Source organism: Phascolarctos cinereus, unplaced genomic scaffold (assembly GCF_003287225.1).
Source record: "Phascolarctos cinereus isolate Bilbo 61053 unplaced genomic scaffold, phaCin_HiC Scaffold_4;HRSCAF=312, whole genome shotgun sequence".
Taxonomy (NCBI): Eukaryota; Metazoa; Chordata; class Mammalia; order Diprotodontia; family Phascolarctidae; genus Phascolarctos; species Phascolarctos cinereus.
Window position 1 is genome coordinate 725879666 of NW_027555847.1, and position 60768 is coordinate 725940433.

The 60768-nt window shown below is 55.6% G+C and overlaps 3 protein-coding genes across 6 annotated transcripts in view; 2 read left to right on the forward strand and 1 right to left on the reverse strand.

The window, feature by feature from the left end:
• LOC110215278 (tubulin alpha-3 chain-like) overlaps positions 1-1409 on the forward strand; it is a 12182-nt gene extending 10773 nt beyond the window's left edge. Inside the window, 2 exon segments of the mRNA XM_020996633.2 lie at positions 1031-1096; positions 1098-1409. Coding sequence (XP_020852292.1) covers positions 1031-1096; positions 1098-1328 — 297 coding nt within the window. The 3' untranslated portion in view covers positions 1329-1409.
• A 5229-nt stretch (positions 1410-6638) lies between these two features.
• LOC110215288 (mitotic-spindle organizing protein 2B-like) lies at positions 6639-16871 on the reverse strand. The gene is given in 6 exon segments (XM_020996652.2): positions 6639-6982; positions 11873-12016; positions 13962-14116; positions 16629-16791; positions 16794-16829; positions 16832-16871. Coding segments are annotated over 6 exon segments (669 nt in total). The 5' UTR covers positions 16857-16871; the 3' UTR covers positions 6639-6836.
• A 2491-nt stretch (positions 16872-19362) lies between these two features.
• On the forward strand, positions 19363-59709 carry SMPD4 (sphingomyelin phosphodiesterase 4). 4 transcript variants are annotated; one of them, XM_020996421.2, is made up of 21 exons: positions 19363-19445; positions 19776-19929; positions 22744-22830; positions 25161-25247; positions 26604-26746; positions 26850-26925; positions 27756-27864; positions 27971-28023; positions 30110-30261; positions 33112-33244; positions 34337-34408; positions 37845-37934; positions 46747-46892; positions 48727-48817; positions 49528-49628; positions 50128-50291; positions 51808-52013; positions 54025-54258; positions 54600-54731; positions 55625-55753; positions 57419-59709. In XM_020996421.2, exons 3-21 carry the CDS (start codon positions 22792-22794, stop codon positions 57743-57745), a joined length of 2484 nt encoding a protein of 827 aa, XP_020852080.1. In that variant the 5' UTR covers positions 19363-19445; positions 19776-19929; positions 22744-22791; the 3' UTR covers positions 57746-59709. The 4 variants fall into 4 exon arrangements, with proteins under 4 accessions (XP_020852080.1, XP_020852083.1, XP_078010616.1 ...); XM_020996424.2 differs by lacking the exon at positions 37845-37934; XM_078154490.1 differs by lacking the exons at positions 19363-19445; positions 19776-19929 and adding an exon at positions 19983-20065.
• The last annotated feature ends 1059 nt before the right edge of the window (positions 59710-60768 follow it).

Below are 60768 nucleotides of genomic sequence, written 5' to 3' on the forward strand. Positions count from 1 at the left end.
GGTCCCTGGGGTCATGTTTCAGTGGCAGGAAGCTATAGATTTAGGAAAATGCTGTATGAAATCCTATAAGGACACTTCTTCAGCCCTGCACACATTGGGCAGGAAGTCGATTTGCTCTTTGGGACCCCAGGTGTGATGCTGCAGACTCAAGAGGCTCTTCCTGGTTGGCTTTTGTCACCCTGGAGATATTTGGAATGGCCTTGGGCAAGGCACGGTGCTGGGTCCCCGGAGATGAGAGAAGTCTATAAATATAATGCAAAACTGGATGGGAGCCCAGGGTGCCGTGAGAGTGGGTGTTGACAGGGGCCTGAGATCATGTCCTGCTAGATGGAGGTCAGGGAAGACTTCTAGGAAGGATGGGGGCGGGGCCCAGGATGTCACTTGGCAGAGGGGAAGGCGTTGCAGGCGTGGGAAGCAGCAGCCTCAAAGGCACAGTGTCAGGAGGGTGAGGGACGTGTTCTCAGGGTGAGTTTGCTTCAGGTGTGCTCCTCTGGGGGATAGGCTTCTACCAGAAGAGGACACTGGAGCCTAGACGCTGCCTGTGTTTGTGGTCAGCAAGGTGGGCAGGGCAGAGGGCCCCCGGCTTTCCCAGCATCCATAGCTCCTGGACATGGTGTCCTCTAGTCTGCCATTCCCGTGACGCCCGCCCCTGTGGACAGTGTGTGCGCACTGCGAGGGCTCTCTGTCTTTCCTGTCATGCTGTTAGGTTCAGAATGAGTTACCCCGCACCTCGGCAACATCGGCGCTTGGGCCTGTGAAGGCTCCAAGGCAGTTGATGTAAAATTATGGGGGGAGTTTACAGCGCATTTTCAGTGTCTCTGGTGTGAGTAGGAAACCTCACCCTTGGGAGGTCAAAGCACTAGCCTGGATTTGTGCCCGAAGCAGCAAACGGAAGGATGTTTTTGGGCTAGTTTTGCAGTGTTTGACACAATCTGGGGAGTCAGGAGAACACATGGGGCCCCAGGGTCAGAGTGGTAGTGATGACCAGTGATAGTTTAACACTGACATTCTCTTTCCCTCTCCTTGGCAGGTGGGCATCAACTACCAGCCTCCCACCGTGGTGCCCGGCGGTGACCTGGCCAAGGTGCAGCGGGCCCGTGTGCATGCTGAGTAACACCACGGCGATCGCAGAAGCGTGGGCGCGGCTGGACCACAAGTTTGACCTGATGTATGCCAAGCGGGCCTTCGTCCACTGGTACGTGGGGGAGGGCATGGAGGAAGGCGAATTCTCGGAGGCCCGAGAGGATCTGGCGGCCCTGGAGAAAGATTATGAAGAGGTGGGCGTCGACTCGGTGGAGGCAGAGGCCGAGGAAGGGGAAGAGTACTAGGGGGCGAGGAATGCCGGAGAGCCTCACCTCCCACCCTCTGCGAGTGTACCTGGTTACATAATTTGTTTACGAATAAATGTTTTCCTTTTAAAGCAGAGTTTGGCCTTTTCTCTCTAGTCTCACAAAACTTGGTGTTTAGATTTAGCTTGGCTAGGATCCAAGGGGCAGTCTTAAATCCCATGGTGCCCTCTCTTCCCTGGTGCACAAACCTCCTCTACCCCATCTCCTGACACTTTCAGTAACAGTCTAGCACCACTGAGACGGCCCACTACATTACTCAGTGTAATGGAGAAGTGAATTTCTAGGCAAGTGGAGTCACAGAACTGGAACTCAGCCCGTACTAAGCAAAGGACCCCTGCAACATCCTCACACTGATCACCCTTTTTTTTTTTGTTTTGTTTTTATTTGTTTGTTTGTTTTTGGTGAGGCAGTTGGGGTTAAGTGACTTGCCCAGAGCCACACAGCTAGTGAGTGTTACGTATCTGAGGCCGGATTTGAATTCAAGTCCTCCTGACTCCAAGGCGGATGCTCTGTCCACTGCACCACCTAGGTGCCCCTGATCAGCCTTTTCTTGAGGACAAACCCATCCTTTCTAGAGGCAGCCTGGCCCCCTTCTAGACAGTGCTAGTCATCAGGAGGAGTTTCCTGACCTAAGCCTAAATTACTCTTGGCAGTTTCCCCTCATTGCTCCCAGTTCTGCCCTCTGAGGCCAAGCCGAACAAAGGACAGGCCTTGTGTCCCATTGGTGCTTCCCTCCTCTGGGCCAAGGAAGCCTTCTCCCTAGAATTTTGATTCAAAGAAAATAACTTAGTTTTCCACGTTGACTCTGATAGAATCCAGAGTAGTGATAGCTTAAATTAAAGAGCTCTTTATAATGAGTGTTTCAGAGAAATTCATTCCTGCAGCCCTCAGAGTAAGGATCATGTACCAGACGAGTTGAGAGCTTGTCACTTGAGAATGTACCTGCCAGGTGTAGCGTGGAGAGGGCGATTACAGCTTGGATTCTGACACATAACAGCCCCCCGGGCCATCTGGTATAAATGCTGTGTCTTGGGTACATCCCTGAGGAAAAGTAGATGAGAAGTTTTTTTTCAATAGATTTTTTATCGATACTTTTTTGTCTTTATATTGCCTACATTTCCCTGTGCTCCCTTCTTCCCCCTGACTGGAAAGTCATCCCTCATAACAGGTTATAAAAAAAAGCTCAGCAAATCCAACACATCGAAGAAGTCTGCCATCATATGTAGTACTGCCCCCCCGTGGACCCCTACTTCAGCAAAGGGAATGGGGAGCGGAGTTTTTGACTTGTCACTTCTTTAGGGCCCAGTTTGGTCATTGTAATTTCTCAATGTTGAGTTTCAGGGGTGTTTTTTGTTCCATTTACATTTTAATGTAAATATTGTTTGTGTGTTTCTGCATGCTTCATTTCATCTCAGTTCATGTAATCCTTTTCCGTATAATTCATCCTGTTGGTCTTACAGCAAAGTATTCCATTGAATTCGTGTATTGCAATTTGTTTTATCCTTCTCCAAACCATGTATATGTTTCCATTTCTTTGCAAAACAAAAAGTGCCGCTAAAATAGTTTTGGTGAGTTTTTGTTGTTGTCATCCTTGGTTATATGTCTAGCAGTGAAATCTGGTCATTTTATTTGTGTGATCCCAAATTGCCTTTCAGCGTTCACAGCCCCTCCAGCGTTGATTTCCTAAAGATGTATGGATTGTTCCAACAAGATTGATTTCAATTGAAAAAGATAACACATAATTTAGTGAGTAACTAAGGTGCCACTTATTAACAATAAGAAGTTTTTGGGGGCAGCTAGATGGCGCGGTGGATAGAATACCAGCCCTGGATTCAGGAAGACCCGAGTTCAAATCTGGCCTCAGACACTTGACACTTAACTAGCTGTGTGACCATAGGCAAGTCACTTCACCCCATTGCCTCACAAAAAAAAAAGTTTTTGTAACTTAGATTATCTTCCTCTCAAGGTGTTTCTTGAACCAAAGGGTAATGAAGAAATGAAAAATGCATTTAGACTGGTCATATCTATACATAAATAAATGTTCACAGCTTATTCTGCAAAAGTGAATTTGGCCGCAGGTGTCACTGAGTCTTGTTGAGATGAAACTCGTCTGGATTCTGGCTCTGGGTGTGCATGACTTTGTTCAAAAGAAATAGGACAGTCAGAAAAGGAATTGTGTGGAATTGCGTGTGTTAAAGGAGGACTTGACATAAGGAAACACAGAGCACGTAAATGCAGGGGGAAGCACTGGGGTGATTCTGCCATTGGCACATACTGTAAACCCCCAGGAGAGAGAGGAGCTGAGTGAGCTTGGAGGACGGATGGCTCTCAAGCCTGGCAGAGGCCGGAGATGGGAGGGCTGGTGGTGTTGATCCACACATCTGCTGGCACCCTCTGCCAATGCTGAGCAGCTAACAAGAACTCCCCAACTTGGAGATGGCAGAAGTTCCATGCTGCCGCTGATGCTCACTAACAGGATTTGGTGGAGGGTGGCAGGGGCAGGTCTTTGGCAGGAGTGCTACAGTCTCATAAAGGTCAGCGACAAAGAAGAAGCTGGGCAGAGTTGGACGTGCATGCTAACATTTGGAAGAATGGGTTGCAGAGGGTTCAGAGGCAGGACAGGTACCATCCTGTGGACTAAAGATTTCTACCTGAAGTCAGCCCAGGAGGGGTGAGAAATTGAGAATTGGTCAGGCATCAATGGCATGAGATTGGGGAATGGATGGATCCCAAACCTCGTAGAGGCAGGAGATGGGAGGGCTGGTGGCGTTACCAAATGATTGTTTTGAGCCCGAAGAAAAGCAGAAATGATTCGTCCCTCTGGGAGCTCACGTTCTAATGAGGGAGAAGCGATACAAGCTACACCCGATGTGAGTGAGAGGTGATCTCAGAAGCAGGGCATGAGCAAAGGCCTCTTGCAGAAGGTGGGACTAGAGCCTTGAAGGAAGTTGAGGGAGAGCATTCCAGGCCTGGGGGCAGCCCAGAGCTGAGAGGGGAGGAGGCCCGGGGTCACTGGACCAAAGAATACAAGATGGGGAGTCAGGCGTTAAGAAGACTGTAAAAAGGCAGGAAGGGGCCAGGTCGCGAATGCCGAACAGGATTTTATGGTTGATCTCGGGGGTAAAAGGAAGACACCGTAGTTTATTCAGCAGAGGAGTGGCCTACACTTCACAATAGAATTTGGAAGATACAAAGGGAACCGATTCCAGGTGGAAAGAAAAACAGTTGTCTGAAGAGACTGATGTGGAGGAAACTCACCAGTTGACTTGGATTTTAAAAAGGAATACAGTCCAATCAGTAATCAGTATTAAGCTTCTACTATGGAAGGTGAACATAAAATGTGCTGCCCTATGAGACCAGAGGTCAAGCTCAGAAGAAGCTGAGGCTGCCAAGGATATGAAGGACATTAAAAAGGTTTTTTAAAGCCTCACTGGGGGATCCAGGAATGGACCAGTCAGTTAGTGCTTGGGTTGGGTAGGACAAAGGGCAGCTCTGTCTTCTCTGCCAAGAAAGATGAGCTCTGCACTGGAAATGATAGAACCAAAAAATGGCTGATGAGAAGTTTGTACTCACGTAAGGAAGCAATCAAAGGGCCCCTAGGTACCCCTGATGGATGAAGCCACTTGGCCCGGACAGGAAGAAGCTAGCATTTTAGTGCTCTCAGAGTCACCTACCGGTTTACATGTTTTCTCATCCGACAGACTGGGGTGCTCAGAGGACTGGCCAAGGTGGTTCCTGGGTCACTGTCAGTGACCTTTGAGAGACCAGGGAAAATGTTGGAAGAGGAAACACCCATTTTCAAAAAAGGGAAGAGAACAGAGTCAGTAATGTATAGATCAGGGAGCCTAAAGTCGGAACGGGTCATTAAAGAGATGGTCAGCAAATATCTAGAGAGGAGTGGTTATTACAAAGGGCCAGTGTGGTGTCCTCAAGTACGGTTCTTGTCTTTTTGGAGATCACTAACATAACCCTCTCAAGTCTATTAAAGTAGGTCGGAGAAAAGCAGTGGAGTCCACTTAGATTTTTTATGATGAGCCTGAGAAACAACAACAAATATGAATGTTTCCACGTACAAAGAACAGGACTGTATGTGCAACTGTGAATATTACGTAGAGCTTGTTCATAAAGCGTACTGAATTGAACACACATACAAATGCTGCTCTGCTGCTCCATGTTCCCTTCCATTCCCATCTGTCCATTTTTAAATGTTTAACTGGTGGAGTTTTTCCTCCCTTTTTTGGGCATTATCACCACCTCACAACTCCCCTCCAAAGCTCTTTACTTCCTTCCTTCTCCCCACCCCCCAGGTAAAAGCTCTCCATTGTAATAAATCAACAGACATGGCCAAGCAAAACAAATCTCCACACCAGGCATACTTGAAAGCACGTCTCATATACCCGCTGTCCACTGCCTCGCTTGCTTTTCTCCTGGGCTGGTGACTGGTCATTGCATCAGTCAGGGTCCTTTGGTCATTCCAAGCTGTTCTCCTTTACAGTGTGGCAGTCACTGCAGAGATCGCTCTCTGGGTTCTGCTCCCTTCCCTCTGCATCAGTTCATCTAAATCTTCCCAGGTGCCTCTGGATCTGTCCCTAGTGTCATTTCTTACAGCACAAGAATACACCGTGATTCCACAACTCCAGAACTGATGGGCACCCTTTTGGGTTCCAGGGTATGCAAGCTTAGTGACTTTGGGTGTCTGGTTCTGAATCTTTTGGTGCTTCTGGATCTCCCACGAAATCACCACATGATCACTTGTGAGGCATCTTGGCGCTAGGTCTCTTCATTCAGAAGAGGGAAAAGGGCTGGCATAAAGCAAAAGCCTCCAGAGTCCCGTCTCTACTTACCTCTTGAGAGCCCTCAACTTCCTTGTGCATCTAGAGACTGCTTTTCACTCACTCTACAGGTAGGATGGTTATGCAGCTAATGTATGTAGGAACCCCTAACTGTGTGTTAGGTAGATATTCCTCTGCTATTCTTATCTGCCGAGCCTTCACAGATTTAAAGCAGGAAGGGGCCTACTCTGGCCTTCTCATAGAAGGAAAAGGAGTCTCAGTGAGGCAGGATTTGAACCCAGGTCCTCTTGAGTCCAAATCCAGTGTTCTTTGCCCTATGCTATAACCGCCTCCTGAATGACATGTATTTAACCAGATTACATATTTAAGAGGGCTTTGCAAACCCTAAAGGGCCATGGAAATACCTGTTTTTATCGCATGAAATAACAAAGTCAGTGACACTGTTGAAAATGAATAAGGAAAATGGCATAAGGTCTCAAATCAATCCAACAGCCTCTATTTCAGAACATGGTTTATTATTGATGGGAGGAGACATAAGCCAAGAGGACATTTTTCCTGTTACCCAGAATGTCGCCCCTTGTCTTCCAGTCTGTTTATTAAATGACATCCTATGACTATTTATGCTAAATTCCCATTCTCAAGCATTTCAGGGTCAGTATGAGCGCTGGGTGAATGATGGCACCCTCGTGCCCTCTCAGTTACTGTTCCGAGTGGGGCTCTTGCCAGTGCTGCCCCCCTTGGGCAGCCGGCTGGCACTGGGCTGCCTGGGCATCCGCTGGCTTGATCCTTCTCGGCCACCACGCTCCCCCAGTACGGCTGCCCCACTGCTCCTGTTTCTCCCTGAGGGGATACAAGACGTTAACTGTTAGGGCCTCGATGTGGGTTCTTACTGCAGTCCGTCCCCCCCAACCTACACGTGTTCCTTGAACACCCCCAAAATGCAGAGACATTTTCACATAAGCCATCCGCTGAGGCAGGGCTGTCATCAGAAGGGTGACAGGAGCCCGCTGCAATGAAATCACAGGAACACAAGCATCTGAGAAGCAGCCAGGGAAGCATTTCCAAGAGCCAGAGACTTGTAGGTTCAAGTTGGGGGGGGGCGAGCACAAGCCCTTCCCCAAGAACGCAGGCTAACATGCTTGCTGACAAGCAAGGCCAGATGTTCGAGCTGCACCCGGGAGAGACGGAGTGTTTTTGTGGTGGAAACGCCAACATCGTCCCCGAGTAGATGGCTCGGGCCAGTCCCACCAGCGCCCCATCTCTCCAGGCGCCTGCCCTCCTTCCCCTTCCCACCCAGGCCACAAAAACACTCTCTCCAGTTAGTCATGCACTTGCTTACTCACAACAGCAGGAAAAACAGGACCGCTCAGTCCATCCTGCTGGGGTCAGGCCTAGATGATACTACAATCCACCTACCAAATAGTCTGCTAAGCTAACTGGAAGAGTAGGGTTTTAAGGGGGAGGAGAACTAGCTTCTGCTCCCACACTGGCCTGCATCATTAATCCCCTCAACATCAATAGATTACCTGAAGACTGATTGGGAGCTCACTACTTCTACAGGCTACCTGTTCCATCTGGGGGCAGCTCTGGTTATCACAAGTTATGTTCACTAAGATTGTATGATTTATCGTAATTGGGAAGATTAGAAGATGGAGGGGTCCTCAGCGGACATCTAATTTGATAGCAGTATGTACAAAAAGGATGTGGCTTGCTCCAAGATGACAGCTGACACCATCACTTGTTAGCCTGTTGGGATATTTCTCCTGCATAATTCCATTTTGTTTGATAACTCCTAAATGACCCTGTGTACTAGCGAGCACCTTGTTTCTCCAGCTCAGACTCCTAAGGCCACCTTTGCCTAGCAAGCCCACTTAGCACAGGCAGATTCAGCTGGAGTCCTTCCTCAGAAGACCTCAGCCCTCTTCTGACTTCCAGGGATTTCTTGCTCCTCCTCTTCCTCCCCAACCCAGGCCTCTAGTTAACAACAGGCCCCAGTGCCATAGGCCACGTGGAACATTCTCTCCATGAAAGCCCCTGATTCTGGCTGCAAACAAGAGTCGCCTCCAGCCGTCTCTGAAGGATTGATCCGCACGTCTACCTGGGGGACAGACTTCAGAGCTGGCCAGGTACTCGGAGGCCATCCCGACCAGTTCCATTATATGCAGGAGGAAACTGAAGCCCAGATGGGTTCCAGAGTTCATGTGGGGAGTTAAAAGAGAGAATTCAGGATTCGAACCCAGGTCTCTTCAGATTCTGATGTGAGCTTGAAGATCACCTCCTGAATGATCAATGCCCTCAAATCTGATTCTGATTCTAAATCAGCTGCCGACGTCACTCATGGTGCTGGGGCTACTTTTTTCCTCCAATTTAAAAAAAATGTGAGTCAGTGGCGGCGAGGTCCTTGAGCGACCACAGATATGGGTGTTAAGGTTTGAGGAAAGCATTTTACGAAGTGCTTCCTTTACAACTCAAAGCCCTCTTGGGAGGGAGGTGCTATTATCATCTCCATTTTACAGGTGAGGAAACTGAGGCAGACACAGGTGGAGTGACTTGTCCAGGTGAGGAAACTAGTGTCTTGAGGCTGGATTTGAACTTGATTCTTCCTGACTCTGTGGCGCCCCCTAGCTGCCGCCAAAGTTTAGAATCTTTTACCGGGTACTGAATCCAGGCTTCCTATTAGAATGTGTGCTTGCTTCCTTTTCACGTGGTGTCCCTCCCGTGCCTAACCTAGAGCCTGAATCACAGCAGGTGCTTCATAAATGCTTGCGTGACTGCCTGGGAGGCACTTCTGGTCCAAGAGAAGGTCAGCTCCCTGAGGGCAGGTCACTTTTCACTTGCTATCATGCCCAGTGTAGTTGATCAGTCATGTCGACGACTTCTCTTCATGACTTCATTTGGGGTTTTCTAGACACTGGAGTGGTTTGTCATTTCCTTCTCCAGCTCATTTTACAGATGAGGAAATAGAGGCATCGTTTCCCTTGGGCCCCAATTTCCTCATCTATTAAATGGGCGGGCTGGCCCAGGGGGCCCCTAAGGCCTTGCAACCTTAAATCTATGAACCTGTGGAAGTCATTCCGGCCACACACGCAGGACGGGCTGCAGGCAGGGAGGCTGGTCAGAAAGCTGCCGTGAGGCTCCAGGCTAGAGGCATTGAGAGCTGAACCAGGGGTGCACGAGGCCCTTTTCTTCCAATTCACAGCTAAACTCTGGAAAGGAGTTTTCCGTTTGGCTTAGAAAGGCAGCAGGATCTGGTGGGAAGAGGCCTGGAGATGGAGTGAGTGAGAAGTGCTGGGTTGAGGGCTGCCTCCCCACTTAAGCTCTCTCGATCTCTTTCTCTGTCAGACACTTTATGGCTCAGAGGTTGGGTGATTCCACCCAGTCTGGGCACTTATGCCACCAGCCTTGAGGGCCCTCAAGGGCTGCTGGGGCCCGAGACAGCATCCCCCTGCAGCCACGCTGGTGGTGAGACTCTCCGAATGCAATCCAGGCCGGCCTCTGCTGCCCAGACCCATGCTTGAAACCTTTCCTGGCTGGAAGGAATCACCAGATCATAGACTCTGTTGGGTGTGGCCTTTGGGAGCCCACCTAATCCGGGCAGGACTTTGGTGGGGCAGGAATGCTGATGCTGCCCAATAGGTCTCGACTGAGTGCGAGGGTGTGAGGATGGGGCTGGAGTACTCCTACCCAGGAGACCGCAGATGGAGCCATGCCTCTGCCCCGCCCCGCCCCCTCTCCTTCCTGAATGACTCTTGCCAGTCACCATCACTGATGGCACCCGCCTGTGCCCCAGGCAGCACAGCCACCCTCACCTGGGCCTCGGCCACACTGGTCCTTCTGCCTCTGTCCATGCTCTCATCCACCCCTTCCTCCCTGTGATGCTCCGAGGCGGGGCCTCCTCCCCTAACCTCCTCCTAGGCTCCAGCTGCCTCCCTCCCCCCATCCATCTCCTCTCAGGCTCCTGCCATACGTCACCTTCCTCCTTCACAGATCAGGTCGCTGCGTCCGTCTGCCCGAAGTCCTTCTGGGCCAATCAGTGTGCATCTACTGAGTGCCGGAAGATGTGCCAGATGCTGGGGTGGGCGTGAGGTGGAAGGTCACACTCCCTACCCCTGAGGCTTTTCTCAGTCTCGTGTCCCCATTATCATCCACACCCTCATCGTCTACACCAAACTCACCTCCTGGTCAGCCCCCACACACAGGGGTACTTTCTGGCTTCTGTGACTGATAATGCTGTTTCTCATACTTGCCCCTGGGCAGCTGAATTCCTGCCCACTCTTTAAAGGCTTGACTACACACCACCTCCTCCAGGCAGCCCCCAGAATCCAAAGCACCTCGTGCTTCACAACCTTTCTCTTCCTTGATTTTCAGTTAGCATTCTGCTTACACCTCTCTAATGAACTTAGCCAACATTTAATGGGGGTGCTAAATCCACTTGCTAAAATATAAACTTCACAGCGAGAGCAATTAGGTGGTATAGAGGATAGAGCACCAGGCCTGGAGTCAGGAAAACCTGAGTTCAAATCCAGCCTTAGACACTTAGCAGGTGTGTGACCCCAGGCGATTCACCACCCTGTTTGCCTCACTTTCCTCATCTGTAAAATGAGCTAGAGAAGGAAAGGTCGAACCACTCTAGTATATTTGCCGAGAAAATCTCAATGTGGTTAAGATGAGTCTAACACAACTGAACAACAGCCACAATCACAACAAGCTTCATGGCAGCCACCGTGTCTTCTCTAAACGGGGGTCTTCCCCAGCACCTAGGCACAGGGCTCTGCTTAATAAGGGTTCTTTGAATGGCAATTTCACGCTTGAAACTCAACAGCTAAAGTCTGGGCCGATGGGAGCCAATACAGAAAGTGACGTAGCTAGTTCCCACGGTCTCTCGGCTTGTGCCTGAGATGAAGACGACAGAAGACAAGGAGCAGGAGGTCCCCAGACACGTGGGTCTTCCTCTAGGGCAGTGCGTCTGGCTGAGGCTGAGACCGCGACAGCTGATGGGACAGCGGAAGGTCCAGGTGGGTGAGGAGAAGAGTGATGGGGACCCGGCAGCCCAGAAGCCACAGAAGGGGCCTCTAGGGGGAGCACCACCCCTCTCTTCTCCCACTGCTCCCCACGGCAGGACAGTGAAAAGGAATCTGGCTTCTTGGCTCAAACAATGCCCAGGAGCCATCTCACAGTTCAGAATGGGAGAGGACGTGAGTCAGACAGGTAGGTGCCCAAGAGCGGCAAAGTCTTGTGCGGGAGCCGTGGGGTGTCCCGGGTCACCACCTCTCTCCTGGACTCTTGGAGCAAGCTCCCTGCCACCAGTGTGTCCCGCACTCCAACCTGAGCTATGTTCACAACGCAGCTGTCTGACCGCGCGACTCTTCTGCTCAAAAGTCTTCAGTGGCTCCCCACCGCCTGCCCCTGCACCGCCCGTCTCCAGCCACGTTTCACCTGAGTTCCCCACGTGGACTCTACGTGCTAGCCGAGGTGGAAGGTGTTCCCTGGCCTCAACCTGCTCTCCCGCCTCTGTGCGTCTTCCCAGGCCTGGAATCCTCCCCTTGTTTTCCCACCTAAGGGAGGGGCTTTCCGTCTCTCCCTATTGCCTGTCATCTGACTCCATCTGGCCTACTGCTAGATGCTGATTCTGTTCCTATGGAAACACCAGACAGCGCCAACCCGGGTAAAGAAACGAATGCACGCGACCTGTGAAAGGAGAGAGCAGGCAGCAAGAAAACTGGAAGGAACCTGGGGCCCTGTGAGAGGGAGGCGAACAAAGGGCGGTCTGGGTGGCGGCGGCGGCGGCGGCCTGGCGCGGAGAAGGCCGGAGGGCCGAGGAAAAGGAGGGTGCCGGGGGGTTTTTACTGTTCTTGGCAGAGACAAATGAGCCCTCTAGAGTTCAGAGAGAGAAACACAGCAAACAGGTGGCATCAGTCAGGAGGGCGGAGAGGGTCCGGGGGCCAGCCCTGCTGCTCCCTTTGGGGTCCCCCGGCCTCCCCCAGCCCCAGGAAAGGAGAGACGCTGCTCGCCCTCCCTCCCCTAGAAAGCGTGCCACCCCCAGCTCCGTTCACAGGTTAGTGCTGGGAGGGAGGGACCTTAGAGGATCTCTAATGGAACTGGCCATTTACAGAGGACACTGAGCCCCCAGGGAAGTCTTGCCCAAAGTCTTGAAGGCAGTAAGGGGGGGGGAGGGGTGGCTAAACCCAGGTCTTCTGAAGCTAGGGCCGGAGCTCTGTCCACTGCACCACACTGCCTCCCTTAAAGGATGTTCCACCTACAAGAAGACTGTTCCCAAGGAGCAATTTCACCGCTTTGCTAGAAATGCTTTGTGGGGTTAAGAACAGTGGGACAAAGTACGCCTTCAATTCAGTGCCAGGGGAGGTGGGCTGTGGACACTGGAGAACTCATGAGGCTAGAAATCAGGAGGAGGCCCGTTTGGGGAAGAACTTACCTAGACGAAAAGGGAGAACGCTCTATTTTAACTAATCAGTCTTGCTACCTGGTTGGTCACGCTCTGTCGTTTCTATAGTGCTGACAGGCTGAAAGGGCTGCCTGTGCCCCCTCTAAACGTCAGCACTCAGTGACGGAGCTCTGGTTGCCCCACCCTAGTTACAGCTCGGATGAAGGCTAAGACAAGAACCCTACAGGAGCTCCTGGGGTCCTGACCCTGTTCCTTGGCTAGGTGGAAGTCCTGGGTATTATTTATTATGGCCTTCCTTTTTATGACTGTCAACCAAGAACTGCTGACCAGCAGTAAAGGGGCCCTCCGTCCACCGGTGCTCCAAGGAGATTCAGCTGGGGTTCTTCGGAGCTGAAGGCACCTTAGGATTATTTGGTCTAGACCGCATGTAATAGATGAGGAACTGAGGCCCAGAGAGGATTTGGGACTGTCCTACGGTCACTTAACAGTCTTCAGGAGTAGGAGCTCAGGCCGCTTGAACCTCGGCCCAAGGTGCCTGCTCGGGAGGGCCCTTCTCAGAAGCACAGACCCCATCGCCTGACATTTCCCCAGAATTCCAAACTTTATCAGGGCATCTTCCAGGTCTAGGGATGAGGTGAGGTCCCCACTGGGCCCAGATTTGGGAGGGGGGCCTGAGGGACACAAGGCGCTGCAGGGGTACCCCTCCAAGAGAATAGTCCATACGTAAAGATTCCTGGTGGCCTTTCATTTATCTTGCTAACTCTTCCTCAGTTACATTTGAATTGCTGAGGCAGACACAGCTGACACCTTAGCACGTTTTTCTACATCTGAAGAGTGAGTGTCTGGCCCTGCCTGTTCTTGGGCACGTACCCCCTTCCCCAGCGGGAGGCCCCCAGGACAGGAGTGGGGATACTGAGCATTCACAGCTCCCAGGCCCAAACCACAGACTCTGCTCCAGACCACCGAAGGCTCACGCTCTATGATGTCCCATGGGCACAAAGCCTGGCCCCAGGGAAAGCCCCACTGGCCCTCGGCCTCCAGGACACATGCAGAATTCCATGAGAACGTAAGTGCCTGGGGGGCAGGGACCTTTGTCTATGTATCTCTAATGCCTGGCATGGAGCAGGGCATCGGAACTGCGTGCTTATCTAGAAAGGGCCTAGCGCCTGTAGAGCACGGGCCCATGGTGAAAGGGCTCTAGCAGGCTCTAGGCTCAAGAAGGAAGGGTCAGAGCCCGGCCTGGAGGCGGGAGGAGGCAAGGTCACCTTACCAAACTCAAAAAGGGCTCTGCGGCCAATTAGACAGGAGGAGGCTTCTGTAAGGTCAGAAGAAGACAGGAGACACTGAAATGTGGGAGCCCGCTCGACAAAGCCCGCACCTCCCCCAGCCCCAAAGGGAAGCCAGCCCGGTCCTGACCTCTCGTGTCGGGCAAGGCGGACAGTGGCAGAGCGGATCCCATGCTCTCGGGCCCAGGAGGGTCCGTGGCCAGCCTCTGCCCCGCACACATGGACTTCAGCATCTGGAAGACAGCCAGGGGGGCCACGTTCAACTTCAGTAAATCCACCAAAATCCTGTTGGGGAGAACGCAGCACCCAGGTCATTCTGACACCTGATCTCATTTTTCTACCTTTTCTATGTCCTTTTTGTTTTGTTTTTTTGTTAGGCAGTGGGGTTAAGTGACTTGCCCAGTGTCACACAGCTAGTAAGTGTCAAGTGTCTAAGGCCAGATTTGAGCTCAGGTCCTCCTGACTCCAGGGCCCTTCTACATATTCTTATATAACACAGAGGTGTGTGTATATGTATGTATGTATTTTACACACATACACAATATGTGTGCATATATATACATACATATTTTTTTCTTATCCTTTATCTTACTCTTCCCCCCGATCCCCGTAGCAAAGGGCAGCCAGAGGCATGCAAAGCCTGCCTGGGGCCCACTGCCCACTGGTCGCCACAGCAACGTTCCTCAGCCCTAGCCTGTCCCTTCCTGTTCTCTCCCACCACAGACTCTGGAACAGGGGCAAGCAGTGACCTGACAGTGGTCTGCCCGTCCCCGGGGGCCCTGCCTCTACGTGTATCCTGCTAAGCGCTGTAATCACGTCCCTGGCTTTCTGGAAGGCCTTTGGTGGCCCGCCAGTATCGCCCCAATAGGTGTCTGCTTGGCGGGCAGGCGATGGAGCCGCTCTTGTGTTGGCTGTGGGGGACTGACCCTCCTCACCTTATCTGGCAGCGTGACTTCGTCATGCCCCCCGTGTTTCTGGCTGCTCTCTTGCCTTGGGTTGTCTCCCATCTCCAGGCCTTTGCTCATGGCAGGCACCAAGGCCACCATCTCCCCTGGCTGGACTGTTCCTCCATGAAGATTCCTCTGCCTCTCCCAGTTCTATCCAGGACCACTCTCTCCTCGAACCTCCCACAGCCCTTTGTTTGAGCTCCCGAGTGGCTTACCACAGATTTTTCCTATGCTTCTTGAGAGAAGGAATCATTTCCTTTTGTACTGGTGTCCTAATGCCTAGCACTGCACCTGGCACACAGTAGGCACTTAATAAGTGCTTGTTGACTTGTGCTTCATGTAGTCTAACTAGCAGCAACATTCCCGGAGCAAATGGCCTCTCTCCTCTGCTAGACTGCAAGTTCCTTGAGGGCAGCGACACCCACACAAGGGCTTCTGCAGAGCTGGCACTAAAGTATGCTGGCATTGAACGTCAAGCTATCCGGGCCCCCCTCAGCTCTCCTGCTGACCCTGCTTGGGTGGCCAGACGTAGGGCTCCACAAGAGTCCTGATCTGCTCAGGGTTCGGGAAATCTCTGCTGGGAGAAGGCTGGGTTCTGGTTTATGTGGCCTGAATCTGCTGTAGCAATGCTTTAGCAATACCTGACATTTCCCCCAGGAAATGTTGAACTGTGTATCAGTTATGGAAAAATAAAGAAGCAGTCGGGGCTGTGCTGGCAAATGTTTAACAACCAGCTTGGGGGGGGGTATACAAGTTCACATTTTCTCCATCAGTTGCTTACGTCCAGACAATCAACAAAGCAATAAGTCAAGACCCAGTCTGTTGCGTTTGCCAGTTCCCAAGGTGTAAATGTCCACTGTGACAATTATTTTTTGTTATTTATTTTATTATTTTTGTCTGTTAGTGAGGCATTTGGGGTTAAGTGACTTGCCCAAGGTCACACAGCTACCATTGTGACAATTTAACAATCAGCTCTTGAACCCAGCACCATCCTGGTTCAGCCAGTGGTTCAGGGTTGGGAGACCTGAGTTCAGATCTTCGAGCAGACACGAGCTGGGTGACCCTGGACAAGTCAGGCCTGCCTGAGTTTTCTCATCTGTAAAATGGAGGCACTAACACTACCCAGCTTCCAGGGTTACTGTGAGGATCAAGTGTGATCATGTTTGCACAGCACTTTGCAGACCTTACAGCGCACGGTGAATGCTCGTCACTATTCCTTCCAGGAAGCCAGGTGATCCTAGCATTTGGAGATAACTTGGTTTAGAGGAAACAGAATTCTGGGAAAAGACTGAGAGTGGCCAATATGGCCCTCTCTCTGGCTCTCACGGGCCTGGGCAGGCACTCGGGATGTGCCAGCCTGTCCTGCGGTATGCCACGAGCCCTCCATCATTCCTATCATCGGGAATCATTCCTTGGTATTTCACTGGCAGATGTGGAGACTCCCTGCACCAGGGCGGGCTGACATCTCATCTGCAAGGGGCAGGCTTGGAGGGCCAAGTGAAACTCGGGCTGTCTCTCAAGAGTGACAATCACTGACATTTACGTGGCCGGTGAAGCCCCCTTCCCCCTAGCTCCTTCCCCTTGCTCTCCTCCTCCCCTGTTCCTCCCACCAACCCCCCATCCCTCCTGGCACCTATCTGGTCCCGCTCCAGCCCGAGGTGCCCAGCAGGTGCCTCTCTTAGTGGCCTCCCCACCACTGGGAGCGCCCGGCCCTCCTCGGGCCCCCTCCTCCCCCTTTCTTCCTTCTCCATCCCTCTTGGTCCTGCCCCACCCCCCACCCGGTTCTGCAGCCCTCTCCCCACCGGCCCCGCCCCCGCCCCCGCCCCCACCCCGGCCCCGCTCCGGCTCACTTGAACACGTCGGGGTCGATGGCTCCGCCGGCTGCCAGGGCGAGCTCGTAGAGCTCCGTCTCCTCGGCGTTGAGTACCTTCTTCCGCCGCAGCGCCAGCTTCTGCAGCGCAGCCTCCAGCCCCGGGGGGCCTGGGCCCGGCCCGCCCGCCCCAGGGCCTCCCCGGGCCCGGCCCCAGGGCCTGCCGCGCCCCCTCCCCCGCCGCCGCCGCCGCCGCCGCCGCAGCCATCCTGGCCCGGCCGGGGCACCGCGCGCTAAGGCCGGACTGAGCCACGCCCCCAGACCCGTCCCAACCCGGAGAGACTGCCAGGCGGTGTCAGTCCCGCCCCCAGGCCGGGCCCCGTCCCCCATCAGTCTCGCGGAGGTCCCGCCCCCAGGCTCTTCGGCGCACGCCGCCCGCCGCGTCTCTCCCTGCAGCACGTTCAGGTCCTGCAGTGCGCATGAATGCACAGAGACGTCTGGTGCAGCTCTGTTCCGGGCCCATCCACATCCATCCGGAAGCGCTGGGGATTCAGGCCAAAGCGGAGCGGGTCCTGTCCTCAGGGAGCCGACGTTCTGTCTCAGGAGACAGGCCAGGAATCTGCTCTGTAGCGTCTCAGACCCGGGCCAGCCAGCCTGGCTTGGACACTTCCGCACAGGGAACTCGTCACCTAGGCTGCGCCTTGGAATTTGTTGAATTGTGCGTCAGTTATGGAAAAATAAGGAAGCAGTCGGGGGCATGCAAGTCACTGATGTGTCCCCACGTCCTCCACTGCCCGCTGTATATCGAACAATAAATCTTTGCCACCTTGACTTAAAGAATGTTTGACTCTGAATTCATGCCAGATGACCCTGTCCTATACTCTGGTCTTTGGGGGACCTCAACACCCTCGGGACCAAGTAGAACAATGCCCCCTCCCCCCACCCCACCCCCATCCCTGCCAGCCATTCCCACTTACTTGGCCAGCGCTATCATGTTTCCTCTTGAGGCCAAACACACATAGTTCCCTCCTTCCAGCATCCCCTCCCCTCTCTATCCTGGTTGTCCGTTTCTGGAGCTCCTCCTGCGGCTGAGCCTCCTTGCTAAAATGACAGGTAGATACTCCAGTTACCCAACGGAATCTGACCAGAACAGAGGCAACAGGATAATTCACCGTGGGACTTTGGAGTTAAGGCCACACAAGAGGACCACTGGCTGTTTTATGCCCTGCTGCCTCCCTCATGTTTTAATTTACCTCCGTTTCATAAAGGACTTTTCCCCACAAACTGTTTGCTGTCTGGTCCATCCTGTCCTTGTGAAATTGACTTTTTGAGCTGGGGGGTTGGGATTTTTAAAAATTGATACCTACTAAGTTGATTTTCTTCCTTCAACAATCTTTCTGGAACCATTTTTTTTTCAATCTTGATTCATCTATCTAGGAGAAGCAGGCAGGCAACAAGCAATTTATTAAGCAGTTACCACATACCTGGCATTTTGCTAAGTGCTGGGGGATTCAGATACAAGCAAGAAGACAGTCCCTGCCCTCAAGGGGCTTAGATTTTCATGGGGAGAGACAATATAGAAAAAGGGAGCTGAAGGCAGAGAGGTATCTGCTGGGAAAGGCAGCATGGTGGTGAAATCGGGGTGTCAGAAGCATGGTGGGAAGAGAAAGGAATCTGGATGGTCTGGGCCCAAGTGTAGGGATGGTCCAGGGTGAGACAAGGCCCCACATGTTAGCTCTCTCCCTTACAGCTTCCTGTCCCCTACAAATATGATAAATATAGGTGGGCCTGGAGTCAGAAAACCCCCAGTTCTGGCTTTAGATACTAGCTGTGTGACCCTAGATGAGTCATTTAATCTGTCTGCCTCAGTTTCCACAACTGTAAAATGGGGATAATAAACCTCCTAGGGTTTGTTAGGATCAAATGAGATAATATTTGTAAAGGACCTACTAGCCTGGCACATAGTAGGTGCTCAATACATTTTGTTTCCTTCCAATCTCTACTTTTTATTCAAGTAATCAGTTTACAAACACACCCTCCCATGTCTGTTTCAGGTATTGTGTTATGATAGGTGATGAGGATGAAAGTACAAAAGTGGAAGTCCCAGGGTCAAGGAGCTTAGGTAGGGCTCTATGTATAATGTGCAAAATAGATAATTGAGGAAGGAGAGGAGGGGGAGACACTTTAAGTAGCTCCCACACCCAGTCCTCAGGCTCCGATGTCCATTCATCTGCACCTCCTGGGAAAACGTTATTTATTTCCTATTTCCTTCTTGAACCCAGGATAAAGGAGAGGTTATGAGAAATTTGGGAGGGGAGGAAGGAAGCCTCGTGGACGACGGAGGATCTGAGTGGGCCTGGAAGGCTGGAGGCTGGCCACGTGTCAAGAGATGCGGGGTGAGCTGGCAAGGACCCTGCCCAACTGGAGTCGGCAGGTCTGACATTTAGCTTCAGCATCATTTCTTTGGATGCTCACACTCCGCATCCTCGCTCTCCCAGAGGCATGAAAGGAACCCTCGGTAAATCCTAGTGTCCAATATAAAGGTCCCATTCGAACAAACAGGACTCCCCCACGGAGCCAATGCAGGCCTGGGTACGGCTTGAGAGGAGGCACGAGGAGAATGAGGAATGGGAGAAAGGCGACGGGGATAGGGCTACGGCAAGGGGCCTTGAATGCTCTGTGCTCACCGCAGCCCCCCTCCCCTTTATGGTTTCACTGGCTCCTCCCAAGAGCCCTGTGAGGTGGGGGGGGGGGGGGGGGGGGGGGTGTGATGGGGGGTGGCCCTCGGTGACGTCTAATTCTAATCGAGGTGAGCAGCTCTGCTTAGCCCCGCTGCTCCAGAGCCCGGGATGCTCAGGTAAGACTGCATACAGAGGCTGCAGCGGGGGGGGGGGAGGAGGAGGAGGAGGAGGAGGAGGAGGAGGAGGAGGAGGAGGAGGAGGAGGAGGAGGAGGAGGAGGAGGAGAGGAGGAGGAGGAGGAGGAGGAGGAGGAGGAGGAGGAGGAGGAGGAGGAGGAGGAGGCCCTCTGTGCGCCTGCGCAGTAAGGAACGCGGGCCCTTCTTTCCCCACCTGCAAGCGATGCGCCAATGCGCAAGCGTGAGGTGGGAGGGGGCGGAGGCAGAGCAGGGAGCCCAACGCGGGCTGTAGCGCTGCCTACGCATGCGCAAACAGAGCCGCTCTCCGCAGGCGCAGACCAGGCGGAGGGCCTTTGGCCTCTTCCCGCCATTCCTGGAGGCGGGGCCTGGCGCGCGGATTGATGACGTCAGCGACAGCGACCCGGGCTCCTTGGGGATGGCGGCTGTGACTGGCGCGGAAGAGGCACCGACGGCCGGTCCTGCAGGTGAGCAAACCGGGAGACCGCGCCCCTGCCTGAGGGGGAGCCAAGGCCCCTCGTTCTTAGGGGCCACTACTCCCCGCCCCACTTCCCGAGACGGAGAGCCCGCCCCCTTCGGAGGGGGCCACACCCCCTCATTCCGGTGAGGCACCTGAGCCCCCCTCTCCAATTCCTGAGACAGGGACCCCCGCCCCCATCTGAGGGGGGGTCAGAACGCCTTCTTTCCAGGGCGCGGCATGACCCTTGCCTCCTATTGTGAGGTGCCTGAGCCCTCCCTCCCCCATGCCTCAGACAGGGACCCCCACCCCCATTCCTGGTGGGCCACGACCCCGCCCTCCAGCTGTGAGGAATCTGACCCCACTCCCCATTCCTTCAATGTTGGGAGGCCACGACTCCCCCTTGCCCATTTTTGGGGGGACACGAGGTCGTCCATTCCCGAGGTGCCTGGCCCCATCTCACGATTCCGGGGGGTACAAACGTTACCCCCCCATCCTTAAGGGTGAGGGTGCCCCGTGAGCCCTGACAGCCCCCCTCGAATCCCTGCCTCCAGCCCCCCCCCAAGCATCCCTAGAGGTAACTCCGTGCAGGGACTGCCCCTCCCCCCCGCAGTCACGTGGCCGCCCGCACCCCCTGGCCTCTCCCTCCCATTTCTGCCCCCTGCTGACTGGCCTTCGGGGTTGCGGCCACTTGGGTGCCCGGGACACGCCAGAGGATCGGGAGGCAGGCTGCAGGACCGCCTGTCAGTGAGGGCGGGGGCTGCACGGGGGTCCCTTCTCTTCTCCGCCCCCCCCCCACCCCCGGCAGCTTGGGCAGCCCGCCGCTGAGGCCCGCTGCCCCTCTGGACCGAGCCGGCCTGTTATAGGAAGTCTCAGAGATCCCCTCGGCCACCCCGTGACGTCTTGGGAGGAGCCTCTGCAAACACTTGGCTCCCCCTCCCCACGCTGTGGGTCTTTGTGGGAGGCTGTGGAGGTGAACGGGCTTTCTGGCAGTGGTGAGCCTTCCCAGATTGAGCTGGGGCGGGGGCGGTCCTCCTCACCCAGCAGGAGGTCTAGGGCAGGACCCCTACGGGGAGCCTGCGTGGCATGGGGTGGCATGGCGGGACCTGGCGCAGCTTTGAGAACCTAGGGTCACTTGCACACCGAGGTGACCAGCTGTTATTCCAGGAGGACGTCACTTGGATCTTTTTCACCAGTTGAGTAAATGTTTATCAAGGAGGCTATTGGAGATGCCCAGCTTGTCTTCGTAGACCCCTGATGCGATGGAACTGTAGTTCTAGAACAGGCAGCAAGGGCTTCTTTTAACAAGGTCAGTCAGTGAGAGCTCACAGAGAAGGAGACCATGGGGAGGGACGGCTGAGGGGAGAGGACTGAGATGTATTGTGGGACGTGTGATATTTGAACCAGGCCTGACATGGTGGATGGACCTTGCCGAGGCAGGTTTTCGTTCACAGTCATAGCAGTCTTCTGCCCTTTGAGACCGGCCTCTGCTCCTGCAGCCGGGAGGACCGAGTCTGCCTGAACGGTTCCTTGGTGGCATGGGAGAGGAGAAGCTGAAAGGCTGGCTCGCCTTCACCCACAAGTGTGGCAGATTGTCTTGGTTGTTAGGTGAAACCCAAGTCCCTCCATTTCTCTTGGTATCAGGCTCTTCTGCCTGATCTCAGTCCCCTTTTCTTTGAACCCTGTTGATGCTGGTGGTGGCAGTCAGTCATTCAGATATAAAGCCTGCCTTCTGTCTCCTTGCCTTTGCCCGGCTAGACTACCTGAAGCTTCTAGTCCCCTCTGGTTAGGGGCTTCCAGCCCCCTAGCTAGAAAAGCTCCGGCCTGTTTGATAGCGGGGGATAAACCTCGGCTTAGCCGGGAGGAGGAGCTTGGGAGGAGACAGGTACCATGAATGAAAGTGGGGGAGCCAGGGAGGGGAGCTGGTTTGGGGGCAGAGATAATGTGGAGTGTTGTTGAGCCGGGACGAAGCTTCTCTTTCCCTGTACTTGTGGTTTGTTCTGAGAAGCCAGCCTGTCTTTCAAAGGGGCTCCTGTCAGACTCTTGTAGAATGTGGCTTTGTGGTCCCTGGTTGTGTAATGGCCTTTTCTCGGTACTCTTCCTTGACCTCTTGGGACTACCACATTCGCTCCCTGCTGACCACACTCTTTTTGGCCTCCTCCCTGATCCTGCCTATCTCACTGCTCCTGCCTCTCCTTGGCTCCATCATTGCACGTCACCATATGCTTCTTGGGTATTTGCATCTCTATTAATGTCCTGAAGGCATCTCAGACTCATCACAGCCAAGACAGAATTTGTGGCCTTTCCCCCTAAACCTGCTCCTCTCCCAAACTTTGCTCCCCCTGTCCTGTTAACTGCTGCCCTTCCAGTCCCTCAGGCTGGCCCCATGAAGAGAAGGACCCTTCTTATCAGCGTAAAGCAGGGAATTGTGGAGTGGGGGGAGTTAGGGGAATTTTACCTGAGAGAGAGAGAGAGGAGCTTGTGGCAGACAGCCTCCATTTTGGGGGCAGCCCTTATGTTGGCGTTGACTGCCTAAAGCTGGGTTTCAGGGAGATGACTCTGCCATCTGGCAGTCAGGCAGTCAGTATTCATTTAAGTGCCTCCTATGTGCCAGACGCTGTGCCAGCCTGGGTTCAGATCCAGCCTCAGACACTGCCGGCCACGTCACCCCTGGCTGCCTCAGTTTCCTCGTCTGTAAGGTGGGGATGATACCAGCACCTTCCTCCCGAGGTGGTCGTAAAGATCCAGTGCAGTCTGATTAGCTCCACGTTGCTAGCCGCTGTTCTTATGTTCTGACCCTTGTGCCTCTCTTGATTTTCCGTAGTGTTTTCCTAAGACGACAGAATTTTTAGAGTCTCCCTGGGACATTGTTATGGCTCTTCCACACGTGCAGCCCCCGAGCTTCTTGCTGGTAAGTGTCCAGTCCTGGAGGGAGGGGCTTGAAGGTGGCAGCAGCCTCCCGCCCAAAGGCCATGTGATGTGACTTCACAGCAGCCCCAACCGCAGTGCTGGAGCTGTGGGCCCACTCTCAGCCACAGTTACTGCGTTTTCAAGGTGGGCCCCTGTCGCCTGGAGCATCTCCGCCCCTCGCAGGGCTTCTGTAAGGCTCAGGAGAGCCAATGGATAGAATTTGTGCAAAGCTGCCAGTACCACACCCCATAAAGACAGTAGTGTAAGATCAGGCTTTAGGGTTGGGAATGGCTTTGAAGGATCTAATCAGACCTCACTGCAGCCTGAGACACAGAGGATCCAGACCCAGCTCCTTGAGCCTAGGCCTGCTTCACCTTCCTCTGCACTACGCTGTCTGCAGTGCAGTCGGGCACTCCAGAATAGGCCAGTCCCCCATTATTCACTTCCTCTGGTTTTCTGTTATCCAGGGGACTTACTGGAAGAGAGTGTGGGGGGTCAGCCGACTCGGGTTTGAGTCTTGGCATTGGCACTTATAGCTTTGTGATCTGGACCCAAGGTTTCCTCCTCTGTAAAATGGGAGTGGTGGTCCTCGCCCTGTCTCTTTCTAGGGCTGGGGAGAGAATCAGCTGCAGTGTTGGGTTTAAATTGAGTTGTAGTCCCCAAGCACTCCAAGCCTCTGAGTTTGGGCAAGTGAGAGGGCGGCAGAGGTTAAGTCCAAGCCTGTCCCTTTGGAGATGAAGAAAGGGGCACGCGGGGAGGGGAAGCACCTGGCCGGAGGTGGGTCACCCAGGTGGGATTGTGAGGAGCCAGCCTCATCTTTCAGTTTTCAAGGAGGAGGATGATCTGATTCCTCCTCATGACATGGAGGTGGCCCCTGTGGGTGACAGGTTCTGCCGGGCCCAGGGACCCATTGGCTGTTTGCTGTCTGAGCATCTGCCCACCAAGATTGTGAGGTTTCTGCCCAGGCTGACTGCACCGAAACAAATGTTCACTCTCAAGGTCTCTCCTCCAGGGAGCAGGGAGCCCCAGTACTAGGCCCAGCATGACCCTTTGGTATTCTTCACCAGCCCTTCCCTGGACACTTCAAAGGACTGAGAAGCCAAGGCTTTTGGGTGGCCCTAAAGAGTAGCCGGTCAGACCGCCCCTGCTTCTGCCCTCCTGGGCTGGGACCCGCATCATTCCCATTCCCATTGACCAGATCCCACAGCGGAGGAGCAGGAGAGCCATCTCAAAACCATCTTTGGTTTTGCCCCTGTGGGTGGGAAGTACTTCCTCAGAGCTAGAGGCGGCCCTCGAGCCCAGGCCTGGCTGGCTCGGCTCCTCTATGCTGGAGTGCGTGGTTGTGTGTGTGATTAATTATGTGGAATGAGAATAATCAGTCATCTCCACCTTATTCCATCTTTTTGTATTCTTTCTTGTTATGCCAAAACAGACCCTCTCAGAAGAGGGTTTCAGGGCATACCAGGGGGCTCCATCCCCAGCTACACAAGTTAGAAATACCACACAACACAGAGGTTCAAACCAGAGATGGTTTTGAGATGGTTTGAACAACAGAGGAGGGGGCAGGCTCACACAGGTGGGTGCTGCCAGCTGGAGGACTTGGTCAGGCTTTCTGACTTTGCGTGAGCCTAGTGCTCTTTCCATAACACGCCATGTTCCTTCTCTGTGAGTGCTTCTAGGTTCTGGGGTGTCTTTTCCTTCCACTGTTGGGGTAGAACCCCCTACAGGGGGATGGATGGTCCTTAGCAGGTGGTCTTTTTGAGTTGCCGTGGCGAAAAGAAAAGATCTTTGCCTATTTGGGGCTGGGCCTGTTTTCATTTAAGAGGGCTGGTCATAGAGCTAGAGCAGAAGGGACCCTGCAAGGGCTCTCTTCCAGCCCCCTCATTTTGTGAAAGAGGAAACAGAGAAATTAAGTGAGCTGTCTGGGGGCCCACAGCAAGTCACTGTTAGAAGCAGGATATGAATACAGGTCTTCCTGACCTCAGGGCCTGCATGCCGCCTCCTGCCCAGTATTATCGCTCCGTAAAGAGAGCCTGGACAGTAGAGGCGAGGCTGGTCTGGGGCTCACGCACCCTTGCCTGTGCCCTGCTGAGGCCTTGGGGGCAGGAGGGGGAGCACAGGCGGTATTGGGGTGAAAGGATGAGGGCCTTGCCTGGAGCTGGAGGGCTGCTGGGCCCCGCACCCCTTGCCCACCAAAGGCCCTCGGAGGCACCTTCCAGGCCGCTCTTGGCCGGTCTGATACTTGGGGTCCAGCAGAACCGGCCAAGGTGGTTGAATCCTTCCTTGAGGCCCGGGGTAGAGCTGGCTCAGCGGCTGTGGTCTCTTTCCTAGGCAAGTTTGAAAGCGGATTGTGTGAGCAAGCCCTTTCCTCAGCGGTGCCACGATCTGGTGAAGGTGATTGAGGACTTCCCGGCCAAGGTAGACACAGCCGTGCATCTGTGTGCACACATGGATGTGTATGTGTATACCTGTGTATGTACTGTGGGTACATGTGTGTGTGCCCATGTGTATGTGTGGTATATACTGTAGGTGTACATGTGTGTGCCCGTGCGTGTGTGCTCATGTGCATGTGCGCACCTGTGTATGTTCAGTGTATGACTGCACCAAAACAAATGTTCACTCTCAAGGTCTCTCCTCCAGGGAGCAGGGAGCCCCAGTACTAGGCCCAGCATGACCCTTAGGTGTTCTTCACCAGCCCTTCCCTGGACACTTCAAAGGACTGAGAAGCCAAGGCTTTTGGGTGGCCCTAAAGAGTAGCCGGTCAGACCGCCCCTGCTTCTGCCCTCTTGGGCTGGGACCTGCATCATTCCCATTCCCACTGACCAGATCCCACAGCGGAGGAGCAGGAGAGCCATCTCAAAACCATCTTTGGTTTTGCCCCTGTGGGTGGGAAGTACTTCCTCAGAGCTAGAGGCGGCCCTCGAGCCCAGGCCTGGCTGGCTCGGCTCCTCTATGCTGGAGTGCGTGGTTGTGTGTGTGATTAATTATGTGGAATGAGAATAATCAGTCATCTCCACCTTATTCCATCTTTTTGTATTCTTTCTTGTTATGCCAAAACAGACCCTCTCAGGAGAGGGTTTCAGGGCATACCAGGGGGCTCCATCCCCAGCTACACAAGTTAGAAATACCACACAACACAAAATAGAGATTTGTACAGGCCAAATTCAAAATGAACCACCTGTGGTTTCTTGTGGCTCAAGCCAGAACTCCCAGCTTGAAAGCTTTACTGATGCCTTTTGTCTTTGCATCACAGTATGAGATTTCAGTCCTCTACCCCCGTGACAGAGAAAAGAAGCCAGAATACCCTGGATGTGAGCACATTACTCACTGCTTCATTCTTTCCCCCATGTTTTCTTGTCTCTTCTCTGGGATGACTCTCACCGATGTCTCGTTTATCAGAATTGCCTTTCTTTTAGCACCCACAGGCCAAAAGGACTGCCCCCAGTGGCCCCTCACGCAAGCTTGTCTCCTTCCCTTCTGCTCGCCTTAGCATACAAACCCCTCCCCGTCTTCGGGTGGGCCCTCTGAGGGATGCCCTCCTGGGCAGCTCTGGGCCTTGGTGATGTGGAAGGGCCATACTCCACCCCTGGCAGGAACATTATAGAAATTGTCAGGTACTTCCAGTGGGTTGATTGATTTTGGCTGATTTCACCATCTTATTCCTCTTCAGCGGCTCTGGGAGGGGAGGGAGAAGGGGGAAATGTGGACAGTGTAAGGCCTGCAGGCACGACCACTGCCCCTTCCTCTCAACAAGCTCTGTTGTCTCCACTTCAGGAGCTGCACTGCATTTTCCCATGGCTGGTAGAAAATATTTTTGGCAGTTTGGACGGCATCCTGGTCGGCTGGAATCTGCGGTGTTTGCAAGGAAGAGTGAACCCCGTGGAATACAGCATCGCCATGGAGTTTCTGGACCCCAGGCAGGTGGATTTTCTGCAGGCCCCACTGTGGGTGGTCTCCCGTTTGACCCCACTCTGGGTCTGGCCTCCGCTCACACTGTGTTTCCTTTGATTCCTTGTACAGTGGGCCGATGATGAAGCTGGTGTACAAACTCCAGGCCGAGGATTATAAGTATGATTTTCCTGTGGCCTACCTTCCTGTAAGTAACTGGGCCGCTGAGGAGGGCGGGCCCAAGCTTGTGGAGGGGGGGTTGGACTGACCCCCACCTGACTGTCAGAAGGCTGTGGGGTGGGCCCCATCCTGGCCAGCCTTCCACACCAGCACGGTGGAGTGACATGGTGCTGCCCCGGGTGGGTACAGGTCAATTACCTCTGCGTGCTACAGAGGGGGCAGGAGAGAAGTGCCTGTGTCTGGGGGGGAGGTAGGAAGGAATGGTGCAGGGTCAGATGTTGCCCAAACTGTTCCTGTGTCTGTCTCTTCTCTCCTCTGCTGAAAAATCTCCTGTGGTCCCTCACTGCCCGGAGGGCGGCATGCACACTCCTTTCTGTGGGGGTCCAGGCCCCGCCAGCCTGCCTTTCCAGCCTGACCCCCGGTTGTGCCTCTTCTTGCCAGCATCGTCATCCATCACACTGGGCTTCTCTCAGTTCTGCTCCCTGAGCCCATCCTGCCCTTGTCCACCCCTGGTCTTAGCGCTTCTTTCTTACAGCTGGAAAATGCCCTTCGTGCCCACGGTGCCCCTCACCTCTGCCCGTAAGAACGCTTCTCGATCTTAGTGCCTGAAGGGGAGTGCCCCGTCTTGGTGCCTGCCCTGGTACTGTGTCCGACCCTCGCCTGGGCACTTTTCATTTGTGTTGTGTTTACTTGGGTCTGTGGACTTGCCCCCAAGACTATCAGTGCCGTAAAGGCAGAAGACCCAGTACCTCCCCCTCCCCCCCCGGCACCGAGCATGGGGTGTGCTCGCAGGTGGGACATTGACTATAGCAGCTTCAGCAGCCTTGGTACCTCTGCTCATGACTGCTCCTCTTTCAGGAGCCCGTGCGGGCGTGCATCGAGGAGCGCATCCTCCCAGAGTGCCCACTGTATCACAACAAGGTCCAGCTCCCGGCCGCTGGCACTCAGGGCCTGCACTTGGCTCTCAGTATCCTTTCTGTGGCTGTGGCGGGAGGCGGGTGGCTCGGGCGGCTCATCCGCCCTGCTCACTTGGGTCATACGCGTGTGCTATTTGTCCTTGACCTCCACCTCATACCCGTTTGAATACTACATGTTCTTCTTTGCCTTGAGCCTCATCACACAGAGGGTATGTACGGTTCCACCCGTGCTCTTCTTGAAGTGGGAGAAGTTTCATTTCCAGACAGGGCTGTGACCACTGGTGGAGGCTTCGGGCCTGGGCACCAGGTCTCCAATGGGACGCTCGTCCAGAGGAGGACAGGGCAGAGGTCGGGGAGGGACTGGGAACTATGATGTTGGAGGATGTGTGAATGAGCCTGAAGAGAAGGCTGATAGGGATGTGATTGTTGTCTCTGAGCATCAGCAGATGTGGCGTGTAGGGTTAGCCCCAGAGGGTGAGAGGTCCCCATCCTGCTGGGGTGCTGTGAGTAGATGTGAATACCTCGGGGCTGGTTGGGAGTCAGCTATGAGGAGCCGGTCAGGTGGGTACCAAGGTTCGGCTGCGCGTTGTGCTAGGAAGCGGTCCGTGTAAGAGGCTCTAGCTTTTACAGATGGGTGCTTGGCTGTACTGAAACACTCTGTCAGTGATGGGGGGAGCGCTGGGTTTGGGGGTGGGAGTTATGTGCAGGTGTACAGAGCTGTGGGTACATGGGGGTACAGACGGACTAGGAAGAAGATGGGAGTGACTGGGGGGAGTATGAGATCAGCTTCTGAGGGGCCGAAAACAGGTGTGGTGCAGAGGGCGGCATGGGTACGGTGCGTGAGGAAGAAGTCTGCACGTGGTGAAAGGGGGGCCGGTGGGGGGTGCCTAGGCACAGAGGGTCAGGTTTATGAAGATGGGATGTGAGTCTGGGCACGGTGCATGTTGGGGGAGCAGTGAAGAAAGTAGATGGTGGGGGTAGGTTTGAGCGGGCAGGGGCACTGTGGGGGGTTGTGGGGGGTAGATACTGGGACACCCAAGGGCATGGGGGCAGGAGTGATTGTGGGTGTGGAAGGTGATGTTTGAGCTGAGGCTTAGAGGAAGTGAGGGGCGTTTATAGGCGAGGGCATTCGGAGGTGGGGGTGGCCATCACAAAGGCTGGGAGGTGGGAGATGAGGGTCATCTGTAGGGAACAGCAAGGTTGGCATGACCGGAGCAGAGTGTGGAATAGAACTTGTGTACACTAAGACTTCTGGAACACCCTCTCTAGTGAGGAAGGAGAAGCAGGTTGGGGCTGGTTGGTGAAGGACTCAAATGGCGCCATAGGAGTTTGCTCCTAGAGGCAGTAGGGACATCAGCTTTAGGTCAGTCACTTGGGCAGCCAGGCGGAGGGAGGTGACGAGGGCTGAGGTATGTGCGGTGGTGGCAGCAGTGGTGGGTCTGGGGCTGTCAGAGTGAGTCCGGGGCTCTGGGGTTGGACCGGGAGGGGAGAACCGCTAGGCGAGGAGGGCAGGAGGTGCCTGGGCTTCGCAATGTTCATGAGTGGTTCCGGGGCGGGGAAGGCTCGTGGCAGTGTACACGGGTGGGGGGGGGCAAGCCTCTGGACCACTCCACACCTTCAAGAACCTATAAAAGCATGGAGGGAGTTTGGAGGCCTGAGGGGCAGTAATGCTCCATTTGAAAGATGACACCCAGCATCACCTCTCTCCCGCCTGCACACAAAAAAGAAAAAGAAAAAAGCCTTGCTCTGGTCTCTGAGGGGGAAGGCAGCCTGGGGAGGTTCAGCAGTTCCTCCCCCTGGGCTGCACGGGGCCCATCGGCCCTGGACTGTGAGTTGGGAAGGCCTTGGGCAGAGGGAGAAGGGTACAGAGGACAGTCACCAAATCCAACTGCTGGAGCGTTGTGTCTGCTTCTCTGCACGTCCCCGTGGGGCCGGGGGCAGGGAGTGACATGTTGGTGGGTGGGGGGCCAGGTGACCACATCTGAAGGTGTGGGGTAGTACATACTAGAAGCGAACAGACTTTAGGGTGCAGGTCGGGCTATGATAACTGTCTCCAAGTATCTAGGAGGCTGTCTTGTCCAGGAGAGGTCAGTGATGGGGAGGAGGGAGACTGGTGGAGATGCTGCCTCACATTTGAGACAGTGGCCCAGGGTGGTAGTGTGGGTTCCAGGAGAAGCCCATCCCTTCCCCCAGGTTCTCGTAGGTTCGTTGGGATGGCTGTGCTGGGAGCATCCCCTAGACCCTGGCCCTCTTGCTGTGACAGGAGGTGTAATGAAGGCCCCCTTTGTCTTCCAGAATTTTCCTCTGTCAATTCATGTCCGAACTTCCGACTGTGCCTATTTCCTTCTGGTGGACCGGTACCTGACGTGGTTCTTACCCACGGAAGGAAACGTCGTCCCTCCGCCTTCGACCACCCTGGGTGGTACCATCCCTTCTCCCACGCCCAGGTGAGGCTCCCGGGGCTGGCCCCTTTGAGCTGAATATCTGTGCTCCTGCCCCTGGTCCCACCATGCACGACAGTCTGCGCTGAGGCCTCCCTGAGGCTTTCTTTTAGGACTTGCTGTGGGCAGAGCATTGTGCTCGGGGGAGATGGAAGGTTCCTCCCCCGGATGGGTTCCCTCGAGTTTAGTGTCTTCCCTGTCAGCTGGGGGCTACCTGTGTCCTTGCCACACTCCCCAGGCACGCAGCAGGGTCAGATAGCAGCTCTGTGTTTGCCATCCCAAGCCCATCGGGGCCTGGCCCATCCTCTTCTGCAGCCGGCTCACCCAGGCCCTTCACGCACACCTTCCGGTCATCCTCCCAGGCCGGTGTCCTCCTCACAGACAGCCCCGCGCCTCCTGGCCATCTGCCACGCTTGCCATGCTCTCCCTGTGCGGCTCCCTCACCTCTGACAACACCCCGGGGGGCCTGCACTGCTGGTGGCCTCCCCATCCCTCACAACGTGTAGGCGGTCATGCATGCATATGCACGGTACAGAAAATGTGGGCGTGAATGCACACATGCAGAAACAAGACTGCATACGTACGTGTGCACGCATATACGGTCATGCGCACACATTAACACAAGGCAGGCACACCCATACATGGGCAGTGCGTGTTCCCATGCACACGTGTGTGCTTGCCAGCACGTAGACACACAGAGCCGTGCTTGTGCACACGCGCACACGTTAACACAAGGCAGGCACACCCGTACGTAGGCAGTGCATGTTCCCATGCACACGTGTGTGCTTGCCAGCACGTAGACACACAGAGCCGTGCTTGTGCACACGCGCACACATTAACACAAGACAGGCACACCCATACGTGGGCAATGCATGTTCCCATGCACACGTGTGTGCTTGCCAGCACATAGACACACAGAGGCGTGCTTGCGCATACGCGCATGTCAGCTGCCCTGATTCAGCATCAGTTCCTCGAAGGCAGCGGCTTAGGGTTTTGTGATGGTTCTTTTCCCGGCATCGCCAGGGCCGTGGGAAGTGCTTCCTCCTGCTGCTAACTTGCCAGGGAAGGTCTGAGGTCAGCATCTGGGGGCCTGGGTTAGGTGCCCTCCGTCGCCCCTCTCCTCCCTTTGGGGCGGGGGCAGCAGGGGGGCTCCCAGGGAGTTTAACTGCAGTTCTGTTCTTTGGCAGCCGCCTTCGGTCCTGGTCCCCTGGGTGCCTGGGAGGTCCCAGGAGCTGGGCCAGCTGCCCGCTGTGGCCAGTTTGTTCATTGACCAGACTCTCCTTTTCTGCAAGGCTGCCTCATGCCATTCCTTCTCTAGACAGTAGGAGGAGGTGCCCACGTGGCTGTTCCCTTTGCGTGCTTGCTTGCGCGCACGTTCTCTCTGTCTCTGTCTCTCTCCTCCCTTCTCCCCCCATACGCACACACATGCACACGCACACGTGTGTTTGCATCTTCTGTTATACCCTCATATGTCTGTTTACACTAACCATGCATCTTCCCCCAATTAAACATTCAGCAAGCATTATTTTATTTTTATTTATTTATTTATTTTGGTGAGGGCAGTTGGGGTTAAGTGACTTGCCCAGGGTCACACAGCTAGTGTTATGTGTCTGAGGCCGGATTTGAACTCAGGTCCTCCTGAATTCAGGGCCAGTGCTCCATCCACTGTGCCACCTAGCTGCCCCCCAGCAAACATCATTAAGGGCCTGCTGGGGGCTGGGGGCTAGGCGCTGGACCATCCCTGCTTCGGCGGTTGAGTCAGAATCGGCAGCCTACACACAGATAAGTCTGTGAGGAGGGTAAGGGGGGTGGAGGGCTGAGGGCATTCCCAGCAGGGGCTCTCAGAGGAGGGCTCCCACCCCCTATCCTGAGGAGGTGGGCCCTGAGCCCAGTCTAGAAGAGAATGAATAGCAGGCCCCAAGAGGTGGCATGAGGAGGGAGCTGGTGTGAACACGCACTCTGATATGGCAGCTGAGCACAGAGGGTGTGGGAGAGGGAGGAGGCAGGTGAACTCCCCAGAAAGGGGGTGGGGCTTTCCAGGCCAGACTTATCAGCAGCAGAGGAGGGACAGCAGACTGATAGTTCAGAAGATGGAGTGGAGGCGCTGTTGGGGTGGCCTGGGGGAGAAGATGGGGACCTGAACTGGGCTGGGGGGCATGGCCCCTCACTGGCTGTGGGCAGCAGGGGAAGCGGATGGCTGGCAGATTTGACTTGTTGGTTGAGTGGGGGCTCACATGTATACACACACATCTGTAGTCCAGCTCCCACAAGCACATTTATTCTCAGCTGCCCCTTTGTGTGTGCACATGCCACCCAACGTGCACTGTGCCCATTTACCCCCGCTCCGCCTCACTCAGACCCCCTCACCCTCATGTACACACACGTATGCCACTCATATCCCCCAACACGTGTGTGTGCATGTGTCCCATAAGAAAGCGGAAGGATGTATGGTGCCTGTGGGCTCGGTGAGAGGGATCAGCCCTGGCGTGGGCAGCATTTTGGTGGGGGGCTGGCTGGCTGGCTGGTCGTGCATGCTGCTCTTCTGCACTTGCTGATGTCGGGTTGTTTGGGGCTGTGCGGTCAGGGCTTCCCTGGGGCCTTCTAGACGTCAGTGGGATGCTGGGCCTCAGGCCTGGGAGGCACTCCCGCGGTCACCCAGCCCCGTCTCTTCACTCTGTGAGTGATGTTGATTTTGCTGGGCTCATGGAGGCAGTGGTAGAGCCAGCTCTTGGGGACGAGGTCACGCTGACACTGGAATGCTCGCCTTGTGGGAGACGAAGTGGTTTGGAAGCCAGCCTTGGGTTGGGAAGGCCTCTTTATCTGTAACTCTGCTGGAGACTTGGCTTCTTCCCCCAGGACCCCCGCCGTGCCTTTTACTTCCTATGGCCTGCACCACACGAGCTTACTGAAGCGGCACATTTCTCATCAGCCCTCAGTGAACGCAGACCCTGCCTCCCAGGAGATCTGGAGATCAGAAACTCTGCTCCAGGTGAGACGTGTGGCCTGGATGTCAAACGGCCAGCGCGGCCGGCGTGGGCGGGACTGGGAGGGCTGGTGACGCAGCGAAGCCGACCGCCCAAGGCTGTGCCTTTCAGGATATCCCGTGAGGAGAGAGCTTCCTTGGTTCTGCGGGTTTGCTTTTTCATTCGGGAGATGCAGGTTCAGCTGCTGTCATGTTCACGGTCCTGCGAGGGGCTCCAAGGGCAGGAGAGAGGAATGAGCCATGCTCATGTCCTCGTGGAGCTGATGTTCTTGTAGGGGAAATAAGACGTGTCCAGAGACCTGCTAGAACCTAGAAATCTGCGTGATAGGGAGGGAGGGGGCTTAGGGGATCGCAGAAGTCTTCATAGGGGTGCTGGGCCTTGAAGGATAAAGTGAGGCTTACAGTGGGCAAGGTGGGCCATCCTGGAGCAGGGACATCTTGGAGCCAGAAGGGACCTTCTGCCCAAACCTGAGGGTCCTAACAGCTGGCAGCCATCTGGTGCCACTGTCCGCCTCCCGTGATAGGGCTCCCCTCTGGAGCAGCCCCCATTGTCAGACCAAGATCTGCTTCTGTAGTGTTCTGGGGTGAGGCAGAGCAAGGCTTCTCAGCTGCTCCTGGCCTCGGACGGCACGCAGTGCTCTGGCTGTGGCGAGGCCCGTCCCTGGGGCGTCCTGGAGCCCTTGGGGTCTTCTCCCTCCGTGGGGCTTGTGCCTTCACTGTCCTGCTGCTTGTACCGCTGCATTCCTTTGAATGTCTGAAAGAACCAGCGAGGAGGACAAGCATTACCTTGGCTCTAGGGTCAGTGCTAGGAAGTGACAGAGGGGCAGACTTGGGCCGAACAGAAGCCTGGTCACCAGCAGTCCAAGCTGAAAGCTGCCCGGGCCTGGGAGGAACAGACTGCTTGTGAAGGTAGCGAGTTCCCCGTCCCTGGAGGGTTGAAGCAGACTATCACGGTCGGGAATGTAGCTGAGGAGATCTCAGGCTCTGGCCGGGAAGCACCAGGTGTTCAGCGCTCCCGGCGGGGCCCCCGTGGTGGGGCTGTCCTGTGCGGACTCAGCTGGGCTTGCCGAGTCTGACAGATGCCTCTGCTCCTCCTAGGTCTTTGTCGAGATGTGGCTTCACCATTATTCCCTGGAGATGTATCAGAAAATGCAGTCCCCTCATGCCAAGGTAAGGGCACCCAGAGTGCATCGTTAGCCTGTTGACCCCCATTATCCAGGGCTGCCTTGGGAAGCTGGAGGATTCCCCAGGCTCCCCGTGGTTCTGGAAGCCCAGGGTCGCTTAGCTGGGCGGGGGCTGTGCTTCAGCTCCCGCCTTGGCTCACGCTTTTGACCACTTTCCTCCGGCCTGCTCCTTGGAGGCGAGGTCAGTGCCCTGGTTCTAGAGCCACCCTCTCCAGAGAGGGGGGCTGCCAAAGGTGGGCCCAGTCTGTCAGGCTTGGGGTCCCTGGATGACTGCAGAGAAACAGACCTGGATGTTCTCCAGATGGGAAATCCCAGGCACTTGAGCATGGGTGTGGCTCCTGCCCCAGGGACGATTCCAGCTTTGGTCAGTGGCCGAGGGCTGTGGCACAGGGGCTCTTCACGTCCTCTGCGAGGCACAGAGAGGCCCCAGATGGTAACGTTGGTCAGCTGTGCAGGGGCAGACTGCCACATTGATGGGCTCCCGAACCCGCCTCCTACAGCTGTCCTCCTTCTTGCTAAGCTGTGACCTCTGAGGAGGGTTTGGGGAGGCCCAGGATGAGCCTGGGAGCTGACCCTCATGGCCCCTCGGCCAAGTGGCAGGCCCGTCCAGTGCTGAGATTCTGGGGCTGGGCTGGCTGGGGTACACGGCCTTTCTTTTGTTCCCCCCACCCTCCAGATTCTGGGAGGGGGTGCCTTCCAGCCCCTCACCATGGGCGCTTGGGAATGAGCATGGCCTCTTCTCTCTCCCTGCATGTGGCTTGGCCTTGCAGAAGTGTCAGGACTGTGGATTGCTTTAAATCTGTCTTCTGTCTGCTCGTTCTATCTAGAGTGCCTCTCTAGAGGGCGGATGTTTCCTTGCTGGACCCACTAGCATAGGTAGGCAGCCTAGAAGTGGTTCTGGGGGGCTGGAGAGACGAGGGAAGACTTTGGGACTCCCTGTTTGGGGATGTGATTAAACAGGAGGGCCTTTCCTCTCACCATATTTGCTGTTCCTCCATCCATGGGCCAGGTCAGAGGCGAGGTGCTCAGGGCCCAGGCCCTGCCTAGTCCAGCCCTTGCACAGGTAGGCCTCTCTAAACCTCAGTTTCCCCGTCAGTAAGATGGGGGCCACGGATCCCTGCCTGCTCTGTCACAGAAGGCCCCCGGCCTCTCCAGCACCACCTCAGAGGTGTGCAGACCCTACTGAGGCCTGATAAGGGGGTAGGGCTCCTAGCGTGGGCGGTTGACAATCTGTGTTATCTGGGGTCCAAGGCCATGAGCTGCCCTGGAGGAGTGGTGGGCATCTTGAAAGTGCCGCCACGCCCCTGCCCGCTGTCCCTGTCGGACTGCCCTCCAGCCCCGCGTTGGCGGGGTCCTCGTCTTCTTGTCTTGACGGCCCGAGTGCTCCTCGCACCTCGGATGCCGCTGACCCTGGGCCACATGAGTAAAGATGACTGCCAGGCAGACAGCCTGTCAGTGACCACAGCCTCTTTGGATCCATCATCTCAGCACCACCCCTTCCCCTTAACCACCTCTGCCGGCACCCTGTAAAATAAGGGACCTAGGCCGCATCTTCCCTCCCAGTCCCCAGAGCCTGATTCCCCAAGAGGTCGTGACTTGTCCCGAGTGATCCAGCTTGTGGGTTGGTGGTTTTGGCTCTGCCCCAGGGTCCCCCACCCCCTGGAGGCCTGTTCCTGCCATCGCTCTAGGAGCGCCCTGGAGCAGAGCTTAGATGGCCTATTGTCCGGGACAGGAAGGGTGCCTGGGGCTTGGGCCAGATGGCCTCTCACCCTTCCTACTGGTATCCTCAGGGGAAGACAAGCCACCAGCTTGCATAGAGCCTGGTCAGATTGTCTGTGCCTGGCCTGTAGCCCTCGCAAGCGTGGTGTCCAGTGCAGTGCGGTCCATCTGCAGAGATGCCCCAAGGGTGGTCAGGGCTGAGGCCGGTGCTTGGGCTGCCTGGGGTTTTTGGTGCTGCCTCGGCTCTTTCTGATGGACTTTGGGGTCTCGTTTCCCATTTCCTACACTGCTGTGGCTCACCCTCTTAACTCCTTCCTGCCTTACTAATGGATCTGCTTTGTGAGGGTGGCGGTCAGCTCTGCCGCTGGGACCTCGCCAGAGCCAGGCCTGGCTGGGACGCTGCAGCTGGGAGGGCAGGCTGCCCAGAGCTCCCCCACATGCTCTCTGTGGCGCCCGTGTGTTGGCCTGGCCAGAACAGCATCAAGCTGCATTTGCCCTTTACCCAGATTCTTGTGGGCACTTCATCCAGTAGACTCTCATTTATCCAGAACAGTTGGGTCTGGTTGACCGAGACCAACCATGTGCTAAAGTGTAGGGCAGGAGATTCGGGGTCTAGGCCCAGCAGTTCACTGAACCTCTCTGAATCTCTGTCTTCTTCCAGGAAGAAAACCCTCCTGTGAGAGCTCGTGTTCTAAGTAGGTAGAGCGATAAATAGTGATTAACATGGTGACCCTAGCGCAAGTCCTGATCTTCCAGTTGATAGGAGAGGAAACTGAGGCCCAGAAGAAGGTGCCCATCCACAGGCCCACAGCGCCAGGCAGCCAGGACTTCTCTCCCCATGGTCCCTGTGAGCCCCGAGACCCTCTCTCCTCAGGTCTCCTGTTCTCCTGTTCTTGGAAAGCAAGATATGATGACGTCCCCAGGTGTCGCTCACGGCCTCCCTAGTGCCGTTGGTGCTGTGCAGAGCCCTGTGGGCTGGAGGGGGCTCTCTAAAGAAGCCCCCCCCCCAGCCTGCTTTTCTGGCATTTGGCCTTCTGGCTAAATGAGAGTCTAGTGGCCCACCTGCCTTACCCAGCCCAGCTGTTGTTATCCTGGCCAGGCCACGCCCCGAGGGGATGCTCACTAAGGGAGCCTAAGAAGAGGAAGCCTCATGCCTCCAGGACCCAGTTTTAAGGCCGAGGCTGCCTTGGCCGAGTCAGAGCCAGGCTCACGGCCCGGCCCGGTCAAACCGAGACCTGTGCCCTCTGCCTGGGGCCCCAGGCTGGCAAGGGTGAGGGGCTCCCAGGGCAGGCCCAGGCAGGCGGGCAGAGAGGCAGTGGTGAGCGGGGGCGCCTGTCGTTGGAGTGAGGGTCTGTGGCTGCAGTGTTCGGCTGATTGGCACTGACTGTATTTGTTTTTGTTTTTTGTTGTCTTTTTCCTTTTCTTGAGCTTATTCTTACTTTTTCTCTTTCCTTTCTTCCACCTCTCCCTTTTCCTTAACCTCATCTTCTTCCCCCGTCCCTGTTCCTCCCTTTGTCTCTGCCCTCACGCCTTCCTCTCCCTTCCTGGTTCTCCCTCTTTCCTCTCTTTCCTCCCTCCCTCTCTTCCTCTCCTTTCCCTCCTCCCTCTCTTCCTCTCCTTTCCCTCTTCTCCCTGCCCTTTGCTTCCCTCCTCTCCTCTCCTCTCCCCTCCATTTTCCCTTGTTGTTTTTTGTCGTCTCTCAGCTGGAGGTTCTCCACTACCGACTCAGTCTCTCCAGTAGCCTCCACAGTTCTCCTGCCCAACCCAGCTACCAGGCCCTCTACGCGTACCAAGTACAACATCTTTTTGTTTGGTTTCCTTTTTTATTCCTGCTGACAATCTGCAGAGAGTGTGTGTGAGCATGGACTGCAGAGGAAGACCCCTGGGGTAGCGGGGGACTGGTTTCCAGGGGGTTTAAGAAGTCCCATCAGAGCAGATCAGAGCTCGGCGCTGGGTGGACACAGGGCTTTGCTAGAGCCTAGAGTAGGGACGTGTGTGTGTGTGCGCGTACGTGCATGTGTGTGCGTGTGCAACAACACGCTGTGATCATCTCCTCCTATGGTGTGTTCATCCACACTCCTTTCAGTCGGTCCTGCATGGGAGAGAAGGGAAGGTCTTTGCCCAGGGAGGGCTGCTGGGCCCGGGCCAGGTGGCCAGGGCTCCTGAAGGGTCCTGGGAGGGAGGAGGAAGGAGAGGGGGCAGGGGTGACCTCGGAGGGGGTGTGGGCTGACCCTGTGCTGACCTTCCTGTCAGCGCAAGTGTCGGGACCTAGCTGTTTGGGGAAGAAGTAACTCAGAGACTGGTCTTGGGAGGCACCAAGTCACTCGTGTGCTTCGGGCTGGCATTGGTTTATTTTCAAAAACGTTCATTCCATTTGAGCCAGTGAGGAGGAGGATGCCGTTATTTCTGTCACGCTTCAGGGTTTTACACAAGCCTTTCTGGACATTGTCTTCTTTGAGCTCTTACCGGCCTGCTACGATCATCCCTGTTTTACCCAGAGGGGTTGGCTGAATCGCCAGTGCAGTGGGCATCAGTTGGAGGTGGCATCGCCCCGAGTGGCTCCAAAGCATGCCCGGCTGTGCCAGCTTCTCTCCGCTCAGTAGCGGAGGTGTGAGAGGCCTGGAAGGCTACCTGCTGCTGGGCCAGCCCGCCACACTCCCCTCCCGAGTGCAGCCTCAGTCAGAGTCAGGTGTGACTGGGAAATATTTAGCAAAGAAAATGACAGGAGAGCACAGGCAGCGTTAACATGATTTTCTAGGTCAGTGTGTGGAAAGTTAGGAACTCAGAAAGGGAAAGTGATTTCTCCTGGCACAATCAGCAAACTGGTGACAGATCTGGGTCAAACTCCTCCTGGGCCTGGTGTGGTCACCCCTGCTCCCCTCCTCCATCCAAGAAGGCGCTGTCAGTAGACAGGTAGCTCTTCGGAGAGGGAACACCCTCCCCCTCCTTCTCTTAGCCGTTTGGAGCAGAGGGAAGAATGCCCTTCATTTCCGTGCAGGTTTATTGCTCTTCTGTTATGAGTAGCAGCCCATTCAGGGCTCTAAGATGCAGCCATGGAACAAGACACGGCCCCTATCCTTAGGTTGAGGGAAGAGACTGGGAGGGCAGGCTGCGGGCAGTCTGCCCCACATACCTCTTAGGCACCTGCCATGTGTCCCTGCCCTCAAGGAGCGGATTACATTCTGGAAGCAGGTCTGGGGTGAAAGATGGAGAAGGCCAGTCTGGCCAGACCTCAGGTGTGTGGAAGCGAGCAATGGGTAATGCTGTTGGAAGAGCCAAATTTCCTTCTGTTTTTGCTGTTGGAGGTTGAGGGAGCTCCTGCATTGGATTGAGCCAGGCAGGGACGTGGCCAGGCCTGTACGTTCAGAGTAGTGCATTGGGGGTGGGGGTGGCGATGGGTAGGGATCGGGCAGGGGAAGGTGTTAAGGCTGGGACCCATTACAAGCAGGGTGCACTTATAGTCCAAGTAGTAATGGCGGATGAAAGCCTGAGCCAGGCCTGTCTGTGTGTTGAGTCTGAGGTGCCTGCCGGATCTCCTGGAGGAGCTGTCTGTCTGGCAGTCTGAAAGCCCAGGAGGCAGTAGGAGTCATCTGCATGGAAGTGATCACAGCGACCATTGAATCCGTGTGATTCACCCAGAGAGAGGGTCTGGGCTGGAGCCGGGCCACAAAGGTGGAACTCAGCCAGAGAGCTGAGGGAGTATGGGTGGAGGAGGAGGGTGGGCAGGGTCTGAAGGTGCTGAGTATCTGGAAAAGGCCACTGGGTGGAGCATGTGGGAGGCCTTTGGCAAGGTCAGGAGTCAGATCACAGAGGGTTGGGCAGTGGAAGGGGTTGCCATTCTTTGTTGGCGAAATTACCAGATACGGGCTTTGGGGGCACTTAGGAAAGAGCCAGGCTCCATGGGTGCTAACTTGGATTGCCGGGCAGGTCCCGACCAGCTACGTGCGCTTCCTTTATTAGGTCAAGGAGATTCCACTGACCCCGAAGTTAGAGTCTGAGGGTGTGGGTTCAGATCCCTGCCCCGTGTGACCATAGGGAAGTCGCTTAACCCCGTGGGCAAGGTGACCTCGCCTGCCCTTCCAGCTCGTGACACAAGATGGAAAGAAGCCGATAGGCCAGTCGTCTCCTTCCCTCGTGGCTTTGTAGTTGGTGGCAGCCTTAGATTACGCTGGAGGGAGGGATGTTAGCCAGAGCGGAGGAACTCTTTGCATTTTCGGGTGCCCTGGGCAGCCTACGGACCCTTTCTCATGGTTTGGAACACATACAGTAAAATATATAGGATTGAAAAGGAGACCAGTGCCATTGAGAGGGATCAGAACCTTAAAAGATCCCAGAGGTATAGAGCCCCTGCAGCATCTTACCGAGCTCCTGTTATCACCTCTCGTTTGGGCCAGGCCTGGGACAGAGCTGGAACTGCTGGTTAATATTGGGCTCTCCATCAGGGCCTCTCACTGACGCTGGGTGAGTCTGCCCTGCTCATTTTAGTGCCTTCGTTTGGCAGCAAGTGCCTCATTGATGATGGGAAGACTCAAGCACCCCCCAGCTCTGACTTCGATGTCAAAAGAGCATTATTCTCAGGTCTGCTTTCTCGCCAGCCAGATGCATGGCAGTGGCAGGCTAGGGCCTTGGTCTGTATCTGGATTGGGGCAGGCCAGTGCTGGGCCTCGGTCTGTGTGCGGATCGGGGCAGGCCAGTGCTGGGCCTTAGTCCATATCCGGATCGGGGCAGGCCAGTGCTGGGCCTCGGTCCGTGTGCGGATCGGGGCAGGCCAGTGCTGGGTCAGCACTCCAAAGGTGACTCTTCCAGTTCCGTCTTTTGTCTAGGAAGAGATTCACTTCTGACCTGTGTGGGAGATGTGCTGTCTTTTTGCAAGTGCCTGGGTAGGGACTGGGGAGGAGAGCATCCGTCTTTGGAAACCTTGAGTGCTGTAACTTGTTGGGAGAGATGAGCATGGAATGAATGTTCTAGAATTTACTCCAGCTTAGCTGAAAAGAGGGACGGGGAAGCTGCGGGCCTTGATAACAGTGCTCTGGGGCCATCGCCACTTCTGTCTTTGAGATGGACTATTGGGGGAAAGGGGGAAACCTTGGCTGTTTTAGGGGTGAACGCAAAGAGCTGAGGAGACAAGGAACAGTTACAGAATGCGTGCCGATTTCTGGCAAGTGACCGGACAGTGGCCTTGGATTATTTGCTCATTTGAAGAATCTAAGGCTCATCCTTGGGATTCTTCGTGTGAAGTACATGATAGAAAAATCCTGACAAGGCCTTCTTCTTTATCAGTAGTACAGCCATGTACAAATGTGGGTCTGGTTGTGTAAGAAAAAGGGGATGGAGCGTTGGCAGCCTTGATTTTGCTGGCTCTGCCACAAGGCCTGCAGGGGCTCTGGGAAATGGTCCCCACTCTCAGGTAGCTTTATCCTACTGCAGGAGACAACATGGATATATGTAAGGTCATGCACACAAAACGTGACCAAGGGAGAATATTCCTTTCCTTGGTGCCTGCCTGGAGAGGCGGGGGGCAGACCAGGAAGGTTCCTCATAGAAGGGGCTCTCAGACTGAGTGTTGAAGGACTGTGGGCATTCCCAGAGCTGGGGGTGAGGAGAGGCTGTGCTCCAGGCAGGAAGGACAGAGTCCTGGTAACGGGAGCTGGACTGTCCAGGGTGGGGGAGAGCCAGGGGTCTCGCGTGTGCTGATTACATATGGGATAGGAAATGTCAAGCACTTTGCACATCCTGAATGGATATAGAAGCTAGCACTTTTAGTTTTCATCGAAAAGTCAGAATGTAAAACCTGTTAACAAGATACAGTTTGATTAGGACACATGGTGAGCACGGTGCTTAAATTCCAAGAATCTGCCGTGTAGAAAAAGGGGGATGGAGGGAGCCGTGTGCATGAAGTGAGCGGTTTATATGAAAAAGCCCGGTGGTTTTACTTGGCCAAGGCTCCACCAGCGTGAGTCGTAGTGAGAATGCTAATTGTAGTGCTAATGACAATGCCAGCTGACCCTAGTCGAGCAGGCAGCTGGGCATTCCTTATTTCCCTCCAAGCCTTGGAGCAGCTCTGGGGGCTGGACAAGGCAAAGAGAGGTCGTTCTCCTCGCTTGTAGCTGGGGCAGTGGTGCTTGCCCTTAGTTCTGAAAGGACCCAAATGGAGTCAAGTTACAGTGCTTCCGATGTGGCCGAGCAGACCAATAGGAGCTCAGAACGTTCTGCCACAGATCGGGCACAAATAGTCCACGTGAACATTTGGGTGGATTCTCTAAATTTGCGCCTCTTGCATTTCTTGTGAGCCCCTTCAATTCTGCTGTGCTCATAGAGCACAGCACCTTCCCTGATGAGGGCATGCCATGCTGGGCGGTCCTGTGCCAGCGTCTCCCGTGTCGCAGTTACAAAGTTCTTCAGAGACTTTGACGGCGTCCTGGTATCACTTCTTTTGACCACCATATTAGTGCTTGCCTTGTGTGAGTTCTCTGCAAAATCGTCTTTTTCACAAGCGCACATTCGGCATTCGAACAATGTGGCCAGCCCATCGAAGTTCTGCTCTCTGAAGCAGATACTGAATGCTTGACAGTTTAGTTTGAGAAAGGACCTTGGTGTCTGCTGTCTTATCCTACCAGGTGATCTTCAGAATCTTCCTAAGACAATTCAAATGGAAGCGATTCAGTTTCCTGGCATGGCGCTGGTAGACTGTCCAGGTTTCACAGGCATGCAACAATGAGGTTAGCGCAACAGCTCTATAGACCTTCAGTTTGGTAGGCAGTCTAACACCTCTTCTCTCCTGCAGTTTCCTTTGGAACCTCCCAAACACTGAGCTAGCTCTGACGATGCATGCATCAACCTCATTATCAATGTGTACATCCCTAGAAAGTACACTACCAAGGTAAGTGAACTTGTCCACAGCATTGAAAACTCCATTTGCTATAACCCATCGATGGTTCCACATAAGGATAGTGTGGTGGTGGCTGATGGAGCTGAAAACCTGTTTTCTTGGTGTTAATTGTTAGGCCAAAATTAGCACAAGCAGCAGAGGATCGATCCATACTTTGTTGCATCTCAGCTTCAGAGGCCGCATTGAGTGCACAATCATCTATGAACAAAAAGTCATGCACCAACACTCCTTCACTTTAGTCTTGGCTTGTAGCCTTTTCAAGTTGAATAGTTGATCGTCAGCGTGGTGGCTGACCTTGATGCCATGTTCGTCCTCATTGAAGGCATCCCACAACATCGCAGAAAACATCCTGCTAAAAAGCCTGGGAGCAAACACAGAGCCTTGCTTCACAGCATTGGTGACTGGGAAAGCACAAGAGCTTTGTCCATTATCCAGAACCTGGGTAAACATGCCGTCGTGGAACTGGTGCACAGTGCTGAAAAAATGGTGAAAATGATGGGGAAATTCAGAAGCTGCTAAATGAAAAGTGAGAACTCCGCAGGGTTTACCATCTCTAAGAAGGCAGCGTTTAATTCCATCAAAAGTAAAGTACAAGTGAAGCTTTGAGAGACGCGGGATTCTTGGCTCAGTAAGAAGGCAGATGAAATTCGGTTTTATGCTGGTAGTAATAATCCAAAGCACTTTTATGGTGCCCCGAAGGATGTGTATGGACCAAAGACCTAGGGTGCATCTCAGCTACTCAGTGCTGATGGAGCCACACTGATTAGTGATAAAGACGTGATCCTGGAGAGATGGGACGAACACTTCCATTGTCTTCTCGACAGACTGTCGTCAATCAATGCTGAGGCCATTGACTGTTTACCTCAGGTTCAAGTCAGTCCCTCCCTAGCTGATGTTTCACCTGAAGAAGTTTTGAATGCCATTAAGCTCCTCTCCTGTGGCAAAGCATCTCTTGCTGACTCTGTCGCAGCTGAGATTTACAAGGCAGGGCCTGGAAGATGGTCATGTACCTGAGAGCCAGCGTGGCTTCAGAAGGGGTTGAGATGGTGTTTGCTGCCCAATGACTCCAGGAGAAATGTCAGGAGCAGAACTGAGGTCTGCACCCAGTGTGTATAGATCTTGCCAAGGCCTTTGAAACTGTCAGTCGTGAAAGTATATGGGAAATTATGTCAAAATGTGCTTTTTGATACAATACTGAGGTTCATCAGTATTGTACAGCTGGGGAGATAACTCACCTGCCTGAGGTTGAAGAGCTTTGTAGAGGGTGGAACTAAGATGTGGCTGCTGAAAACAAACAGACCCCCAATTTTTTAATAAAAAGGCCATTTGATCTTCAGCTGCTTGATGAGAAAGCCATCTCCTCTCCAGAACCCAGGCTGTTGTAGGGGTCATCCCCAGCCTGTGGCCTGGCCTGAGCACACCTAGAATGTCATGCTGAGTCGTGGACACATACCTTTGGAGAGGAACACTGATAAGGCCAACTTGAAGAAGAGAACCTTTTGCGAGGAACAGATCGTCCCTGAAGGGCTGTCCTGGCTTCCTGGCCAGGCCAGAGACAGCACTCTGGAGTAGTGACAGAGGGGCTGGTTTCAACTCAGCCACACAAGGTTTAACTTCCTGACAATCAGCAGTCCAAATAAAATAGGGTGCTCACGAGCTCCCCCCGCAGGGATGTGTGAGCAGAGGCTGGGTGCGGGAGAGGGGGCCCTCTGTGTCCTCAGAGCACCTCACAGCACCCGGCATGGACTTGAATTGGGTGGGAAGTTGGAGCAGAAGACCTCAGAGAGGCCCCTTCTCATTCTGTGACGCTCTTTCAAGGTGTCATCTCTGCCTTGCCTGTGCCAGTGCTGTCTGGCAGACCCCATTGTCTGCGCCCTCCGTGGTACCTCCCCTTATTACTGAGCAGAACTGTCAAAGCCAGTTGATGCAGCGTCTAGGTGTGCACCCTCCCTATGCCGAAAGGAGGGGAGAGGTTTCGCGTGTTCTCTGAAATCACTGGTCGTCCTGTCTGATCCGAGCTCAGGCGCCATTTGATGTCATTTCACGATTGTCCTTCTTAAAGACATTGTGACTAGAGTACGGGGAAGGACTAGGGTGCTGGCCACGGCATGGGCTGCTGGGGCAGTACTGAGGACAGCAGAGTGTCCCAGAGTGCAGCCTCTCCTCGAGCTCTTCACAGGGGGCCTCCACGCAGGTCGAGGGAGCTGGGATGCAAAGCTCCAGGTAGGTGGGGATGGGTAGGGACAGGAGAAGGACCTTCACTGGATGAAACTGTATCTGCTTCCTCCCCACACTGGGGAGGAGTAGAGAACCCTGATGGCAGAAGGGAGTCTGGGGTGATGGGAAGAGCATTCTGGGTTCAAATTCTGCCACTCATCCTCATGGGATGTTGGTGATAGTCTTGGCAGTACACATTTCGACGGTGCTTTATCACTTGATAGACGCTCTTTGGAGGCCCACCACGACCCTTCACGGTGGGTGTTAGTGCCTCATCACAAATCGTGGACAATCAGAAAACGTTTATTAAGCACCTACTGCATGCAAGCTTGTGTTTGGCCCAGAGGAGATGAAGGTTACTCTGTTTTGGTTCCTGCCCTCATGGAGTTTACTCTCTAAGGGAAGGGTCACACCACAAGCACAGAGAAGGTCCTTTCCAATGCCTGGGGAGTGAATAATGCCAAAGTGGCCTTTGATGATGGGAAGGAAATCTTCAGTTGCGGAGGAGGGAGGACGGCCGTCCCAGACATGGGAAAAGCGACAGGCGTTCACAGAAGAGCGGGGAGACCGAGTCATCGTCCAGTTCTGCTGGGACAGATGAGTGCGTGGAGGGGAGTCTGAGGAGTCGGAGGGTCTGAAGGGAAGAAGGGCCTGGTGTGCCAGTGGGGCTGCCTCCTTGTGATTATTTCCTTCACCCCAGAGCCCCGGATGAGCGGTGTGGCATCTGTGGATCCCAGCGGCAGCCCTGGGGGCCAGTGGGTGGAGGAGGAAGCCACGGCCCAACATGGAGAGGATGAAGTGCTGTGTCCGAGCAGCTGGGCTGGTGCCTGCCCAGCTCTGCTCCTGCTCTGCTTTCTCCTCTAGAGGAGGCCTCTGATCGGCCCCTCTTTGAGGCCCATGCTACTGAGCGTAACTTGGGGGCCGAATGTTCTCCATAGAAACCCACACCCTTGGGCTGTGGGCTGCTCCCATCCCTTGCGCAGAGATGCTTAAAGCCAGGAAGGGGAAGGGGCTTGCCAGCTCATCGTGGGTCCTCCCAGTCCCGTCCTAGAAGGTTTTTCATCGTGGTGCCTCCCAGAGTGAGGGCTTTTGTCAGGATTTGTGGGATTGGTGCTCCGTGGCTCCAGACGTGTCCAGTACTGACCAAGCAGGGTCAGGCACAGTTTGTGGGTACTCAGGCCATTTTGAAGTGTGCAGATTCTAACTGGGCTGTGTTCCCATGGGTGGAGGTGTTTGGAGCTTGGGTTCCTCCTGCCAAGAAGTTTATTGGCCAGGCCTGGTTCCCAGCAGGTGCGGGGGTGGGGCTGTCTCTGGGCCTCAGTTTCCGCATCTATAAAGTGAGGCTAATGCTTTTTGCACTAGTTACTCCCTGGACGGTGGTGAGGAGAGGGCTTGCAGAATAGAAGAGGGCTGGTGACTGGGAGCAGGAGAGGAGCCCCTCCACGCCTGGGGTTCCTCCGTCGGGTCTCCACATTTCTTTCCTTTAACTCTGCACACAGGAATCCTTTAAGCCCACAGAAGAGCATGTGCTGGTGGTGAGGCTGCTGCTGAAGCACCTGCACGCCTTCTCCAACAGCCTGAAGCCCGAGCAGGTGTCCCCTTCCACCCACTCACACACAGCCAGCCCCCTGGAGGAGTTCAAACGGTGAGTACAGAGCCCTGGCTTCCCTCTCGCCTCCCCATCCTGGGCGGTCCTCGTTCCATCTGGGAGGGAACTCCCCCCCCCACACCTCGGGGGGCCTCCTCTCGGTGGAGAGCCTCGGCCCACGTGTTCAGACAGACGGGGCATGGGCTGTGTGCTCCCGGCCCTGACGCCTGGCCTGTCACCCCTTTCCGCGGCGTCTGTGATGCTAGCTCCCCGTGGCTCGGCCTGTTTGCGGCAGCCCTGAGACCCAGGGGCAGGCGGAGCTCTTGGCCTTCCTCGGGGTCATTCACCTTTCTTTAGTGCCAAACACCAGCTGCAGGCGGGGCCCGGGCCTCGGGAAGCTGGCAGGGAGCTAGTGGGGGGATAAGATAGCAGCAGATAGCCAGGCTACATTACTAGGGGACAGTCGGGTGGCCTGGAGTCAGGAAGACCCTGGACAAGTCACTTCACATCTACCTGCCTTCGTTTCCTTATCTGTAAAAGGGACGATAGCTGTGAGGAGAGGATGGTTAGTCTGTCAAGCTCTGCTGGTGTTGTTCCAAAGGGCACGTCAAAGGCTTGGCTCACAGAAACCCACGAGACTTGGAGTGGAAAAGTCCTCCTTGTTTTGTAGAGGGGTCAGCTGAAGTTCAGGGGGATGAATGGTCACCCCTGTGCCGGTAGACTGAGCTGCCTCTGCAGGCGGCCGCCCTCAAGGGCTTCCTGGCCTGGGGTGGGGGGGCATCACGGTGCTACCACCACAAAGGCAGGAAGACTTCCTGTAGGACCCAGGGCCCAAAGGGATTGAATTATGCCCAATGGCCTGTGAACCTGTGCACCTCGCTGGCAAACCTCCAAGAGCCTCCTCCTGCCCACCCACTCCTCACCCAAGGCACCCCAGGCCTTCCTGTGCCCTGGCCTGAGCTGTCCCCTGCCCAGTGCACCGTCCCAGGATGGTGACAGTGCCCGATGCTGTCTGCAGTACTGCAGACAAGCCCCTGGGTCCCCGCTGGTGGAGCTGGTGTCACCCACGTGGTCACGGCCTCCCACTGAGCTTGTAGAGATGAGAGAACTCCCTTGTACCCATGCTCTGGAGGTTCAGAGAGGCCACTGGAAGGGAGGGAGCAAGCATTTCTATAGCGCCTGCTGTGTGCCAGGCACAGTGCTAAGCATGTGACACATAGGAAGGATCTCCTTTGACCCTCACAACGACCCTGGGAGGGAGGGAGGGACTGTTGTTATCCCCATTTTATAGGTGAGGTTCCGTGACGTGCCCAGGGTCACACAGCTAGGAGTGTCTGAGGTGGATTTGAACTTGGGTCTTCCTGACTCTGGACCTGGTGCTGGAGCCACGGTGCCACCAGCTGCCCATACAGGGCAGAGTTTCTTAAGGTGCTGAATGCTGGCGTGAGCCCCTGCCTGCTGTCCCAGTCCATTAGGGCTGCCGCGCCCAGAACTGGCAGCACGTCGCACTCTGACGTCCCGGCCTCTGCCGTGTGCGAGGGGCTGGGACGCAAGGGCTCCGGCGTGGCAGGACATGAGCCTGGCTTCCTCCTGCAGCTCCCCGGGGAACGTGCACACGTGGTATGTCAGAGTAGTGGTAGAAACCATAGGAGCTGCCCTCGGGTGGCTCTTGTACAAGTATGACCTCAGGTGATCCCCCAGCCACCCTAGAGGTAGATGCTGTTATTACCCCCATTTTACAGGTGAGGAAACTGAGGCAGAGCGGCTTGCCCAGGGCCAGCTGGCTGGGATGCGTCTGAGCCTCGGAGCCCCATGGAAATGGGGGGCTCATGCTCGCTAGAGGCTGCTCCCACCTGATGCCGTGTTGACTTTGTTGTGTGTTCTGCTGCAGAGTGGTCATCCCTCGCTTTGTCCAGCAGAAGCTCTACATCTTCCTTCAGCACTGCTTTGGCCACTGGCCCCTGGATGCTTCTTTCCGAGCGGTACGTATGGGCCGCACTCGGCGCCTTCCCTAGGAGCTGACCTAGAGCGCAGGCCCCACGCCCGGATGCCCCGGGTCCCTGATGTTCACCTCCCCGGTGGCTCAGCTGTGGTGAAGCTGGGGGGCCCCTCCCCCCCCCAGAGGGGGCTTCTTGTGTTTGGTTCTGGGCACCCAAGAGCAGCATCCGAGTGGGGGTAGGGATGGGGATCAGCAGGACAAACGGAGCCGAGCTAGCTTCAAGAAGAGAGTTGGTGGAGACGGAAGCTTGTGAGAGCTGGTGACAGCCCCCAAGAGGGCGGGTGTAGAACCCTGAAGGCCATGTTCAGCAAGCCAGGTGAGATTAGACAAATGAGGAGGCAGGCTTCCACGGATGGTAGTGGGCTCCCCCAGAAGGGGGCCCGCTGATTCTTCTTCAGCAGGCCTTCATAAAGCAACTGCTGAGTGCTAGGCCTAGTGGTGCAGAGACAGAAAGGGAGGGCCCCAAACAGGCTTGACCCACGCTTGAGGGGGCTCCATGTTCACCTGTCATCGGGGCAGACGTCTCTGAGGGGTCCTAGAACGGGGTGTAGGGCTGGGAGGGGCCTCAGAACAGGGAGTGTCAGGGCTGGGAGGGGCTTGAGAAGAGGGGGTGTCGGGGCTGGGAGGGGCCTCAGAACCGGGGGTGTCAGAGTTACAAAGCACAGCTCATGGAATACGTGTCTTCTCTGCCAGGTCCTGGAGATGTGGCTGAGTTACTTACAGCCGTGGAGATACGCTCCGGAGAAACAGTTTCTGGCTGCAGACCCTCAGCCTCGAAGCATCCCTGAGAAGTGGTGAGCGTGCCTGTCCAGTGCCTTGATCGGGCCCCCCGAGGTGCCACACCTTCTTGGGTTGAGGTTTCTGTTCTCTTCCCCAGCTCCCTTTTCTGGGCCTACATTCACCTCTCACGGGCGCCCTGGGAACAGAGGGAGGTGTTCTCCCCCTGGGTTAGCCAGGCTCCCCCACCATGTCTTACTCAGTCCCTCTTCTCCTGGAACCTCCCTTTCCCCACTTGTGGGCTCCAGAAGGACCAGGAGGGTGGTTCTGATCCCTCCCCAGAGCAGCGTCCCTACAGGACTAGGGAAGGCTTATGGCCTTCTGTCGGAGAGACCATAGGTCAGGGTGGAGGAAGGAGCACGAACAGACCGGCCGTTTGGGCTGTCCAGAAGGAGGCTGCCGTAAGGAGGTCATCCTCCTCACTGAAGCCACAAGTGGGGACGCATGGCCCTTGCCGGCCTGGGCTTGCTCAGCCCTCCTGCCGGCCTGACCTGGCTGCTGCTGCTGCTGTTTCAGGGCTCCCTTTGTGCAGGAAAACCTGCTGATGTACACCAAGCTCTTCATAGGCTTTCTCAATCGCGCCCTCCGCACGGATCTGGTGAGCCCGAAGAACGCGCTCATGGTGTTCCGCGTGGCCAAGGTCTTCGCCCAGCCCAACCTGGCTGAGATGATTCAGAAGGGTGAGTGGCTGCCTCCCCCACCTCAGCCCCTTCCCGCGGCACTTGTCTAGGGCATCCAAGAGGGGAATCACTCTTCCCATTTCACAGGTGAGCAGATAGAGGCTGAGACAAAGGGACTGGCCCATAGAGGCTTTGCCGAGACTTGAAGCTGAGTGTCTGTCTCCTTCCTGTCCAAGGTTCTCATGGTCTCTTGCCCCATGAGTCACTCTCTGCGGGCCTGGAGCCTGTCATCCCACTTCTGGTCCCATACGTGCCTTAGGGAAAGGGCCCCAGGCACGGGGTGTGGGAGACAGTGACAGGAGCTGCTGAAGTTGGCTGACCTGGGGCCTCGCTCAGGCCTACCTCGCTGGGCAGTCTCATGCCATCCTGGTGGTCTCCTAGGTGCCCCTCCTCCTGCCTGTCTGCCAGGCCTGCCCTCCTTGCCTCCCTCTGGCTTCTCTCAAGGCCAGGTGGAGGCGCCACCTCCTCCAGGAAGCTTCCCCTGAGCCGGAGTAGTCAGCGTTCTCTCCCCCCATCCCCCACCCCATGATGACCTGTGACTTATCTGTTTGCCTGTTGTCATGCGCACACGCACATGCACACGAGCTTTAGAATGTAAGCACTGTCGTCTTCTGTCTCAGGACCTCTCATAGCACCTTGTAAGGGCCATCAGTGTCCCCATTTTACAAGCTGGGAGTTGAGCTGAAGAGGAAAAGGGATGTGTCCAGAGAGGTCAGATTCTTATTCCCAGACCAGTGCTGCGTCACCAGCTTTATTTCTCCACGCCTCCATTTCCTTTCCTGTCAGACACTTCACTGTCTTTGCCCAGGGCTGTTGTATAGACCCCAGCGCCCGACATAAACGGGAGCTCTCCCTCCTAGCCCTTGAGAGGAGCATCCAGCCCTATGGGCGTCGTCACGGCGGCCCCCCTGGTCCTGCTGCATTAGAGGCCCTCTGTTTTCTGCTTTAAGGAAGACCTTGCAGCAGTCATTGACTCATGGGCCCGCACAGTCAGAGAGAGCCCTCCCTGTGCCCTCTCTGGCCTCCTGATCCTCCCTCCAGTCTGCACTCCTTGCTGCCACCCAAGCCCCGCCCAGCCTGGCCCAGTGGATGACCTCACTGCTGCTCATGCACAGCACTCCCATCTCCCACCTCCATGTCTTTGCACTGACTGTGCCCCGTGCCTGGAGTGCTCTCCCTCTTCACTCCCTGCTTGATCCGAGGCTCAGGTCAAGTTTCTGCAGGAATCCTTTTGTGACCCGTGCTTCCCTGCCCTTCCAGCTCTGCGTGCTCTTCCTCCCTCAGCGACCTCATGTTTGTTCAGTCTCCCTCATTAGAATGTAAGCTTCCTGAGGGCAGAGATTATTTTAGCTTGTCCTACCCCTTTGCCCAACCCGGAGCTGACAGGCCGATCTCTTCAGGAGGGTGATGAGCAAACTCTGGTCCTGGCTGTAAGAGAGACCACAGAGGACCCTTCTGTGGGGCATGGAGTGCGAGGGGCTGGGCTCTGAGCCCTGCTCCTCCCCTCCCCCAATAGGAGAGCAGCTGTTCCTGGAGCCGGAGCTGGTCATCCCGCACCGCCAGCATCGTGTCTTCATGACGCCGCCCTTCTCAGGGAACCTGCTGTCCTCCTGGCCCCCCGCCATCACAGACGCCTCCTTCAAGGTGAAGAGCCACGTCTACAGCTTGGAGGGCCAGGACGGCCAGTACAAGCAGATGTTTGGCCCCGAAGTCCGGACCTTGGTGAGTCTGGCCCCGAAGGTGGTGGCCTGGAGGGTCCTTCCCTCTGTACAGTAGAGTCTGAATTACCCGCACTCGCTCCTGGTGGCTGCGTTGTTGCCAGAGGTGACGGGAGCTCCGTCCTTCTGTCCATCCTTGAAGGTTTCCTTTTGGAGCCTGGGCCTGGATGTGGTCAGGCTGGGCCGAGGTCACACACACGTGTGGCCTTTTCCACTTTGCCTTCTGCCCAGTTCAGGAGTGCCGGCTCTAAGGAAGGCGTGTCTTGGGAGCATAAACCTTCATTTCCAAAGTGAACTTTGAAGATGGGCCCAGTGTCAAATATGAGCTTGCTGGCCTTTCCGAGGCCAGGGACAGGCAGGGGTGATTTACTGTGATGCCTGGGTGTCCCACGGGTGCAGTCCCAGCAAGGCCTGGCCCTCACCCGCCCGCTCCCGCCCCCCCCCCCAACAGCTGCTCCCTGGTCATTCTCTGCAGCCCCAAGCAGGTCTGCCTCCTCCGTCCCTGTGCGCAGGGCCTTGACGACCCCGTGCCCAGCCAGCCCCAGGCCCCATGGTTTCTTTGCAGTAGAATGTGGATTCCTGAGGACAAGGACTTTTCTTCTTTAGCTCCAGTGCCCAGCATGGGGTGGCACATAGAGGATGCCATATCCATGCTCATGGAATTGAATTGACTGAGCCAGAAGCAGCTGGAGTTCTGAGGGATTTCCTGAAGCGATAAGAAAGACTCAGTTCATCTGCTTGTCAGAATAAGAGCAGGACTGTAGAGCTCTGTTCAATGTCAGATGTTTCAAGACACCCTCGTTTTTTAGCTACATATCCTGTGTGCCTTGCTGGGTGGCGAGGAGCCTGTGGGCATTTGGTTGGGTTGACCCGGGGCAGCTGGCCAGGAGTTCCCCCTCAGGCCATGGGGTAGGACCTTCCAGCGCCCAGTCTCTACTGGCACCATCTTTGAGAACCCAGGGTACCTTCCATTCAGCAAGGCGGCATTGGGGGAGCTCTGTGGTGGTCCTACAGTTAAACTTTACTAGGAGACTTTCCCCAGCAATGGGCAGTGGTGGGGGTGGGGGAGTGCAGGGAAGAGAGAAATAAACAAAAGGGGATGGAGAGGAGTGAAAGTGAGAGGTGCCTGGAGGGAAGGAAAGCCAGAAACCAGTCTGGGGGAAGGGAAGATGGAGGCAGACTGGGGGCCAGAGGAAGCAGAAAGAGGAGAAGAAACGGGAGCTGGGGTGGGGCCGGGCACTGAGCGGGAGACCAGACGGGCCAGAAAGAAGATTGACCCCTGCTGGGTGCTTGGCCTGTGCTAACAGAGACTTTTAAGTGCCTCTTATGTGCCTGGTCCGGACTGGGCTGGGTCAGTAGGTCATGTTCTCCAAGAATTTACAGCTTGATGGGACCTCAGGGTCAATCCTGCCCAGCTGACCCCTGGTGTCCTTCCCCATCCACACCTACTCTGAGCCAGGCAGCTGCTGCCCAGAGAGTCCTTCCTCTGTGGGTTCATTCCTCACTCGGGCTCCACATGGAGCTTTGACATGGCCCCTGCTGATCAGTGGGAGTGACCAGGCATCGACAGGCCAAGAAAGATAGGACTGAGATAGGAATGCTGCTGTTTGAAAGTGGGGTACTCTTGGCTGGCCGGGACAGAGGAGTCTCCCCACAAGGAAGGGGGCCATCCACGCCCTGGGTATATCTGAATGGATGCCTCCCACGGCTGGGGAGACCTGCCTGGTTTGGCATGAAGTGGCCAGCCAGCTTCAGGGGCCTCCCAGCACGCCCACCACAAGGGCCTAGAGAGTTCATTGGGATTTTGTACGCTGATTGCCGGCGTGGGCACCTGGGCAGATGAAGAGGATGCAGGCCCCTCCCTGAAGGAGCTCACAGTTAATGAGGGAAGGAGGCGTGTCCATGGACCAGTGTGTGATGCTCATTGGTGTGGACTGAGCCCCGGGGAATCGGGGAAGGCTGCAGGAAGGAGGTGGCTTGCTGGCTTGGGCTGTTTATTCCTATCTGGGTTCTAGGTGCTGAGACTGGCCCAGATGATTGCCCAGGCCAAACAGACAGCAAATTCACTGTCGGATTCCTCGAGTGAGACCTCGGCCAACCGGTCCTTTCTCTCCTGGCTGGGCTTTTGCCCCATTGATGTGAATGGCACCTACTGCACTAACGATCTGGATGAGATGGGCCAGGACAGCATCAAGAAGACGGACGAGTACCTGGAGAAGGCCCTGGAGTACTTGTGCCAGATATTCCGAGTGCGTGCCGTCCACCAGGGCAGGGCAGGGCAGGGCAAGGGTCCTCGAGCAGTCCTGGAGTAGACGGATGGGTCTGCCCAGCCAGTGGGCAGGGCCACTTCCAAGAGCACCAGCTTCTTCCCTTGGGCAGTCAGGAGAAAAGGGAGATGAAGGGAGGGAAGGAGGAAGGAGGGAAGGGAGGGAGGGAGGGAGGGAGGAGGAGAGCCCGGGACCCTGCACAGGATGGGCAGGTGGGAGAGGGCTGCGATGCACCCTGCGTCTTCTGGAGGATGACTTGATCTGTGCCCGCTGAGTTCAGGCTCTCCCTGACTGACCTGCCCTCCCCCCGTGTGTGCCAACAGCTCAGCGAAGCCCAGCTCACCCAGCTCATGATGAACGTGGGCACGGCGCCGGATGAGAATGGGAAGAAACAGCTTCCCGACTGCATCATGAGCGATGAGGGGCTGGTTCTCACCCCACTCGGCAGATACCAGGTCAGGACGGGCCAGCTTCTGGGCACTCATAACCACGAAAGCTGATGTTAATTTTATGTCCCTCACCTTGGCCTCACCAGATCCTGAGGGACGAAGCACTACGGATGCTATTCTTATACCCATTTTGCAGATAAGGACACTGCGGTTGAGTGACCTGGTCGGGGGGGGGGGGCTAAGTTCCGTAGGGTTGAGCCCGCATCAGGGCGTCTCTGAATGGACGTGGAGGTGGCCCTGTTGAGCCTCTGGCTGAGCCGGACCCCGCCCTGGTCATCCAGGGTCTGGCGGAGGACCTCTTCCCCTCAGACACGGATGCTCACACAGGCTGTCCCTGGTGGAGCCAGAAGACAGACCCTGTTGACCTGTGGGGTCACTTTGGTGTGCATCGGGTCAGCGGCTTCGGCCTTGGGTGTCCAGCGGCTTGCCAGCTTCTTGGGGGCTGGGCCCCCATCTGGGGTAGCCGGGTTGCCCTGGGCCGGTCTGGAGAAGGAAGTGGATTCCCGTTCATGTCAGGCTCGCTCTGAGCGGCGCGGAGGGCGGGGGGCCTGGCTCTGCCCCGGCTTGACCCTGGTGTCCCTGGGCCTCCTGGGACCTTCATTTCCTCCTTTACTTTAACCTACACGTTTGGTGGCCCTGCCACTGAGGCGGCAGTCCGTGGCTGAGGGGAGAACTCACATGGATCGGAAGGAGGCTGTTAGTTGTGGGACATTATGTGGGTCACCTGACCTCCCTGCCTCAGTTTCATCATCTCTAAAATGGGGCCATGTAATGCCTGGGTCTGAATCCTTTTGTAAAGGACAGCCGTGTCATCGGGTCCCTTCCCGGCCGTTCCCCGCGGGGCCTCGGCTCTGCCCTGCCGCCTGGCTGGCCTCAAGGGCTTCCTTCCTTGCTTGTAGATCATCAGCGGCCTGCGGAAGTTTGACATTGAGTACCAAGGAGACGTAGAGCTGCAGCCCATCCGCAGCTACGAGATAGCCCCCCTGGTGCGGTTGCTCTTCCAGGTGTCCTCCGCTGTCAACCGCCGGGTGAGTGGGGGCCGGGGGCGGGGGCGGGCAAAGACAAGGAGGAGGCAGGGGAGGGTGAAGACAAGGGGGGTGGGGCATCTTCGTGTCTGCCCGCTCTGCTGGGCTCCTTGGACCCTGGCTCGGTCCCTCCCCCTTCGCTTTGTTTCTCCTTTGGCACAGTAGTCCAGTGGTCACTTGCCCCAGCTCTGGGCCCCTTCACCCTGCTGTCGCTTCCTCCTGGTTGAGACTCAAGTCCAGAATTGCGGTCCTTTGCTTCGGTCCCTACACCTCTCGCAGGGTGAAATGACCACTCACACGAGCTGGCAGTCGTTTGGTGGCCCTCCCTTGGGGAGCGGGAGAGCGCGCTGCACACACACGAGCCCTGGCGGTGACATGCAGGCGATCGCTCACCCCGCCAGGTTGGGCCTGTCTTTAGACTCTGTCTAGCTGCTCAGTGGCAGCGGCGGTGACAGATCCCATGGTGGCTCCTGGCCTGATTCCCTCCTGTGGTCCCCATCCCACGCCAGGGTGGCGAGGGGCCTCATCGGTGGACGGCTCGGTGCCCATCTTTGTGGCTGCCTGAACTCGGAGCCTCTGGCCCGGATGTCAGAGACTCCACTTGCATCCTGTTCTTCCGTGGCTCCTCTGGAGTGGACTGCATGTCCATTCGTGCCCGGGCTGTGTCTGCCGGCTCTGCCGTCCGGGGACGCTCGTGCCTGCCTGCGCTGCCCTTCCCCCTGCTGGCCCTGGAGCCGCTCGCTCTCCCCCAGCTTGCGCACGCTCCGGGGGCCCGAGCTTTACTGCTGGCTCCTTTCTTGGCCGTGACATGTGAATTTCTGGGTTTTTCCTGCTGCCCACGGGAGCACAGCTGTAGGGCTTCAGGCTGAGGTGAAGGCGAGAGAAGCGCGAGTTGGGGTGGCGCGCTTGTCCGTGGTCGCTCCGTAGGCATTGTCTTGACCTGGGATAACTCCTCGAGCGACCCTGGTTTCTTGACCTGTAAAATGGTCAATAGAAATGGTCACTATAGGTACTATAGAAATGGGAAGGGGGGGCTCCCAGTGAAATGAGGGGTGGGGAGTTGGGGGGCTTGGTGACTTCGAAGGCGCCTCCCATCATTCCCATGCTGTGGCCTCGCAAGCCCCCCAGCAGGGATCCGGGCCAAGCAGACTTAGGCTCCCCCAAGGGGTTCTGTGACTCAGCTGGAGCCCCCTGGGCTCCACCCTCCTGCTGGCGAGAGTGTGGGGGGGTCGTGGGTGGGTCAGTGCTCCTGGACCTTGGGCCGCCTCTGGCTCGGTTCACTGGAGTTGTCGGGGACAGGGGCCCTCTCCCCGGGAACAGCCAGGATTTGCCTGCTCAGGCGGGCGAGTTTGTGGCTGTTGGTTTTGTTCTTTGAGTCTTCGGGGCCGGACGTTCTCCCACTCAGAGTGCAGCCTCTGCACAGAGAAGGAGACACTCTGAGCTGGGGGCCGGGCCGGCAGGCAGGGGAGACTGCAGTGCTCTGGAAGCAGCAAGATTCTGTCCTCTCCAGTACTGAGCCAGAAGGTGGTTCAGGCGGGGCCTGCCCAGCTGCATTGCCTCCCTGTGCTCCTGCCCAGGGCCTGGCCAAGGTCACGCGCCTTGTTAGTGGCAGAGGTGGCTCCTGTGCTCGTCCCCTGCCTTCCGTGACCTCCCTTTGCTCTGGTTCAGTTTGCAGGCCACATGGAGGCCCTCTGCTCGCGGGAAGACTTCCTCGGGGCCTTCTGTCGCTTCCACTTGACCGACTCGTTGCAGGCTGAGAAGAACAGGCTGAGCCCCGTGGCGCCGCACCGGGCTGGCCGTCGCCGCGGGCCCCGGCTCAGCCTGCGTTTCCTGGCCAGCTACCGCACTCTTTTCACCTTGCTGATAGTGTTCTTTGTGGCATCTGTGTTCGGCATCGGGCCCGGGCTCTGCATGCTCCTCATCTCCGTCCTGTACCTCCTGTATGCCGTCGTGATGACGGCGATCACCCAGAAGCTGAAGCCTCATCAACACTGACGTGGCCGGCGGCAGGCTTGTCCTCCCCCGCCTGGGGCCTCCAGACCCGAGGGCGCTGTGGCCCACGGTCACCACACATCTTGTGTTTGTTAATAATACAGCCGTGCACGTTTGCAGCTGCTGTTGTGTAGGGCAGCCAGAAGGAGGGGTGCACGGCACGTCAGGCTCATGTGGATCGACAGGTGCCCTCTGGCGGAGGGCTGACCATGGGAGCCCGTGTTTGCTGTAATGGGCAGGAAGGGCCTCGGGGCCAGGCAGCCATCGTGGCCTGCATTTTACTGGGCAGGGTCGTACTGGGGGAGGGGAGATTGGGACGCCAGGGTCCTCCCCTCTCTGCTCTGCTTCTCCCCAGCCAGCTGTAATAGCCTCCCGGGGAGGTTCTGGATGTGCCGAGAGTGACGAGGACAGGTACGGAGATGGCCCTGGCTCTCTGTCCTCCTCTCGGGGTTTATCGGGTTCACCCTTTGGGTGCTTCTGGTTATTCAGCAAAACCACAGTGAGGTTTCCATGTATATTGAAATCCTCTTTGTGTGGGATCCCTGGGGATGGAGGGCGGAGAGCAGGGTTGAGCAGCTAGGGGTTGGGGAAGAGACATTTCCAGCTTGAAATGTGTGCTGGCCATCCCGACTCTGAGCAGGAAGAGATCTGGGAGTGTCACATGGACCCTTCCTCAGCTTCCTTAATCCTCAGCCCTGCCCACAAGGGGCCCTACGGGTGCTGGGCTGAACCTGGTGTCATCCTGATGGGATTTCCCCATCCTAGACCTGAAGAAAGAGTTCCTAAAAACTCATCAAAGGGAAATCCCAAGCCTGCCATTGCTTTTCCTCAAAGCTCAGCGTGGCTGAGACAAGGGGGATGCCTTCTCTCCCCTTCCCCTCTCCTGGAGGAGGTATTTTCCTCAGAGATCAGTGACCCTTCATTTTATCTTGTGGATATGGAACCGATGTTGTTGGGGAAGGTGGACAATCATACTCGCACAAGGGAAGGAGGCTGGCCGCCTCCCCAGCCTTGCAGCCTTCATAATGTTCAAGGTGCACAAAACCGTACATCTTTGAATGTCATCCCTTGGGAATGCCAGGGCTTTTAGGTGTGTCAGTGTTATGGGGGCTCTGACCCCGGAGGAATTGGTGTGCCTGAAGTCCAGCCTTTCTGGGGGATTTGTGGGTGTCCCTCGAGGTGTTCTGGCAAACTTGCAAAGTGAATTTTTTGTGGAGTGAGTCGTGTTTTCCTAGTGAGTTTCCATTATAAAACCAAAGACGTATTCTGTTGGAAAAGTTTTGCACTCAGATAAAGAGAAAGTTGTGCTTTGGGTTGTCTGAAGCCTTTGAAGGTGCATCTTGAAGGCTCAATGACATCTGTCTTGCATCAGACAGTAGCCGGAGCTCGCTTCCAGCCCTGCCGGCCCCAGGCCATTCGGGGTTGTTGCTCTGGAGTTTCTTCCAGCCCTGACATGGTGTGATTGGTGGGGAGAGGCCCGTCACATCGCTTTGGAGCAGCAGCGGTAGAAGTCATGGTGAACCTGCCGCCAATGCCCACCCCATCCCTGCCCCTCCCATGGCGTGGGCACCTCTGGCACAGAGCCCAGCACAGAACCGAGGATCCTAGGTCAGAGGCACACTTCTCAATCTCCAGATCGTAGTAGGAAAAACAGCAGAGAATCAGGGTTCAGAGCCGGGAGGGCCTTTAGAGATCATCGCGTGTCCACACCCCTTCCCATTTTCCAGATGAGGTAACAAGTGCAGAGAGGAGGGGTTGCTTGGTAACCCCATTTCTCCCAGGCGAGGCCTCTCATAACTCTCATACATTTTGCTAACGTCTTTTCCCATTTAAGTGCCGTTTCTAACCCCCTTCCCAGACGGAGCACTTCCTTGTGACAAAAACCTGCCATGTGTTCATAGTATTCTGTCCTGGTAGTCCCCCACCTCTCCTGTGAAGATGAGAGTAAAATCGTAGCCTCTTTCCAGGCCTGTGTTCTCAGTTCTGCTTCTTTCTCTGCATTAGTGCCTGCTGATCACGCACTTGGCATCCTCTCTTTGGTCCGTGAGCCTCCTTCATTTCCAGTTCTTCACTGACATAGAGTTCTAGAGCAGGAAACAAACCATGTTCTAAGAATGCTCCTCTGCTATAAGAAACAATGACTATGCAGACAGAGACTCCTAGGGAGACGTGGGTGAATCGATGCAGAAGGGAGCGAGTGGAAGGAAGGAGAGTGGTGCAGAGAGGTCTGCAGCGAGGTGGGCTGGGGAGCGTGGCCTGCTTGGTCAGGCTTAGGGGATGGGTAGCTGCATTAGCTTTGTGTGTGTGTTTTTTCTTTTTAACATTCTTCCTTATGCAGGGTGGGTCTGAAAATGAAGATGAGGTAGAACAACAAAGGACCCAGCATTTGGGTTGCTCTGGGTATTGCTGTTGGGCCTTTGCTTCTGGCCCGGGAGGGCGAGTCCCGAGTCAGGATGGTTTAGTGGGACACTTGGGGGCGCCTCCGACCACACGGACGTGCCTGTCTTTTCACAGCTCCGATGGTAAATGTTCCCATCTGGTGTCATCTTCACCAGTTTGTGTGGCAGGAGGCAAAGTGCTGAGGCTTGCTTCATTCAGTAATTCTTTCATCAAGCCTCTGGCGCAGTGGGTGGAACCAGTCCTGAAGCCAGGAAGACCTGAGTTCAAGTCTTGTCTTTGAGACAACATTAAACTTCTCAAGGGCCAGCCCATCTCTGTAGAAGGAGTTTCCTCTCCTGAGAGTTCTCTATGCCAGTGAAGTCATAGCGGTAGCTCCACACCCTTATTAAAGAGCGAGGGTGGTTCCATACTGCCGTTAATCGTCAAACGTGTTATCTGAAAATTGCCAGTTCTTTGAACGCTTCTCTTTTGGAAAATTAGCGGGTCAGTTCTGTGTATTTTGGATATCTAACTCTTGCCAGCGATGTTAAATGCAAATATTTTCCCCACTGTATGTCTGATCCTCTTCTGTCACATAGATCTTATTTGTGTAGATGCTTTTTTTTAAAAATTGCATGTAGTCAGAA

Excerpts from the sequence above, each read along its gene's own strand:
- SMPD4 (XM_020996421.2), top strand. The coding sequence starts at position 22,792 with ATGGCTCTTCCACACGTGCAGCCCCCGAGCTTCTTGCTG. Across the intron at positions 25,248-26,603 it reads TTGAGGACTTCCCGGCCAAG|GAGCTGCACTGCATTTTCCC; the intron begins GTAGACACAGCC and ends TCTCCACTTCAG. Across the intron at positions 55,754-57,418 it reads CCTCCGCTGTCAACCGCCGG|TTTGCAGGCCACATGGAGGC; the intron begins GTGAGTGGGGGC and ends GCTCTGGTTCAG.